The sequence below is a fragment of the Syzygium oleosum genome, unplaced genomic scaffold, assembly GCF_021117445.2.
Source record: "Syzygium oleosum isolate NSW1041296 unplaced genomic scaffold, Sole_v2.1 Sole_v2.39, whole genome shotgun sequence".
Lineage (NCBI taxonomy): Eukaryota > Viridiplantae > Streptophyta > Magnoliopsida > Myrtales > Myrtaceae > Syzygium > Syzygium oleosum.
In genome coordinates this window covers 2,813,407-2,865,717 of record NW_026607523.1, presented here as the reverse complement: position 1 = coordinate 2,865,717, position 52,311 = coordinate 2,813,407, and the positions used below count along the sequence as shown (strand labels likewise).

The following is a 52,311-nucleotide window of genomic DNA, read 5'->3' as shown; positions in this document are numbered from 1 at the left end:
CATCGACAAGTAGAATTCGTTATGCACTTCAGGACAAGCTCGGCGGCAAGGCGAGTCTATAGGCTAGATCGAACAATCTTCTCTAAAATCTCGAATGGGCAGTATATCTCGAGCTCAATTTTCCTTTCTTGCCAAAATGGAGGATGATTGTTTTCATTTGTGGCACCTTAATTACATTTTCTCATTTATGAAATTCCAGGTCTTAGTCTCAGATCGGCATAACTTTTTTGTGACTTTGTATTTTCTTTATCTTGCTTTTCCAGAATTTTCAATTTACTAAATGCTATTATGTTAAACTTTCAATTCTGGACCAGTTATACTAAGGTTCTCAACTTATCATATTATTTGTGATTAACGTGCTCTCTTTATCTGATACCTCAGCAGTTGCCCATTTGAATACTCTGGCGATAAAAAAATAGGTTTTTTTGGTAAAAGGGTAGAATATGTATTACTTTTTCCAAAATACCATATACAATATAGCCTTAAAGCCAACCTTGACGATTGAGACACGAAATGTCGACAGGTCCACATTGAATTACGGCAAAGAACTATACCAACAAACGAAGAGATAGCCATCTGGGCGACTTAATACCAGACCGAGAGGCCTGTCTGCTTCTGGCGATAGCTGTTGTGTAGAAAGCTGGCCCAAATCTCGGCTAGCTGCCATTACCTTGGAAATCCAACACGCATGCGGCATGTACATCTTTGGGGTGGATCATCCTCGGCAGCCCATCGTAATGGATGATAGGCGTACTCAGCTGCTGAGCACATTCTAGAACCATTTGGACTTCCCAAAAGTTAGCGGTAAATACGGGATCACGGTGCGAAGTGATGATCTTGGCACTCCATGAAAGTGGACATTTGTCGTACATATAGGACATCTCGCATACCTTTCCAACTCAAAATCCTTTATGCAGCGCCAGGAAGTACGGCGACTTCCCTAGTCGATGCCGTCCATTATTACTAGTCAAATCGACCGTGCATCCCTCCAGCTCGATTGGTAACATGCGTGACAAAGTCTTGATCGTGACATGTTCGCACTTCCATTCGGGATTTCCCGATGGTCGTCATGAAGTCTACAGGCTTTGCACATGTCGCGCCTTTGGCCTGCCGACAAGTCAGACTTTTTCGCCACATACTTGGCCACATCCGTTTTCATCCCATTCCACCAATTATGCTGCCGCAGGTTCTGATACATCTTTGTACTGCCCGAATAAATGCTATAATTACTGCGATGAGCTTCCTTTAAAATTTCCTCCTTAAGTTCCACATTGTCGGGCACGTATAATCGTCCACCAAACTTCAAGATCCCGTTCTCGGATACTTGAAAATCCGCCGTTTTTCTCTTGGCGAGCGTCCCATTTCCACTTTATCTTCGCAATTTCTTGGTCCGTAGATTGCAATGCCTTAATCTTGGTCCGAATTTCCGGTTTGATTCTCAACGCGGTAAGTAAATTCACACCCGGCTCACTTCAAACTTAAATTCTGAATCTCTTATCCTTCCACGCCAGAGTCCATTCCTTGACCATCATGCGCGCAATACTTCGACTTCCGAATCTAGCGCGTCCATGCCACTCCCGATTAGCCTTTCTAGGGTGATATAAGATGTTGTAGTCGAAATTCTTGAGGAGTTCCATCCAACGACGCTGCCCAAATATCAACTCCTTCAGTGAAAATAAATACTTGAGACTCGAGTGATCCGTGTAAATGCGAAACTTTCCCCGCACAAGTAATGCCTCCAGAATCTATAGGCGAAGATGATCGCAGCCCAATTCCAAATCATGAGTCGGGTGGAGCTATTACGTGCGGCCTCAACCGACGTGACGCATGCGCGGAACTCACCACTTCCATATTTGCATCAACACACATCCAAGTCTCTTAACGACGCATCAGACCCCAAACCCTCGACTCGGACCGAATAGTCAACACCGGAGCGCTTGTCAACCTATGCTTTAGCTCACTGAAAACTCTTCTCACTATCGGCCCCCATTCGAACTTCGTTTCTTTCTTTCTTAAGTAAATCAGGGTCAACGGCATGGCTATTGACGAGAACCCTTCTACAAAAGCCTCAGAATATCTGTGGAAACCCAAGAAACTCCGAATCTCCGTTTACTGCACGCTTGGTCTATATCACACGCGGCAAAAGGCACACACATATGCTGCACTGATGGCATGCATACACAGGCAATGCACATTATAAATCTTAGTCGGGTGAATTCTAATTCCATCTCTCGAAATTATATGCCCAAGAAACGCCTTGTTCGGTTAGCCCGAATTTCGCCTTACTTGAACTTGGCATAGAGTGCGTGTTCTCTTAAGGTCGAAGTAGCACTTTAGTTAGATGGCCTCATGATCTTTCTAGTTCTTCGAGTATACCAATATATCATGAAGAAAATGTGTGTGTAACAAACTGATCCAAGAACTCCTTAAATACCCGATTCATTAAATCCATAAAGGCAAGCCGGGGCATTAGTCAAACCAAAAGGCATCACCAAAGTGAATTCGTACTGCCTATATCTAGTCCGAAAGGCCGTCTTAGGTATATCCTCTTTTCTAATCCTTAACTGGTGATACCCTCGGTCCGGTAGATCGATCTTAGAAAACACGGAAGATCCTTACAACTCGGTCGAACAAGTCATCAATCTGCGGCTAGGTGGGTACTCATTTTTACTACGGTCACCCGGTTCAATTTCCTCGTAGTCAATACACAACCTCAAAGTCCCATCCTTCTTCCTTACAAACAACACCGGGGCTCCCCATGGGGACGCACGCTTGGACGCCGATAAAACCCTTGTCCAACAACTCTTGCATCTTGGACCTTTAACTCCTTCGGGTTCGGGCCGGTGACATCGGTACGGCGCCTTGAAGACGGGCTGTTCCCGAGGGCCAACTCGGACATTTAATTCCACTTACTCTTCTCGGTAAGGCAAACCCGGCAATTCTTGAAAAAGACTTCGAAAAATTGCACATCACGGGTATGTCCACAATCTTGGCTCCACAACCTGCGAGTCGATTACGTTACTGAATACCCTTGACACCCAAATCCAACAACTTGGTTACCTCTAAGCGAAGAAATCCAACGGATCGGGGGTTCCTCATCGGTTTCCCATGCCAAGCTTCCGAATGGGGGATGTCTATTCGGGTTGAATTGGATCACCCTGTTACATACAATCCATAAAAGCTGCAACTAACCAACCATCTCCACAATCACGTCAAATCAAAGCTCCATAGTCGAGACCGCCATGTTTATTCTTTTCCTTACACCCAATTACTTATCTTACGATCAAGAGACCTTAACGAGACTAACACTTATCATTCAGCGGAGTCATTACACAAAGCATAACTTCAAACAAAAATCGTCTCAATTCCAACAGAATCTAACAAACTATTCGATATAAACGAGTGCGAAGCCCCCGGATCAAACAAGGCATATGCAAGTATGATCACGTAGAGCAGGACTGAGATCAGTGACCACGCCCCCGGCGTGTCTCAGCCTCCTTCTCGCCATTGCATACATTGTCCTTCGCTTGAGTCGGCGGTCCAATTCCGAATAGCCGACTGGGGATTTTGGCCTCGATTTCGAATCCGAGGTTGTTGGGATTGCATTGGTTATCTCGCCTGGAGCGTTGAGGGCACAAGGTCTTATCGCGATGATCCGTATGTTGCCACACCTTAAACATGCCCCAAACCGGTTCCGAGAATGGCTCGGCTCCCAATGTTCTTCTTGACGGGAGGGACAAAAATGCCTATTTCCCGCCATCTGCCTCTTCCCGACGCGGCGATTGTCCTGAGCCGGGCAAAACGCGATCCGCTACACTCGACCAGTCCATCCAATCCAATGGTCCATCGCCTTGAGCCACCATTTCATAAGTTTTTCTCCGTTTAATCCCTGGATATTCGGTGAGATCATCTGCGCTACGAAGGTCCGGCTTCAAATATCCGGAAACCTTACGACCTTATCTAGTGGGTCCTCGCAGCCCATTCTTAGCGCGAACTTCAAAAGTCATGCAAATGCGCTCATACTAATCAATCGTGCGAGTCATGCATTGCGGGCGAAGTCGCATAAACTCGCTAATTTCCTATCTCTGAAAGTACTCGAAAAAGTATTTCCGGTAGAAATTCTCGGTGAACATAGCCCAAGTCGGGGCGGTACCGCAGTGGAATACTCTCCCCCGGCCCGGCCTTCCACCAATCATTGTGACGTTCTCTTTGCAACCGGTATTACGCCCAAGGTCACTTTCTCGACCTCGGTGCACCCCAGGACTTCAAAGGCCTTTTCCAGTTCCTCCACTCAACGGCGCGGCCTCGGGATCACCCTTTCCGTCGAACTTCGGCGGTTTCAATTTCAAGAACTCGGCCAACACCCGATGCATCCGTGCAAATCACATTCATTCCTTTGGTCCTTGGGCTTGTCCCTGACCTGACCTTGATTCCCGCTGATTGGCACTGTAGCCAATAGCTCATAGCGGCGTCAGCGACACGAGCTATATTGGCACCTCGGGCCTTTCTGAGTCTAGCAGTCCCAATACGTTTCCGATCTCTGCGTTGCACGAATGACCCCAGATCCTCGAGGTCTCTGTTCCTTAGCCCTTGTGCTCGCATTGTCATCGTCTCGCCACTCTGTTCATTATACGGGTTTACAAATCTTCACCACCAACTGTCTTACAATTCCATTCAGGAATTAAAGACCGAGGCCAAACTATACCGCCCCTAAAGTCCAGGCAAAGAATCACAACAATCATTCACATACGGTAGGAGGTCCCGGCCAAAGAGATATGTGTACTTTCCTCGGATCCAGCATACACGCTCGCACTTTACGTGTCATTTCCAACAATCACTCAATCACTTGAAAATCAAACGCTTGATGCGGAGGTACATAGAACACGCAAGTTTCCCCATTTAGCTACCACAGGTCACTGCGGCTCTTTGTCACTCCAGGACTTCGACTAGAGTTGGATCAAGCTAACCTTGAACACGATATCAATCAATGGGGATGTCACGTCCCGAAAACTTACAGCGCGCGGCATCCCTTCTGCGGTTGAATTAGTGCGACGTCCCAGGACTCGTCGCCGACCCAAACCCCAAATCAGAGAATATACACATGCGGAAACGATTAAACACCCATACATAAATAAACATGACCGAGGTAGCAACGAAAGACAAACGCAACAACTAATTTAAAAAAACACATACTTATATTAATCAAGAGGATTTACAACATCCATTCGAAACTTGTATAGGCTAGAAAGGCCAAAAATGGGTGAGAGAGCCACACATCATCAAAAAGGGACTCGTGGCTTGGGACGGTAGGGGGCTATATCCAAAAAAGGGCTCCTTCAAAAAGTGTCGGCCCTAAACACTAGCTATGCCTAAGCTTTAATCCCTAGGTGGTATCCAATCCGAGTTGGATCCGTAAGACTTAGATGAATCGTCGGACGACTCGAACTCGAATCCAAAGACTCGTGCTCCTGACTCGACCTCCAACCACTCCTCCGGCCGACTCAAGCTCCATCGGCTTTGGATCGGAATCGGACTCCCACTCCATCGCTCCTGCTCCTCCCTCCCTCATGCTCGGAATCCATGTCGGACTTATGATGATGGCGTGGGGTCGAATCCGCCTTCCCGACACCGAATCGGGGCTCACTACCTCCCGATCAAATCGCCTCGCGGTCCCATCAACCTAACCCGTCAAACGGAACGTCAAAAGTCTTTAAGGGGCCCATGAAAGCTCTGACCGGTCCCGAAAGCACTAACTAAGGTAAGGATGACCCTTGAGCTGCATGGCCCGCCCCTCGTCGACCATACGATGGTGTAAAATCTAATATACGCCTCCACTGTTCCAACCGGTACTCGATCACCGAGCGCCTATACAATCCGGGATCCCAAAACGTAATCAGTGACTGGCCATCCTCAAGGTCGGGGGGTATGAAATGTTGGGGATTACAACAAGGAGAACGAATCTCGCAAGTAGGCCCCCCTAAACCTAATCTAAAGCTAACTTGCACCTCCAGACAGTAACGACCCCCCGAACATGCGCTTGAGTAAACAAACAACTTGGGTCTCGGGCCTACTCAAGCACATAATCAACCCCAGGGTTAGGCACATAATAATCATACAAAAGCTAATCATGGTACATACGTATTATCACTGGCCACGAACACTTGCCATTCACATGCTTCGCACCCATTAATGCACAATTCACACGTGCCAATTTCCAGATCAATCTCCAACCGACGCAAACGCATCGGGTCCATCACTGAATTCCGGACTCGCGTATCACGCCTCAAGTCCATGACACAACCCGCGTGAACGACGCCTCAGGGTTGGCCATCATCCGTAATCGGGCATTGTCCCGCGTTAAACGCAGCAGGGGACGGGTTCAAGACTCGCGTTAAACGCGATCGGGGCTTATGCGACCACACGTACCACACTTCACCAATTATTATCCCAACCCCGCGTAAACGAAGCCTCGGGGCATTTTAGGTGATCACATACTCAATGACATTCGTACAACTCACATGACTTACATATTATGCCAATACCGATATGCACAAAATCATGGCCATATCATCCAAAACTTGGGGCATCAATTGAATCCATGTTATTTACTCAATCCAACATAACAACATGCTCAAATCACGATCAAGGTAATTCAGCCACGGTCCACAATTAGGCGCACAAAAATTATGCTATTAAGTCATTGAAATCACACATGCCCATGGCCCACAATATCCCTCCTTCCTCGGCCATATCAAGCACCCACTATAACATCACAACATCAAACAATTAATTCAAACCATGCATAAATCATCCACTTCATGGTCCAACCATAGCACACATAGCAATTCACATGTAACCATAGACTAACAACATATAGTTCAATCAAGCCGACACTTCTCGATCATAAAGCTGCCCGCTAAATGCCTCTAATTCACCTTCAAAATAGCACATTAGGCTACCAAAATCACCACATCTTCATCCATAATCACCAGCCACTAAACAACCCCTAAATCTCCCTAATTAACCCCTAAACTTGCCTAAAAATGCACAAAAGCCTAATTAGGGTTTAGGGTTTCCACTCACTCAAGTCCTAAGCTCCAAGGGACCGAATTAAGGGGAGAAAAAGGGCTGGATGGCCGCCGGTGCACGCCGGACCAGCAAGGACTCCGGCGGCTTCCACGGACGGCGAACGGCGGTGGCGGCGGGCTGGTGGCTCACGGTGGGACCAAAACGCGAGAGAGGGGGTGACGGTGATGGTGGTGTGGCATGAAAAAGGAGAGGGGAAAGGTGAGGGGTGAGACCGGTGGTGGTGGCGCGTGAGGCGGTCACGTGTGGCGGCGGTGGGGGTGCGGCTCGACGGGGTGGCGGCACGGCCAGCGGCTAGGAAACTGCTCCGTGGGCTAGCTTCTCGTTGCAAGAAGAAGAGAGAATGGAGAGGGTGGGGAGTCTCGGCCGAATGGGGGGATGAGAAGAGAGAGAGAGAGAGAGAGAGAGAGAGAGTTTTAACAAAACCCATTAGTGGGGTTAGGTGACCAACTCTACTAGCAAAAACAAGCTTACCCACTCCACTAACACCTTAATCCAAGGGTTGAAATTCAAAGGTCGAAGATCTTATCCAAAAACCAAAGGCTAGGATCATTTCTAGAACAAAATATCTAGGGGTAAAATTGGGAATGAGCAAGAGTGATGGGGGCCTAAGTGTCCGTGAATTTCGGTCACTCTTGGGGCTGAATAAGTCCATATTAACCTCCAAATTTTCGGAATTAAGGCATAGGATTCAAGGGCAAAATGGTAATTTTTCACTCCCAGTTCAAAATTCAATTTTTCGACCAAACCGATCCCAAATATGATTGGCCACACTAATACGACATCATCCTTGAAAATTAGTCGTGTACGTTCGCGAAATTCAACACCCAAGTTCGGATTCAACTCAACGATCAATTTCGCTCAAATGCGATTTTAGCGTCTCTTACTAACAGGCAGCTTTTTAGGGGTTATACGTATCGACCTAGGGTTACTCGAGTCATGGTGACCTTGATTACCAAGAACACGTGAGGGTCCATCACTAGTTCCGGAGGTCGCGATCGTTCGGAATAAGTTTGGGATCGTTCGTCACGCGCTTGAATCGGTCATGCGGAATCACCCCCATCCAGATCTTACGTCGTTGGCAAATCAGTCTTGCGACCCTTCCTTGGATCGGCCCACATTGGCTCAAAATATTCCCTCATCGTTCCTCGGAATCGAAGGTCGATTCACCGTCGAGTTCTTGGGTCCACGTACCGTTTTCCTAGTTAGCCATTCCCCATCGGATAATATCCCGAGAGTGATCGAGTTCGGGTGAGACTTACTACTTAAACGAAATGAAAATACGTATCCATTTCGTCCCCATCACGAAAGTGGGTCAAATTCAGAACGTCACAATAAGTACCGTTGAGATCACTCTCAATGCTGGAATAGTTTTTGTTATCCTCTTCCCAAATTTCAACATGGTGATTTCTAATCCCCATTTGTTGAATGCCCTTAAGTCCGAGCTTCGAAAATCACCGGTGCACCACTGAGACTCCCCGGCTCTATAGCCGCCACCCTCCAAATGGTCTACGTGAGTCCAATCATGCTACGGACCTTGCATCATTCTCTATAGATAAAGCCTATGACGGAAATTATATGTATGTCATTAGCAGCACTAAAAGCTCTATTCTCTGCTTTAACATGAAAATTACATGTATGCCATTAGCAATAAAAGTTCTGTGCTTAAATATTAGTTTTTTCTATCGGATTTCACAACTTCATCAATCTCCCACTTGAGGTCGATCTTTAAAACAACAATAGTCTTTCATAGTCTTCACTCATCTTTGTAACCCAAATTGTCCTATCTGACGGCCTCCTCTATTACTAACCATGGAGGCCAACCGGGAGGCAATGGACAACCTCAATTTCTCGGTGGTGACAACCTTTGTTAACATATTTTACTTGAATTTTCCGCACCAAGAATCTTCTTTAATGAGTCAGTCCATCATCCATCTCTGGCCGAATGACAAATATGATCATACCCTAATTCAATGTGCTTTATCCTTGAATAAAATACCGGATTCTTTGTAAGACATATAACACTCGACTATCGAAAAGAATATTGATATCCTACTCTTTTCCTATCTTCTTCACAAAATTTTTAAACCAAATCATCTCCTTGCTAGCTTCAAATACAACAACACACTCTACTTCAATGAATGAGAGAGACACACACGCCCGAAGTCTAGACATCCAAATCGATTATAGTGCCACCCAAGGTAAAAACATAACTCAAAGTGCTCTTCCTATTTTCCAAGTCCCCACCCAAGATCTGCATCAAGCAAATCCTTGTAAAGTTACACCGTTTTCATAAAACATAGTGATATACTTAAAGTGCCTCTCAAGTATCTTAACGGCCACTTTACAGCTTCCAATACTTTATTCTTGGATTAGCCATGTATTTGCTCATAACTTCCATTGCATGAGCTATGTCTAGTCTGGCACACACCATAGCATACATCAAACTATCAATAGTTAACGTATAAACACTACCACTGCTACTTGCACTATCTATGTCGATTACCGATGTCTATGTTGATTACCACACCGGCATCCACTACCTCGGAAGTTTCATCATGCAACTCTACCTTGAAATGAACACCCTCAAGAACAATGCCACAACCACTCCTATATAGAAGTATTGGAAACTCATCAAATGTAACTTCTTTACTAACAATTTTTGAATTTAATTCAGAGTACCGCAATTAATAGTTACGCTCACCTTGTGCAAAGCCAAAGAACATGAATTTATTGCCCTCCCATGAAGCTTTCCAACATATACTCGAACATAACACAGGCAACTAAATATCCTAAGCACAAAATAATCGACAACGTCACCTGATCACACTTCTTTGAGATTCTGACATCCAAGAATAGTCAATTGGGATCCATATTAAGAAAGCCTCCAATGATATTTTGAAGTTGACAAAATCATCTATTTCTCATTATTATTTGATAAAGGCAAATGTTATTTTCTTTTGGTAATGTCAATATAAATGGTGCTCTATCTCCATTGATGAAATTCGAAGTACAAAGTGAGAAGACTCCAAGAGACTAGCCGGACCTTGATGAAGGATAAACAAGTAAGAGAGAATGGAAGGTCATGAAGACTTAGAAGTACCATAACAAGATGAAGAGTTTAGTGAAGCCTTGATAACTAATGTAGTTAGAAGATCAAATGGAAAGTAGTACGTAAGTTAACAACTAGTGGGAAGCTTTGATAAACTCACGGATTGCTAATAAAATTAGCTCTCCATGTCACCTGTGAAGAATGTGCTTTTCACATGTCTGCGCAATCTGAATAAGACGACCTAGATATTTCTTTGACTATTATTCTAAGGAAGTTGACAGCTAGCTGCAAGTCTAGAACTCCAAAAAGAATATTTGAAGGAGAATCAAACAATTGTCACTCGTTTGGAGAAATTGATTATTTTATAGTATGGTCAACTCTATTCGTGAAAATTACACAATTACTCGGAACATTTGATTGTATGCTTGACTAAATCTTCGGTGATTATGTTGATTATCTTTAATGGCTAAATTGATCCTCTTGAAAATTATCTAATGGCTAGTTTAGAGAGCACTTGTCATTGATTGTAATCTAATTTGAGGAGTTTACAAGTGTTGTAATAGTGCTTAAGTTTTGATAGTATGATCTATCAACTTTAGGAAGAAGGAGTACCTACTAACGCTGTAACTACTCAAAGCGATTACTAGCGGATTCAACTTGTTGGTGGCTGTTAGTCTAGATGAGTGAATATAGGCTTAATGACAAGTCAAACCACTATAAGCTCTACATGCTTCGTCTTCTACTCTTTACTTAATTTGTTTTATACATGATAGAAGCATTTGACACTTGATATTGTCAGTTTATTTCTACATCTATCAAATACATCGTGCATATATTAAACTTGACTTATCTTATTCTGCAAAATTTGTTAAGTTTTTATGAGTGAATCTATTCACCTCTCTTCTAGGTTGAATAGATAGCCACAACAATCTATTCACTAGGTAACTCTCTATACTAACCACATCCGCCAAGAATCTCCTAGCCATATCCACACTAGAGAGTGTTTTTTGGGCCATCTTTAGTATTGTCCTTCTCATAAACTCTACAACATATTGTGGATTCACTAGAACTAGTATAGTATCTCACTGCCTTCCTTCACTAAGAATTCGTTTAATAGCTTCGAGTAGAACCTTATTCTATTGTTTGTTCACACATGTTTGATCGTCTTGCCAGTCTTCATCTTGATCACAACTTTCAATTGTTTGATCCCGATAACGATATCAAAATTATGCCTCAATACAAACACCAATGTGTTCTTCGAGTAGTCATCTACAACTATTAGCATTAACCTGGTGCTCTTTCTCGAAGAAAATCGCAAGAGCTTGTTAACATCTAGGTGGATCAATTCTGCGATCTCCGCGACTTCTCTGACAATTGTATTGAACTCCATTTTTTGCTGTTTACCTAACTTACAATATATGCATACATTGAGTTTCTTAACCTACGTAACCACACAAGGAATTCCTTTCATTCAAGACCTTGAGGCTTCTTACGCCAATGTGAGCCAAATGCATGCCAAAATTTGAATTCTCAACTGACGCATTCAACATATCTACGGTGAAATCCGTCACTATCTCCCTATGAAGCTCATACATGCCATTGTACTCGATTTTCTAATTATCACTAGAGTACCTTGATTGACTTTCAAAACTTCTTCCGAAGTATACCGTCATCTGGCCGAATCTAAAGCAATTAAGGAAATCGGGTTCTTCTTCAATTCATATATATATTTCGCTCTAGTCAATGCTCTCACGATACCATCTTGCATTCTCATTCAAATATCGTCAACACCCATAACAACTTACTCAACGTTGTTCCCCAGTTCCAATTAACCATTATCCATGTACTTATAAGTAGCAAACCAATTATTGTTTGGTGTAGAGTTAAAACGAGTAACTATAGTTCATAACTCATTCGTCAAATAACGAATCCTCAATGACAAACAATACATAATCATTACCATCCAAGATAGTTGCAATATTTTCAGTAGACTCAACTGCGATTCTCTCATCCTTATTGTTTTTCAGACTTAAGACAATTCCTTCTCAAAATGACTCTTCTTACCACAATTCCAATAGAAAATACTATTAATTTTAGTCTGACTACGTCTGTTCAGGTTCGCACTACTCCTACTAACATGTGCAAAAGTTCTTCTTCTACCTTCACCTATTAAACCAGTAGGTAGAGGTTCACAACATTCTCTCTCTTATGAATGTCTTCACTCATGATCGAATCGCGAACCTCATCAAACATAAGTTTTTTGATCCAAAGAAAATACTAACGGCAGTAAAAATAGAATTCAAACTAATAGGCAATAAGAATAATAGAATCAAAGTATGTACCTCATTATCAAAGTCAATCTCAACTGAATTCAATTGATTAACGGCCTCATTAAATTCATTGATATGCTAGTAACCGACGCATGTTTGCCTTCTTTTATCGAAATAGACGTCGTATCAATTGGACCTTCTTGATTGCACAATTAGCTTGCTGATTGTAGAAGGTTTCTCATACATGTTTGACGAGGCATTCATTAGTCATATGTGGTTTTCTCTTTCACGACGTTAAACAAGACATTATGAGTCAAAGTTAGTTGTGTAACACCCAACGTCTATCTATCCAGCAAATCCTCATCAAATTGTTTCATCGACATTAGCTTCTCCCCACACAAGGGTTAATGCAGATTACTCTAGAACAATAATCGTCAATTTGCATCTTTAAGAAATCAAAATTTGTTGATTCTCACTCTTCCGTCTTGTGTCACCATCGATTCGCTTTAAGTCAATCGAGTCACGCTTTGATGCCAATTATTGCAAAAAATAAATGATTAAACAATAAAATCAGTAGAATAAGAAAATAAATTGAAGACTAGATTTATGCAATTTGGTCAGTGGGACTTACTTAATGGAGAGAACAACACAAGGCTCCATATAAATCAAGTAATATAACAAAAATTACAACTACACTTGAGTCATTCAAGCACTCTCAATATTTTCTAATCTCCAATTACACCAAATAACTCACACAATATTTAACTTTCATAATTCCTTTCGAATAATCTTAATCTTACGAAGTAATTCACAAATTTTACCACAAGATTTATTGGTTTCAAAACACTTGTAAATTCTTTAAGATATATATAATTCATAAATATGCCACATAATTAATTGTTACTGCTAAAAGCTCCTCTGCACACCAATGAGCAAAGACTAACACTTACCTCTCGTATGTTATGTATATGTTACGATCCGAAATATGAAACTCCTTTCGTGTAACGTACTCAAACTAGTAAACTTACTAAAATTTAAAAAAATTATTTGGATCGGGTTTCTTTGCAGACTCAAACTAAAGACATATATTGAATTTGTTTAAATCTTACGAATAAAAGAGCTTAATTTCTTTCTTTAGGTGGCAAAATAGAAAAATGTATGATGATCCTTGTTCCTAGAAATTTTTCAGGAACAATAAAGTCCAAATTTGACTAGAGTATTCCTCTTAGCTTGGCTGCTCGACGGAAGTCTGAGAAGGTGAACGTCTAGAATGTGCTTATAATAATCGAGAGAGAGAAAGAGGGTTTTAAGTGATATACATCTTTTTCATGCGCATTATGGTCAATTAAGCTCCAAAGAGTGTCATGGAATCATTCTTACATGGAATCAGAGCCACCCGTGCAAATTATAGAAAACCTTAATGATCTTTCATCCCACTAGAATTTATTTATCAATTTAGTTGTCACGAACCCCTGGATTATTCAAATCTTCCATCAATGTAAGAATATATTGACTAAATTAGAAATTTGGGAAATATTTTTTGGGATGCTACCTAATACCATCACTTGCTATCATTTATTATCTACAAAGCACATCTAATAACCAAACTGATCTTTTGAGTCAAGTAATACATTTAATCAAATCTGGGTAAGTGCCTAAACATGATATTAATTTATTACCATACCCGTAATCCATGAACAAAATATGTTCTTAATCACTAAATCTAGCTAATGGAGTTCTTTCTTAATTTCACTTTAATTAATGAGGCTTTCTATGAGCAAATTAATGGGCACACGATCAAGGTCTTGATCTGAAGTGAAGGGGCAAAGTTCCATCATAGTTAGAAAGCACCTAGTTATCTAAATCGTTTTCAAAATGACCGTAGAAGTCATAAAGAGTTACTTAGTAGCTTATTTACAAGATTTAGTAAAACACAAGAGTATTTATAGAAACTCTAATTGCGCGGTTGAAAAAAGCGGAGAAAATGTGTGAAATCTTATACGGAAATACAAATCGTTTTCAATATAAGCTCGAAGTGTTGAAGTATTTTCTTACCGTTACAACTTTTTTTTTTGGGTGTCTGTCCTACTGTTACAAGTTGACTATAATTAAACGTCATACAATTTTGAAGAGGACGGCGAACTCAATCAAGAGATCATTTATCAAATTTCCCTTCGACAATAATCCTGGCCTTCACGGCAACAAAAATCATGTACGATCAATCAAAAAGCTAACTTTGGCATGTCTATTGATGCGAATTGCACGCATCTTTTTGACAATTCAGGGACATAGTTACGGAGTCTCGCTACCTGAGGTTCTACTTTACAAGTTATCCCAAATTAAGCACTTCGCGGTACTGAAGTAAACAACAAACTCCATCAAGAGATCATTTGTCAAATTTCTTTGTGGCAAACACGGCAACGAAATCCAAGTACGATCACTCAAGAAGCTAATCATGGCATGTACATTGATTACGAATCGCGATTATTCATTTTTAACAATTCGAGCACGGGTACGAAGACTCGACTATCCGAAGGTCCGCAAAAAATCCTTTGAACACCATGCATCGATTAAATCCAAATCTTTGTCTAGTGTGCAAAATAGCCTTAGGTTAAAGCGATTTGCACGCAGTTGATGGAATTCAATATTCTTTAGAGCAATACATAATACTAGATCATAAGAGAAGATAAGCAATTACAAGATGTGATGCCAAAACTAAAGAAGCTTTTTACATCATTCTTGTTCAAAACACAAATATCTAAATTTTTGCAATTTCACGCTGTAAATTTCCCCTCCTGTTTTTTGCCTCTTGGGCAATCTAGTATCGGGAGTGACCCTTTTTTTAATCCATGTAATTTGCGTTGAACGCGAGCTACAGATCAAACGCAGAGAGGGCGGTGAGGCATCGAGAGAGAGAGAGAAGTACATATAAATACGAAAGGCATTGAGGGCTTGCTTGGCCTTGGCCTTGGCTTCCTTCTCCAACTCATGCAAATGGGAAAACCTGAATTCTCACGCTGCTCTCTTATGTGAATTCAAGGCCTCCTCGCGGCGCACCTGGAGCCGATTCTGGGTTCATCTGGTTTGTGAGCGGGCGCTCTTTTGTTTGATTCTTGATTCTTGCGCGGTGTGCATCATTGTTCTCTCTTCTCTCTCTTTCTATCTGCGGCGACAATCATACTTCAATCCATGCTGGGTTGTTGAGGGTTTTCTTGTGCCAAAAGGGTTTTGGGTTATTGGTAATGCTGCCCGGATAGCTGGCGTCTGGGTCTTAGGCGAATTGGGTTTCGAGGGGCAAGTTTGCTTAGGCGCTGTGTGTGTCGTGAGTCCAAGTATTAGCTTTGTTGGTGTTTGTTTCAATGATGGATTATCGATTTGGTGTTGAGGGTTAGTGGAAGCTTGGGTCTTTGCTCTGTTTGGTCGAAGATATGAGTCGTAGGCTGCGGCGGAGGGTGTCCAAGAAGGGAAAGGAGAAGGTGGTTGCGCATAGCTATACTGAATTCGAGGAGGAAGTTTCGACCTCGGAGCAAAATGGGGATGTCAATTGGACTTGCTTGCCTGATGACACGGTGATTCAGCTGTTTTCCTGTCTGAATTACCGTGATAGGGCGAGCTTGGCATCGACGTGTAAGACGTGGAGATGCCTGAGTGCTTCTCCTTGTCTGTGGAACTCGTTGGACCTTCGAGCGCATAAATGCGATTCAGCGATGGCGAGTTCGCTTGCTTCTAGATGCAGGAATCTGCAGAAGCTCCGCTTTCGGGGAGCTGAGTCGGCTGATGCGATAATTTTTCTCCAAGCTAGGAACCTGCGAGAACTAAGTGGTGATTACTGCAGGAAAATAACTGATGCAACTCTATCTGTAATTGCTGCGAGGCATGAGTTGCTCGAGTGCCTTCAACTTGGCCCTGACTTCTGTGAGAGGATCACTAGTGATGCTGTCAAACAGATAGCTTTCTGCTGCCCTAACTTGACTAAGCTTCGGCTTTCAGGAATTAGGGATGTTCAAGGTGATGCCATTAGTGCTCTAGGCAAGCATTGTCCACATTTGACTGATGTTGGGTTCTTGGATTGTCTAAAGGTTGATGAGTTGGCACTAGGAAATGTGGCATCCCTTAGGTTCCTCTCAGTTGCCGGGACATCAAATGTGAAGTGGGGTGTGGTTTCACATGTTTGGCATAAGCTACCTAACTTAGTTGGGTTGGATGTTTCTCGAACGATGTTGGTCCGGCGGCTGTTTCAAGATTGTTGATCTCATCCCAAAGCTTGAAAGTTCTGTGTGCCTTGAATTGTCCCGTACTAGAGGGAGATGCCAATTTTACAGTGCCCAAGATTAAAGGAAAATCGTTACTCGCTCATTTTACGGATATCTTTGAAGGAATAGCTTCTTTATTTGCCGATATCACAAGCAAAGGGAAGACCGTATTTTTGGACTGGAGAAACTCAAAGAAAACTCATAAGAGCATGGATGAAATGATGTCTTGGTTTGAGTGGATTCTATCACATTCGCTTCTACGAAGTGCGGAGAACAATCCACAGGGTTTAGATGATTTCTGGTTGAAGCAAGGCGCTCCATTATTGCTCATCTTAATGCAGAGCTCTCAAGAAGATGTGCAAGAGAGAGCAGCAACTGGACTTGCAACTTTTTGTTGTCATTGATGACGAACATGCTAGCATTGACCGAGGAAGGGCTGAAGCAGTAATGCGAGATGGAGGCATACGCCTCCTCCTAGACCTTGCTAAATCTTGGCGGGAAGGGCTACAATCAGAGGCTGCGAAGGTAAATTTTTTCTGGTACTTGGAGCTATCTGATTAAATTTTTGCCTTCCTTTTGGCAGAAAACCTGGTTTCTTTTGTAGTTCTCTCTTTTTTATCATTATATTAATTTGGAATACATAGAACCGGCATGTTTACCTCCACCTTACATACTAGAAATGGAGAACTTAATGTCTGATGTGTTGACCTCTTGGTATGTTTCAGGCTATAGCAAACTTGTCTGTGAATGTCAATGTTGCAAAAGCTGTTGCAGAAGAAGGTGGAATTGATATTCTTGCTAGTTTGGCGAGGTCAATGAACAGGCTGGTTGCTGAAGAGGCAGCTGGAGGTTTATGGAATCTTTCCGTTGGAGAAGAGCATAAGGTATTGTCATTGTTGCTTGCTTATCATTTTTGCAGGAAATGAGTTTTGTTTTGATATTGAGAATGGTTTCTTGTTAGGGTGCTATCGCTGAGGCTGGTGGAGTAAAAGCTCTAGTTGATCTTATATTCAAGTGGTCCTCTGGTGGTGATGGTGTTTTGGTACAAATTTTCCCGTTTTACATTGATTTAAGCGGCAAGCAATTTCTCTCTTTAATCATTTGTTTCTAAATCGATGATTTATGATAATTTACTAGTGGATTCGACCTTCACTTGTCTTCAGGAACGTGCAGCTGGTGCTCTGGCAAATTTGGCAGCTGACGACAAGTGTAGCATGGCAGTCGCACTGGCTGGTGGAGTGCATGCTTTAGTTATGCTCGCTCGCAACTGCAAGTTCGAGGGTGTTCAGGAGCAGGTCTTGTGCTTCATTCTATTCAGATAAAGTTATTGCGAGAGTTGTGTGAAATAACATACCAATAAGCACCAAAATATCCGGCAGCTTTATCTTAAATTGCCATATCATCCATTACTAAGTAGCCTTGTGTCATTTAATCTGGTGCATTTGTTTTACTTTCAAGTAAAAAATCTTTTCCCGGGTGAAAGATGTTCCATTCAAGGAAATCATAATAAAGAAATAGTTTTCAGAATAACAGTTTTCACATTGTGGAGTATTTTACTCATAAGGATGCTTGCTTACAATGTTTCGAGTGTCATAGTTTTGTAATACAGTATCCGGCATCTGAAACGAGGAAAATGTTTTTCCCAAACAAACGCACTCTTCAATTTTTAAGGATGAAGAGTGAAGTGCCAGAATTAATCCCATATAATGGGTAATTTCGTCAATCATGGGGTAGTTTTCTGAAGGAAATGAGCTGATAAATAATATTCTTCTTGTTTATGATATGCGTGGTTGATAGTACTCTCATTGCTATTTGCCTTTAGCATTCACCATATATCTTGATCTTCTGATAACGTCTAGCTGATCTCTTATGATGCTAGAAACGTAATGCTGACTTCTTCCTCTTGATTAAGGGTGGTAGTACTGACACATTTTTCAATTGAATGGCGTCAAACTTTACAGGCTGCCCGGGCCTTGGCTAATTTAGCTGCTCATGGAGATAGCAATGGTAATAATGCAGCAGTAGGGCAAGAGGTGGGTGCTCTCGAAGCACTAGTTCAACTGACAAGATCTCCCCATGAAGGTGTCAGGTAATTTATGAATCTGTTTTTCTATAAACTGAATAACTTAGTTTATGTGTCATCACTTAGGGAGCTTTTTTCTACATGGAAGCCCCTATACTTGTTGTGGCCATTCCTTAGACAGAAATTTTATGATATTCATAAGTTCTGAGAACACCTGAAGCAGGTGCATGACGAAAGTAATTAGCATGAATACTCTCAAATAAACAAAAGGAAAAGTACATGATACAGTTTGCTTTTATGATGAGGGATTATGATGGACTGCAAACCAATGGTTTTTGTATGAGATTCATGCATGGGAGTTGTATGTACGTGAGAGTAAATGAGTAAATGTGGAAAAAAGTGGAGGAGTAGGCTTGGAAGTTAAGTGGAAAATAGAGAAATAGGAATTTTTCTGTTTGGGAGAGAGAGAGAGAGAGAGAGAGAGAGAGGGGTGATACTAGGTGAGGGTTATTTACTTCTCAGAAAGCTTCTTGATATCAATGTTTCAAACTTTCAAGTTTCAAATCACCTTAAATTGGTCTTTCATCTTATCCATTGTAAGAGCCATGCCAATTTTTCTCAAATAAAGTCATATTTTAACTCTCTCTTCTTCAGTTCTTGCACATAGATTGAGCATTTATCTCCTCAAAATCATATTGTGCACATGTTGTTGCAGAAAAAATTCTCTCCCATAAAAGTAGTCTTATTGCAGTCCTACAATATTTTCTTTTGGAGCTTAAGCGGCATTCTTCGGTCACAAAGAAGATGCAGATGGCCTCAATAATATCTTGTACTTGACTTTTCCATTAATTCCTCGTTCTCTTTGTAAATTAGACCCAAGATACTTTTTTTTTTTGGACCGCGACCCAAGATACTTGAGCAGCTTGCTTTTTGATACTTCTGTTTTTAACCTGTTCTCGAGGTCATTAATTTATAATATTCCTCTCACTGAATATACATCTTATACTAAATGCTGTGTTTTTTGTGTACTTTGATTGAAAAATTCCAAATACACAATGATTTTCCCCAGTTTTTTAACTACTTCAATGAAAGCTTTTAGTTCCCCAAAGTTCCACTTACTTTGTCTCACTCATTAAAGCTCATCTCATTGTGAGATCTGTGTGCTGGGCAACAAAATCTTGAATGTGTCTAGTGATCTTGTCATTATACTTGTTGCTGGTACATGAGGTTAAGGCTTCAAAGTTGAACCTTTAAGCTGGCTTATCCTGACAAGCCAAGCAAAAAAGGAAAAATGCAAGTAAGTTTGCTTCTATCGTAATTTCTTATCACACCAAATGTCCTTAGTGAAATCACGGCTTCATCATAGGTCTTTTATTGTTTGGATACTTGCTTGTGCATGTCTTTCCTTTACATTCTTCCTTCAGTTTCGTGAATACCACACGATAATTTCTTTCATCTATAACTCCTTCAGTCCATGATTTCTTTTATTTATGAATAAGATAGAATCCATAGTTGGTCTCACCAGCATCAAACCAAATTTCTTTCTGAAAACGTGCTCAATTCCTCCTCCTCCACAATTTCATCATTCATCAGCTTAATGCCTCTTAATTGACCATTTTTTGGCATTCTCTTGCATCTGAAAATTCTGATCAGCATGTGATGCCTATCTTATCCATAATCACCCTTATATCAAGTCTGACCGCATCTGGACCCAAAAAAAAAAAGTCTGACCGCTTTTTTATTTCCAATTCTAGCAGTCCTGATTTATCTATAAAGGTAATAACTACTACATTCTCGTAACTCATTTATCACTTGCATATGTATTTGAGATGGGAATGGGTTGTAGGCACTTACGATGTACCTTGCCATCTTTCCTTAACAGCACCTTCTACAATGGAGAATCTTTAACTCTCATTCTTGGTCCATCTAACTTTCTTGAATTTCTTTTGATTTATTCTGTCTTTTATTCTTTTAATGTGAAGAGAAGCTTTTTGACTCCCATAGAACATCTCTAGCCACTCTTTCAAGCTGTAAATTCCCATAACTGATCGGGTTCTCCTCCCTTTTACTAATTGTTAAAAGATCGACAATGAAGAAAGGGTGTGGGAGATTAACTTTTGCGTAGGGCTCAAGATTAGGACCTCAAAGCTTTCTTAAATTTTATTGAGTTGTTGTATCGAGCAGTGTTGGATGTGAGAGAGCGTGATAGGTTAAGGTGGAATTGCCGTACCTCTGGAACTTTTTCTGTCATATCCTACTGTTTTGGTCTCATATTTTCTTAGATGCAATCCCAGCAGAGCACACTCTTTCCATGAAAATCTAGTTGGAAGGTCAATGTTCCCTTGAAGGTTCTCTTTTTTGCTTGGGAAGCAGATTGGGGACTTATTCGTACTTTATTAGATGTTTTTTGTGCAAGAGTGGAGTTGAGTGTGAATGACTTACTTTTGCGTTGTAGCTAGATGAGAAAGATTTGGACAATGGTTTTTGCAATTTTAGGAGTACAATGAGTGACCTCAAGGATGATGACATGAACTTTGTGGATGGAGAGGGACTATCAGTCCGTGTGCTAGAAAGGAGCAGATTTCTAAGATGATTCTTCTCCTTCTTTTTATGACTCATTTGGGGAGAGAGGAATAAGAGGCATTTCAAGGAGTTCATTCCTCTTGGGATTTTGATTCCGGGAACCCTGACAAGGCATTCAACACCAAGAAGATAATCAAAAGATATGAGAACGCTTGCTCGATTTGCTGCTAGGAAGTGCCCAGATGCCTTTCTTTAGAATTGCTGCTAGCTCTCGCTTTTGCTGGCAGAGATGGTCAGAGTCATGTAGTTCGGGATTGAAAATGGCGGGCAACTAGTGAGGCTCTTGCCATCTCTCATCGATAAACGGGTTCGCTAAACAGGAACAATTCAAGAGGAAACACACAATCTAGACAATTGTCTTTTTAATGCCAAAGCCAGGAAAAAGAAAGAACATCTTCCTTGAAAGAAACACCTTAATTCAATAATGAAAAATACTCTAAATCTTATAACAACCCAACCCTTCCAAGACTAGTAAATAGGCATAAAAACCTTTATCAATTGGACTCTTAATTTAAGAAGTAAACCTAATACCAGTAGGACTCTTTAAACATGTGGAAACGCAATGACTTCTATCTTGATTCTCTGCAAATGCCACCCTAAGGATGTTTGCTCTTTTTCTCTTAACTACATTCACACATTAAATATTTTCTAATAGGGGTTTCAGAAACATATTAGTGGTAGTCTTACTATAGGTCAGGCCCCATGAAATCTGCAATCAGCCTGTGCGTACCAGAGGCACATTCAACTTCTTTTCTATGGATTTGCTTCTAATATAGCCTTGGTCACTCCAGTCCAAGAACTCAGCATTCCTATAGTCCTCCTCATGTTTGGTCCAGGACCATTTTCTTCACAAATTTTCTCTATTTTGATGAAGTAATCGAGTTACCTGAAACAGATAGCTCTTCTTAGTTTAGAATCTTTGTTGGTACTTTTCATTCTTAAAGACAACCTAAAACAGCTGTCAGCACGACCCTCTTAAGTCTATATCAGGCAACAGACTGCACTGTCACATCAATATTCTGTCTAGGATGCAAGAAGGAAATTTCCAACTCAGCTTCATCTTGATGGTAAATTTTCGGATTCTGCTGTTTGTAATCCTAGTTGTAGGTGGAGTTTGTGTTGACGTTGTATTTTCATCAGAAGAATCAGATGTATAAGTTTTGATATGGGGCACCTGCACGAATTAAGTTTATTTTAAGGAAATATCGATGCATATGTTTGCATGATATTTTTAGTCTTCTGCAACTTAATAGAGCCCTCTGCGAATTTGAGGGGTGATCTGATTTTATTATTTGCGATAATCATGTTAAATTGTGAATGCTTAAATGAGTATTGCTCTTTAAATATTTGATGGGGTTTGTATTCTCTGCATATGGTCGACGAGGTTGATCTGTAATATTTTGTGCACTCATCAAATAGGCAAGAAGCTGCTGGCGCACTGTGGAATCTGTCATTCGATGACAGAAATCGCGAAGCCATTGCATCAGCAGGTGGCGTGGAGGCCTTGGTATGGTGTTTATTTCAACTTAATTGCAGTGGATTCTCATCAAGCACTTCTGTTACAATCTCCTACTATTGTGCACTAGATAGGATTGCATGAGATGGCAAAACTGTGGAGCACCTGCTTTTTTTGAAGGTTAATGAGAAAGAACTTATTCTCATGTCATGAAAGTATGGTCACAGTGTGAATAAACAAACTGGTGTAGTCCTACCATTACATCTTTTCTATACAGGGACGTGGAATTGATTTCCGAAAGGTGCAACTTGTCCAGTTCACATGCTTTCTATTGACCTTGACCGCCCTGGGCATTTGAACTTTTTTAGCTGTTTACTTGTCATCTTGACTGATAATCTGTTTCGAACATAATATATGCAAAAGAAAGTGGCAAATAATGCACTGCAAAGAGTGCAACTGTCTGTAAAATTGTTTCCTGACATAATGTTGGCACGTTTTCTTGCCACATCATTATGGACATTGTCTGGCAAACAGTAGAAAATGGGAACTTTGTCATAAATGCTCCGTGATCAACACTCTAGGAGGATAATTGTCATTATATTCTATTCTCTGTACCATTGAAACAATTGCCTTCGTAGCACTATGCGTAGAATTGTGACAATACCTTCTGTTTTTAGCGTAATAAATCTTGATTGTAATCTTTAATGGTCAAAATTTTGGCTCCAGAAAAATGAGTTGATCATTCATTTTACATTGGTTCTTAGGTTGCTCTCGCACAGACATGTTCGAATGCCTCCCCAGGTCTACAAGAGCGAGCAGCTGGTGCTCTTTGGGGATTATCAGTTTCAGAAGCCAATAGGTAGTCTCATATTTCTAAATTGGATATACAATTGTGCATGTGCATGTGAAAATGCACGTTAAGTTCCTATCCATGCCTTCATGCATCTTAAGGAATTAGAGAGCATATGGTTCGATGCATTCTGGAATTGCTTTTTTTTTTTTCCTTGGAATTGCTTTGAATGTGGATTTTGGTGTGCTTTGTCTTGCATCTAGCAAAAAATTGACATTCCTGTACTTTGCATGCAAGCATGCTTTAGCGAAATGTATCTATCAAGTGGGGATGATAACAGGTCAAATTGTTGGTTTTATTTATTGATCAAACCGACTAGGAACTCTTCGAATGTCAAGTTCCAGGTACATGTGACAATATCGCAGAGACCCTATAGAGTTTGGACGGTTTTAGGCTTTAGGACCTTTCGAATATTCAAACCTGTCTCAATAATTGTTATATTACCCAAGTAACATTATTTCAAATTAATTCATTAATTCTCTAGGATTTTGAGCAATTCAAATAAGTTAGCATCTCTTTAAGAATCATATGTATTAATTTGATACTCATATACATGGTTTCTGTTGTTCTGTGAATTAGCTTATGTCATAACATACGAAATATGGTATTGCTTGAGCTAGATGTTGTTAATGCTCCGATGTTATACATAGCATTACAATAATGACAAATTTAACTTCCATAGTATGTAATTAATAATTTTCTCTTTTGCATGATGTGTCTTCCCTTAATAGTTTATTGGAGTGTGTCAAGATAGTTCCTCCGTATTATTGTTTTTCACTTGTAACACTTGCTTTTGTTTTGTGTGATGCTAATCCACATATTTTTTTTTGGTAGTGTTGCTATTGGGCGAGAAGGTGGTGTTGCTCCTTTGATTGCTCTGGCTCGCTCTGATGCTGAAGTAAGTCTTTGACCACTCTAATGTGTGCCTGCTATTCAATTTAGCCTTTGTTAGCTGTAGAAACATGGCTTTTCACATAACATGATTTACAATGTATGTTCAGGATGTCCATGAAACTGCCGCTGGTGCTTTATGGAATCTTGCTTTCAACCCTGGTAACGCTCTCCGTATAGTGGAGGAAGGAGGAGTTCCTGCTCTTGTTCATCTTTGTTCCTCATCAGTCTCCAAAATGGCACGTTTCATGGCTGCATTAGCCTTGGCATATATGTTTGATGGCAGGTACTTTTTTCTAACCTGGTAGCATAGTATTCTGGTCCTGTACCTCTACTTGATAACTTTGTAGTGCACATGATATATCTTCCCGAATGAAGTTGATCTGTCACGTTATTTCTATTAATATTCACTACAGAGACAACTTTAATTAACCAGGAAGTTTGTTGTGGAATACCAGGACAGATTTCAAGAATCTGAAGAAGCTGTGATGTAGATTTGAAAATATACTACAAAATACTTCTTGATTATGCTGTAATGGAAGTACTTGTCCGGCCCAGAGCTGTGTGACTTTTCATTTAGTTGGTGCACTAGCTCTCAACAAAAAAAGATTTTTTTTTTTTTTTTTTGTGTAGATCCTCATATTGGAAGAGTTTTTATTATCTTAACACGACGAAACTGATATGCTGAAACTTCTTGATCTATGTTGCAGGATGGATGAATATGCATTGGTTGGGACTTCATCAGAAAGCACCTCTAAGATTGTGAGCTTAGATGGATCAAGAAGGATGGCTTTGAAGCACATTGAAGCTTTTATCCTTATGTTTTCCGATCGGCAAGCTTTCACTACTGCAGCTGCATCGTCTGCTCCTGCAGCATTAGCAGAAGTGACAGAAGGAGCTCGTATTCAAGAAGCAGGACATCTGAGATGCAGGTCCCACCATCTTCCCTCATATCCAATTCAATTCCACCGCCACAAATATGTAGATGTTCTTGCCTGAAGTTTTATCTTTGAATTTGCTATCCATTCCTCTTTTATCTTCATTTGATTAATTTGCTTATTTAGACACGTTTACTACATTTATCTCTGCTAATAAGAAATCAGAGGTAGGTACTTTGATATATAAATTGTGTAATGCATGGGAATCACTGCATGCAACTTTCTTTCAAAGAGATGTGGAATGATTATTAGAGAAGAAGTTATATTGCTGGTTCAATATTGTCCATGTGAGCACTAGGCACAGCAAGATACTTTTGTTGGTTAGCTGTTTCAGCAGAAGAGAAGTGGCCACTTGCTTTGTTTTTTTTTTTTTCTCAGCTGCTCTTTTCGCACTATCGTTATTTGTTTTCTTCTCCCTCTAATTATTTCTCAGTGGAGCTGAAATGGGAAGATTTATCTCCATGTTAAAGAATCCTTCTGTACTCAAGGCATGCGCAGCATTTGCCCTTCTCCAGGTAACTAGCCTCCTACATAAGTTTTGTTGGATGATTACATAAGATATATACAGATAAAACTAAATACAAACTCCAGGGTATATCCTTGAAGTTAAATCTAGAACTACTTTATCTTAGAGCTGCACACCAAATTTTAATTGCATGAATGTAAATTCAAAGAGAGTTTTCTTTCTCGATAACAAATATGGATTAGAATTAAATTATTCTATCCATTTAGATTCCTTTACTGTTGCAAAGACAATAGTCTCTGTCAGAATCCAAGTCAGAATCGAAAAGAAAATTGCATATCTTTTTTTCATTGAGACCTAATTAATAATGTAGATAGATTGTAAGGGAAAGGGTAAAAAATGCATTTTAAAACCATCATTTTCTGAGAAACTCAGATAGAGCTACCGCTCACTGATTCCCCTGGTTCAAAAGAAACATATCCCCATTCAAATCTCGAGGAAGACAAAATTCCCTAATGCTAGGTTTGGGAGAAGGGGTGACGAAAATTGCTAGAGAAAATACACAATTTCAAAATTTCTCCTTCTAACGAAAACTTTTAAATTTTTCTCCATTTTGCATCCAAATTTTCGTTCCCTCCATTTTCCTTCGTATTCAAGCGTAACATAATTGTTTGTGGCATTTCCATATTGCAGTTTACCATTCCCGGTGGCCGCCATGCTTTGCACCATGCGAAACTTATGCAAAATGCCGGAGCTGCTAGAGTTTTGCGTGCAACAGCTGCCGCTGCAACTGCACCACTGGAGGCCAAAATATTTGCGAGAATTGTACTTCGTAATCTGGAGCACCACCAGGCAGAATCTTCAAAGGGGATTTGATGTATTTGGCAAGCCGAACAATTTGTCCATAGCTACAGAATGATGCTCCATGGACTTCGGCTTCTGGACTTCCATTTGTTAGAAGAGCAGATCCGTCAGAGAGATTAGCTGCGCTTTTCATCCAAAGGGCAGGACCGTTATATGTGGTTTTCTTCTTTAATTTTTTATTTCTTTTCCTTGACGTTCTTAAAAGAAAACTGGTGGTGTGTCGGTGTTGTTATTTTCCCCCACCTGTATGCATTGATACAGATCCTAGATAGTCATAGACTGTTTCTTTTTAGACATGGAAGTAGCTGTGCCATGGTTGTTGTGAAAAATGCGGGAGTTTAGTATTGCACAGTGCAACATTTTCCTTAGTGAAGTATTATTCAAAGACAGTTGTTGGCAGTCTCAGACTCTCGATACTAATGGTGGATGCTTGCATGTACACTTTGATTGTTGAGCATTTGATTGGCTGGGAAAAAAGTTGAAGAACAATAGTTTCCGGCGGATTTAGTGACGCTTGAATTTTTTCATGCACAAATTTTTTATGCACTGTAGACTTGAAGAAGTATCTATCAGCTCCTTTTAGCATCGACAGTAGATGCACTCTTGGACATGTAAGCATTCATGAACCACCTGGTTAACATGACCAAGACCAATTAATATACCTGGCCGGATATTACATTCTTATTGAACTCCTCGTTCTTGGGAAGCTCTTCGCATTGGTTTATGGTTGCTGTCTCAAATCAGAATGAGAGAAGGTTTGGTTTTGCCGTGCATGTTCAGGTGTGAAAGATGAGGCCAGGCAGGGTCCTTGACATGCTTTTCTTTCTCACTGGAATTGATACAACCCAAAGTCTTCCGTGGCAAGAACCGAGGGAGACTATTAAATCACTGAAAACAAGAAACGTATGCCACAATTAGGCATTACCACCAAGTGAAATTGATGAAGGGGCATAATTGAATTTTGAGAAAATTTCATAAACCTCAAGTGGTGCATTTTTCTCATAGTACCTCAAAGAGTGGGGTTTGTCACAAAGAACCATTAAAAAGTTGGTGCATTCAACTCAATTGACCCCTTATTTCACCAACATAAACAAATCTTTACCGGATGACAATCAGGTGCATTCACATGTTGTATTTCGCACCACGGACGAGGGTCTCTTTGCTCGAAAATGTTTGATATCCCTAAATTTCCGATTAAACTAAACCTCAATCCCGAATTTCTCAATTAAACTAAACTCAATGTCAATCCTTTCTTTGTTCAGAGAGAAGGTGATTGCAACTTGTTGAAGCAACATGTTGACAAGGCGGTTGCAGGCTATGGAATGTGGGACCAAAGACGGTGATTGTATGAGAAAAATAGTATAATTTTAGTATTGCTTTGGCTTGTTTGCCTAGCCATTTGATGATGAGTATGCGATACGTGTTCAGCATAATTGAACTTTCAGCATTTTAAGTTAAGAAAAGGTCACGAAAAATCCAAATTATGCCAACTGTAACATATTTATCTAAATCTTTTTTTTTGTTATATAAAAAACCTCAAATTATATCTACTGTGACACATTTACCTTGAACTTAACCCAAAACTTGTACCTATGGTACACATTTACCCTCTGTTAAGGTTTAGTCAGCTAATTTTTCAAACAAAACGCCTTTTTTATTTTTATTTAAGTCACATGGGCGCCGTGTTAACACCATTTGCTTTCCGATGTTTATGTAGGCGGGTTTTTAACGGTGTTTATTGACAAAACCTTGACGGAGGATAAATGTGTTATACGAGGTATAAGTTTAGGATTTTTGTGTTACGGAGAAATATTTAGGGTAAATGTATCACACTATTCATTTAAGGTTTTTGGTTTTCTTTCAACTAGATAGTACAATGAAATGCTAAATAAAAGGGAAGACACCTGAAAATACTAAAACCAGAATTATGCTGCTACATTAGTTTTTTCTTCATTCCATAAACAAAGTCGGTTTTATAAACCCTTCCAGCTTCAATTCTTGTCAAATCTAACTTTGTTTTTGTCCCTTTTTGCTGTCTTTCACATCACCGACCATGTCACAAATTGTTGTCGGAACTTCTTGAGCTAAACTCGTCAACTCATCACATGAGTTTTGATTCGAGCTTACTTTTAGGCAAGGTCGGACTCGTAAAAAGCAATAAACATCTGCAAGGGCACTTTGACAAGATGACCAAAACAAGATGGCATTGAGACCCTTGCTTTTATGCATCGCTTAATGGCATGTTTAGATTTCTGGAAACTTGGAGAGTAAGCAGAACTGGATATGAAAGAGGATTTGTTGGTTATGGTTAAGTCAAAACTTTTATATGGAACCTCAGAAGATCTTTCTTAATCTATCTTCAAAGTCTCTGCATGGCAAGGGCCAAGGCTTCCCTTAGGACAGACATCAGAAGGTTATTTTGCAAAATGTCATAGCACCATTATCCCATAGAGTGAAGTAAAAAGAAGGCAGTCAGGTTTGATTTAAGCTTTTGCCTAGAAAAAATCTTACAGATTCCATTTGGCTATGAAATAGCAGTACCAAAAATGCATACACTGAAAGGTGATGGCAAGAGCAAGGGCACCCGGTATTTTTATAATGATGCCTTCTTTATACTCGAAGGATTTACACCAGCGGATTATCAACTTGGTAAACTTCGGAAACTCTATTAGTATCCCCATATTGTGTCACTCGATGAGGTTTCCTACTACCAAGATTTTGTGTCTAGTGGCTCAAACCTAAATATAATACCTGAATATTCTCGGCATCATTTAAGAGCAAGACTCAATAACTGATGCTAGAATGTCCTAGCTATCCAACATAAAGGGATTACATCAGAAAATTTTCGCGAAAGCCTCCACGGAAGAGTGTTATTTTTGTGTGTATATCACAACAATCAAGTCAATCCAGCGAGTAACGTCACCAAGTTACACAAGACCGAACATAAAGTGCCATATCACCTACATATATTTAATATCCCTCTTGCTAAAGAAAGATCATTTCTTTTCTTCTTCCCTGTTCCTGCACAAACTATGAATCCTTCACTAGTCCTCACATCCCAACAGTGATTGATCCTCAAAGTCAAGCAGCCAAACCATTTTTTGATGCTGATTCTGAATCTTTGTGGTCCAACTATAACAATCCGTTTATGTTGCCACATTGTCTGTTGAAGCTTCATTCTCTGAGTAAGGGTCTATGTACTTTTTCATGTCACCCAGAGAGAAGTGGAAATGTGCCTGAAACGTTAACGAATTTGACTTTTCCAGCTTCATCCAGGGTTTTTAATCCTATCCAGTCTCCAGTGCAAGGTGATTAACTCTACTTCTATCTTATTCTTTTTATAAAATACTTTGAACCCGACCTGGACCTGCTCGAATTAGTTGGCTAACGGGACTAGACTGACTTCACTGTAGGCCTCGATTAATTATCCACACCATCCAGATGAATTGAAATTAGGCCCTAGCCAACTCCATCCTGTGTGGCTTTGATCTGCCATTACTCAATAGTCTCCTCAGTTTCGATAGTCCTCTGTTATGCTCAAGTTGTGAGCAAATTCCACACCCTAAAGACCTCTGTGCTTTCATGAACAGCTTTTGTGGTTTCCGCGAACAAGTTCTCGATACATCTGGTCTCTCCTGGGCTTCTCAGGCCTACCATGTAGTCTCTTCTTAAAAAATGGAAGTAGACTGTACGCCAATTTTATGCCACAATGCTTGCCTATCATTGGACTAATCATTGGTTCATACACTCTCAAAAATCAACCTTTATTGTGACAACCCAACATGTCGAATCATGTCCCTTGCATGCAATTGTAGAAAAGTTACATGCGCACAAGAAATACTGCTCAACTCCTACCTTCTGACAGAACGAGTATACTCTTTCGAGTGCATAATAAATTTGCTACCTCCCACATTGTCTCATTCAGTATGATGACTTGGCTTTGATTTGCTCCATTGTTTTTTTGCCATCTGGAAATGTCTCCACCAAATCCTCTCGTCAGTCCTCTTTTGTACTGCATTCTCTTCATAAAGTATATCACTTAATTTCAAGAATTCCTTTAAATAGGAAATTAAAGATGGATTAGTTCGAATCACGAGTATATTGAGTAAAATCCAACCATAACCATCTTGACTTAGCCAGGCCATCAGTATAAAGTAGGCAATCTTTACATGTTGAAGAACTACTTTGATATTCTAAATTAGACCCATAACAAACAACAAAGCTTTTACACACTAGGTGGGGTCAGCTAACTTGATATTCTAAATCGATAACTTTTTTGGAGTATGCGAAAATTGATTTTCTTTTCCTATGTTTAGATGAGCCGTTATAAAAATAAGGAAATGATCTTCTCAATATGATCAAGTCTTACGGCAAAAAAGGAAAGTTATTATGAACAAGACTATGACTACAATGGTAACGGTGACAATTTATCATGTCTGTTTACATTGAACTACAGCTGAGGAAATATCATTATTCGTCACGGTGTCAATCAAGATCCAACATCAAGATCAAAGAAGATAAGCAACACACACACACACACGCACACATACACAAAAGAAACAGTTTGTATTATGTGTAAAAACCAGCATCTAATCCAAATAAATGTGCTTGTCTGAGAATATGCAACAATAAGGCCCCCACTAAGGTGCTCACCATCTTTTCCATCAAAACATACCTCCTAGCAACAATACCATAATTTCTGGTCAATAAACTCTAAGAATATGCAATACTAATTCTCTATTGATCAAATTGCAGACATGTTCTTCTGGATCCTGCTATTCCCGCAATGGCTGCACTTCAATGAGCATAATTACTTAGCAGGTACTATTTTAACCCCTTCTAAAATCGCAGAAAATGGATCAATTACTACTTTTAAAACAGATATCTCAAGGTATGAAATGAGATATTTTATCATGTACCTCAAGCAAATAGTTATTCCTTCCTTTCTTTTGCATGGCACATGGTCAAGGAACCTTGCAGACGAGTTAAAAAAAACAAGTACCACTTACCACAGGAAATTCAGACCATGCTTAAAGCTTCATCTTTCATCCATGACTTGAGGCCTTTATCCAGAGGACAAGAATCCATGGTGTTCCAGTAATCTGGTGAAGGTGAAATATAGATGCTGACTATGAATCTGTAAAGGAAAAAAAAATCACGTTAAGTAAGAAAATATAGCCGAGTGGAACCAAAGACCACAGAAGCTTCCATAGGCCTAAAACTCATGATCTTTTGTCCATTACTATGTCCAAAAAGAATATAGCAGCAAATACACAATATTGGTACCTTTTTGACTGCTATGACTAAGCAACACTGACGATGGAAATTGCAGCACTAATGGAAAGGGGCCCTTTTATTAGGCATGGTGGTTAGAAAAAGCCAATAACAGGGATCAAATCTCAATATACCCTCGAAATTAATCTGGACAGAAAGCAGTAGACTAAACAGCATAGCATCTCCACACAACCTAATTCTGTCCAGATCTGCCAACTGCAATAAAGATTGCCACATTTTGCAGAGAGTATAACTGATAGTTCTAATTGAATAAAAAGACACAAAATAGAGCAGTAAGAGCTGCTCTTAGAGTAATCCCGAGGGGAAAGGCAATTGGTTTGTCTGCCTACTAGGGTACCTAACCTAAGAGAGGAAGGAAGGTAAAGAAAGCCACATTCAATCCTTACCTTGACGGACTGACCAATATGGAGATTTATCAACAGAGCCACTGGAGAGACTCAACCATGACGAGTGGAAATTCTTTTCACTGTCCAATTTGTGATGAAGTGCCAAGTGTAACCCCATTAATCATCCTGCACAGAGCATTGCTATCAATATAGTGCTTGGTCAATGACTTGTCCCCTCATATGCTTAAATAATTGACCCAATGTTGAATGGATAATCTCATAATGTGGGTGTAATCTGTTTCCAGCCAAAAACTCACTCATTCTCCCATCAATCTCAATAACACTGCAACCAGTTTCCTTATTTGCTCCATTTGTACTCATCAACCTCTTAATCTCCTGTGCATCAGTCCATCTCTTCTCCGCTGCATATAGGTTTCTCAACATAATATAGTTCCCATCATTTTGCGGCTCCATATTGACTGTTCTCCTTCTAATCCTCTCTGCCCTCATCACATCCTTGAAGTATCCACAAGCAAATAAGAAGGAGCTCAATATTATTGCATTAGGCTCATAGGGCATGCTCTTGATTATCTGTTCAGCTTCTTCCAAATATCCTGCTCTACCTAATAGATCTACCATACAACCATAGTGCTCAATTTGAGGGGCAAGCCCAAACTCATCCATTGCTTTAAACCACTTCTTCCCTTCCTTCACCAAACCAGCGTGGTTACATGCAGATAGCACACCAACCATGGTTATATCATTTGGTGGGACACCTTGCTGTTGCATCTCCAGGAATATTTCCAATGCTTCTTTGCCACACCCATTGACTGCAAGCCCATTTATCAAAGCATTCCAAGAAGCTACCTGTCTTTCATGCAACATATTAAACACTCTCTTGGCTTTACCGATCTCACCACATTTAGCAAACATATCCACAAGTGCTGTACCCACATTGGTTGCTCGGTCAAGCTTCTTTTTCTGTGCAAACCGATAAACCTGATTGCCTAAATCTAGAGCACCCAGATCAGCTATAGCCGGAAGAACGCACACAAGAGTGACTTCATCAGGCTCAACCAATGCAGTTGACTGCATCTCAGAAAACAATCTCAAAGCTTCATGGGGCTGTTTATTTTGGCAATATCCATTTATTATCACATTCCAAGAAAATAGATTCTTTTCTGGCATGACATCAAAGAGTGAGCGAGCAGATTTTATGTCGCCAACATTGCAATACCCATTGATCATCGTAGTCCAAGAAACCACATTCCACTCCGGCATCTCGTTAAACAAATCGTTGGCTGGGTCCATATCTCCCAACTTAACATAGCCATCAATCATTAAGTTGAATGCTGCAGAGTCCTTCTCAGGCATTTCCTCGAACAACTTCCTCGCATTTCCCATATCCCCACTCCTCGCGTAACCACCTATCAGAGCCGTCCACGACACCAGGCTCCTCACACTCATGTCGTCAAACACCATCCTCGCAGCTTCCACGCTCCCCCATTTCGCATACAAATCGACGAACGCCGTGGACACGTACAAGTCGGACCAGAACCCCATCTTAACAACATGGCACTGCACCTGCAGCCCTTCCCAACAGGACACGGCCGACGAGCCACACTTCGCCAGCGCCGTGAACGTGAAGTTATCGGGTGAAAAGCCGGCGTCCCTCCGGAGATCTCGGTAAAGGGCGAGTGCTTCGCCGAACCGGCGCAGACCCACGTGGGCCTTGATCACGGCGTTGCAGAGGAACCCATCGTCTCTGTGGGGACTTCCGTCGAACACGAGGCGGGCGTGGCGTAACCCGGCGAGCGGGTCGGCACCGGAGGCGACGGAGGCGCAGCTGGCGACGAGCTTGGTGACGAGATTGACGTTGAGGTCGAGAGCGTGGCGGAGCATGAAGGCGTGGATCTGGAGGAGGGCGGGTCTCGAGCTCCTGGCCCGTTGGAGGAGGTGGAGGCATCTTCGTTCCAGGGGAGTCCAAACGACGGACTTCAACTGCTCCATGGACAACTCACGGAGTTGTCGAAGTTAGAAGCATCGAGCAAACAAAAGAACCATCAAATTTCGACTATTTAAGCAAAATTACAATATTACCAAATAATTGCTGGTGTTCGACCAAAATAATAATAATAATAATTACTGGTGACAACGTTTTCAAATATCGAAGTATAATGCTATGTTGCAATTTCCTATCGAAATTACTTCTCGCGAAGGTCGTCGTTTCGTAATTTCCATTTAATTGCAAATGTTTTTTTTTTGTGAGATAGCAAATTGCTTTTCAGCAATTTGGTAATTTTCTATCGTAATTTTCTTGTTATTGTTGTATTCACCTCACGCAAGGTAGAACATTACTTGTATGATATTTGCAAGGAGTAATTTACCTTCAAAGTAGTAACATTTCTTAAGACGAAGTTATTTATCTGATAAGAAGTAATTCGAAGCAGTAATTTAATTTATAATATGTGATTCATCTTTAATGTAGTAATTTCCCATGTAATTAATAAGTAGAGTGAGGGCTAATTCTTAATGATTGTAATTGTACTTATTCTCGGTAAATTGGTTACAAAACGATGTTTGTAAATTTAGTTTCGACATCATAAATTATCTTTAGATTTGTAAATATTTGTAAATGTGAAATTATCTTACAGATCATATATTACCTTTTGAGTGCATAAATTACTTACAATCGGCATCTATTACAAGTCAAAACCAGTCATTTTAGCACAATGGATGCGGCCTTGTATCTTTCATATGTGACCCTAGAAGCGCCGGCTCATTCGGTGTGCGCTCGATGTATTCAAGTCGTCGCAATTCTAAGGGCGAAATTGTCCACCAATTTTTTCGGTTCTTCATCACCTTGGACAACCTTAAAACTTAATTGATCTCTTTTAAACTCCTTATTTGTATTTCCCCTCAGAGATTGTTGCACTGCATTAGTCAATTTGAGATTGAACATGGCGGATCTATACGTGGAAGAGTTGCGATAGAAACTTCAGGAACCGATTGTAATCCTGCTTGGTGATTCTTGTGTTGCCATCAGAATGGGGTATGCAACTCCTTTTCATTTTTTATCAACTTTCATGACGTCCATTTTGAAAACTTTCCAGTGAAAAGTGCTGCAAAGTCAGGGATGTAGATCCTTCATGGGGATCGACCGAACAAGGTCAAGTTGGGTGGATTTTTTCTGTTTGTCTGTGCGCCAAAATAGATAGAATATACCAATATAGGTTTATATTCAAAGAAACATACTGGTAATATTTCTGTTGTTGTTAATTATCAGTCAATAGGTGGCTGGATAAGTTAGAAAAGGAGCGATCACCGAACCTCGAGTTAGGAATAGCTTCGATATCAAAAGTGTAATCCAACTCGACTTAAAGGAGAGGCTGCATGGTTTGAAGCTTGACTATAAGGAAAAGGAAAAAAATGGCCAACCAGACGGGTACATTCCGTTACCATTTGACTTTGTCCCATGACATGAGACTCAAACTCGATCTAAGTCCGAGGTACCTTATCCCATGGAACAGGAAAAGACATGAGCTGAAACCTAAATAGATGGCCTTAAAGATGACATTGTTTGTTTGCACTCTTAATTACACTGAGGTAGTTCTCAATCATACTCGGAATTACTCTTTAGTTTTAGCCAAATAAAAACTATATGCCTGTGACTGGGCAACAAGAGTGAGAATAACTGGGTAAGTGCAGTGAACAGAGGCACAAACAAGCAGCCCTCAACTCTGTCTAAACAAAATGCTGTACAAGTCATGATGCCACACTGTAACATTCGCGAAATTAGATGCTCACATCCAACTTTTCAATTATCGCAAAATGCATCTCTAGATTTGGAGGCCTGTCAGCAAAATAAAATTTCTCTGCTACCTGTATTTTGCCTCCGGCCTTCTGAGATTCAGATTTGAGCAGATGAAGCAGTCTATCCTTTTCGCGGCAAATCCAAATGCGATTACGGTCGCACCATTGCCTAGGAGTTCCATGGAGGACAAAATGCAACGCCTGAGCTCGTTGTACGAACTGTTGGGAGAGTCTGCCAATCACATTTGGATCAGTGATGTATGCGCCGGAGGAATTTAGGCCAACATCAACATAATGAATTTCTTGGATGCTGTTCAGAAATCTTTCTATTGTAGTAGGTAAAACTTGAGTCCCCGCCCGGATGTCGGAAACTTCACGACCCAATAGCTCTTGTTCAGCAGAGGATGGATGTCCAGAAGATGCTGTTTGGGAATGGCTGAGCTCGGTCACAAGCTGGTTAAGCACAGTGCCACCTTTGCTAAAACCGAGGATGACGGTTTTCGGCTCATGTCCCTGTGGTGGTAATGAGCTTGTGGAGACAGGATTACTTTTCCTTGAAAGGACATTCTTTGCCTGAAATGCCCGACTAATTAGCATGAGATAAACATCCTACCAGAAAAAACTTTCGAGTTTAAAAAAAGACCAAATACATGGATTTTAGATGGCTTAAAGCAGTGGTCATATTCTTAAGTTGTAAAATGAGGACGCTTCCAATTGTAACCCGACTTCATTCGTCCTTATTTTTCAATAAATGCTATTCAGGTTATATTCTTCAAGCCTTTTTGTATTTGGTGCTCGGATCCTATCATGCCATGTACGTTTCCAAATTCAGGTGTCAATGGAAAAGGAAATTCAGTGACAGACACCATTTCCCAAGATGCTTCACGTATCCATGTTCCTCATTCACTCAATCGGTAACTAACCAACTCTAGGAAGTAACAGAAAACACTGAATATGAGTGAAAGAGGATGTAGCAGAGAGCACATATCATATGACTCCATGTCCCATGTACAATGATTTCCTTTGTAAATTAGCAATTCTCCACATTTTTCATGGCACAGTCATCTTTGTTTTCCTTCTAATTTTCCAATTTTTCTCTTTAATTTGTAGCCATGATCAAATGAAGATCCTTGCAAGAAACTGGTTCCTCAACTTCCGTCTATGTTCCAAACTCATGCATAAGGACAACACTCCCTATGAAAAGATTCAGAATCACACGCCAGATCAAACAAATGCACAAGGTCGCTTCACCAAAGATACCAGCAAGAACACAACTTCTCTGTTTTCAAATATGCCCGTTCCAAGATGCAACAGCACACCAGGAAATTACCTCCTCAAGGCAATTGGACAACAGCGAGAGCGTCGACGAAGATGCGGGGAACCCGACGTGGCTATACGATCTCGGCTCCCCGTACTTGTTCGCCGAAGGCACGAACTCCTTGTAGACAGCGAAAGGGCCGTTGAAGGTGGAAGCCTCGACGACCCAAGCGTTGACGGAGCCGCCGAACTTGGACACCAGGACCTCCGCTACCGCCTGCGGGTCCGACAGCCTCTCCACGACGGGGTTCCCGGTCCCTCCGGCCCGATCCCCACCGAAGAAGACCGCGTTCGCGGACGGCGCCTGGTCCCCCCGCCATCACGCGGGGCGCGCGAAGAAACACGGAGGCAAAAATCAAGCAGAGGGTTTGCAGCGGGGGGGAGCAAAGGAAGGGAGGAAGGGGCCGTACGGTTAGGGTTTCGGAAGGAGGCGAGGTGCAGAGAGAAACCGCGACTCTGCAGCAGCGAGCGGCGCCATTGGCGTGGACGGGGACCTTCAGGGTAGCGCTCCATCGCTCCATGAGCACCTGGCGCCAAAGCTATATCCCTCCCTTTCTCTCTCTCTCTCTCAACGTATAAATCTCGTTGTGTGGGAAGAAATTACCAATTGGATTCGGTCCAAAAAGCCATGATCTAATTGTACTTTCTGCTTATTAAAACGAGGGATAAGTGCACCGACAATCCCGAAACTTGCTACGAAAATATAATTTGAGTCCTGAAACTTTCAACAGACGCAATCGAGTACTAAAACTTATCGCGTAAGTGCAATCGAGTCATGAAACTTATTACGAAAGTATAATATGAGTTCCGAAACTTTCCGAAAGTGCAATCAACTGAGGAACTTGATTGGACAGATTTGATAAATTTTAAGATTTGATTGTACTTTTTGAAAATTTTAGGACTCAATCGTACTTTCGTGATGAGTTTTAGGATTTTTGGTGACCCGTTGAACAAGATTGAAATTTATTTATTCTATTTTGGCCCATAAAATACCAAATGCCGCCTTTTCGAAATGAAAAATCGATCCTTTTTCCATGAGCACTCCAAAAAGAGGAAAAAAAGGTCAAGATAGTAGTGAGACAAAAAACAATTCGGAAAAATTCACGAAAAATCCTGAATTGTGCCCTCTTGAACATGTTTACTTCAAAATTTCCAATGCACCTTAAAGGCTCCGTTTAGTTCAGCTTTTCCAGGGGCTTTAGGATTGCGACCTCGGCAACGGGCCTCGCTTTGGCTTCTTTGAGCTTCATGGACCTCCGTCGCTTGGTGCTTTTGCTGAGCTTCAATGAGGGTTGCGACCAGATCTGCGGCAACGAGGGTCGTCGGTCACCGCTCACCTGGCCGACGGTCGCCTCTGGCCACTGCTGTCGAGCCTCGCCTATGGTTGCCACTGACGATTGCCCAAACTCCATGGCTTCTTTGCCGACACTTGCCGATGTTTGCCCTCTCTTTTTTCTTTTTTATTTCAAAGTTGCTTTACACAGAATATACATCAACCAAAAGAGTTGTTTGCTTTTAGCAAATCCACCTTCATTCAAGGATCCGTGGAGAAATGGCTTTGCATCCCTCCAAAGTTGAATCAAACGCAGCAAAAAACTCTTGAACCGATGCACTTGCGACATATTTACTTATGACTACTAAGGAGTTAAAATCAGGATTATTCCCTCTAAATTTCTTGTTTTGTCCTTGAATTGGTCTTTTCCCAAGTGGTCCTTTATGAGAATAAGAAATTCTAAACTTGTCCTGACTTTCTTAAATCTTTTCAATCTAGTCCCTAAGAAAACTTCTTTCTATTGATTGCATTATAACTGTTTGAAATGGAGGATACCAATCCAGATCAAGTGAAAGAAGAAGCATTCTGATCTCATGTGGTATTGGAAGAGATAAAACTATCCAACGAATATATATATCATCCTTCGATTCATCATAGTGTTTTTTTAATCCTATTTTGATATGTCATTCTTCACATATTGACTGTACATCATGCTACGGGACCCTTGGATAGAACTTGTAGGTGTTGAGTATCTGACGCAATAATCAAACTTTTCTGAAGTTTCTCCTAGTAATCCAGCTAGGTCCTTGTATAGCTTACAATTTGTAAGATCTTACAAAATGGAGGGGGAAAAAAAGGGAGTGAAGAATTGGAAAACTAGGTAGGGAAGAGAAGCCAAAGTCAGACAGCCCCACAAACTGAAGTTGATCGCGCGATTGAGGAGGAACGATCCGATTCATATCGGCCGAATGGGCCGGATTGGTCGGACTCTGAGTCGATCACTTCACCGTTGATGCTAAAAACGTTCTGCGAGAAAGCAGAGCAAAAGAAGAGCAGCATTCGTCGAACAGAGCAATCTTTGCCGTTTTTATTGTTCGCGACCGATTACAAAGCTTGTTGCAGTACATTAGAAGCGCCGAGACAGAAACATGTACATGTACTCACCCACCTGCAACTTGAGAGAGTGGCACTGACAGTGAATGAAGGCCCCTCTTCTTCTCCTCCTCCTCCTTCTTGCCTGTCGTAACAGAGTCAGAACATGTTACCTCCGCAGTTTTTTGTTGCTGGTTGCTTATTCAAGTGTCACACAAGCTTCGATTTGGCAGTTTGAGCTCATAACAAATCATCATTCCGTTCATTTTTGCTGTGAATCATTCAAAATTGTCCCGATAGCTTTTCAATGAATAAGTCGTAACATGTCGTAAAAGATGTCGTTGCGTTGTACCACGGTTCATTTTTGTTGTAAAGTACTGGATTAGTCTCGAAAATCGGTTGACCAATATCTAAGCATCGAGTGCAAGGTTCCTATTTTTTTCCACCCACTTGATTTTATATTATCATGGCTCATGAGAGTCGAAGAAACTTGAAAAATATTTCCATGATTTTTAGCTCCTAACCCGTTGTAATCGTGGCAATTTTGTTGTAAGTCAATGAAAGCTTCTGTAACGGCTTTTCGATAACCTACTCTTAAGAAGTCGTAACACATCTAATTTTGTTATACCATAATTCATTTTGGCTACCACAATAGTTTTGGCCTCAGATATCGAATCAACCAATGTCCGAGCATCAAACCATCAATATAATTGATTCTTATTTTGGTCGTCCGCTCTAAAATTATCATGGTTCATGACAATTGAAAAATTTTAAATATTCCCATGGCATTTGAGTTCGGAACACATTGTATTATTTTATCATAAGTCACTGAATATTTTTGCAATCTTCGTAGGTGCATTCGACACAACAAAGAAATGCGTGATTGGAGAGATGGACCTGGACATGTAGATAGGACCGACATGTTCAATGCCGTCTTTCAAGTTTTTGGTTATTCCTACCATGTTCAACATGCGAAGGGTGCCGTACCCTCGAGTCTCCAAATTTGTGATAGAAGGGAAAGTAACTACGATTCGTGGCAAAGAAGATTTCAAGAATTACCATAAGATCGCTATCCGCTATATCGAACCGAACCGGCAAGACTGAGTCCCATTATCAATCGTTTGAGCCAGTGTTGATCATTCATGCATCTCGAGGCACTACCCGTCCGGCTTCGGAGGTATCAAAAGCCACAGTCATGGTAGGCAAAGTGATGGCTTGAAATGACTTCATCCCTAATGAGGGCTCAGGAAAACATAGCCAAGGTATTTGTCAACCTATCGAGGCTGGACGGAGATGCTACACCACCGGATTGGGATACCGTCAAAGCGCTTTGTTCCTTGGACCTGCAAAGATGATGCATGAAGAAGAGGGATTAATCGACGCATCGGATCAGTCGAGCGAGAAGTTTGACTACTAAATAAGATATTTTAAGCTACCATGTGCTGACATTGACTTTCGAGATATTGTCCCGACTGGATGGGATGACTTACATAAGGCCGTCGTCCACTCTAAGCAATGAAGCGAAGATGATGCACCGGAATGAATCGTTGGTTTGTTCGAGGACAATGTATTCGCCATCGATGGGACACCACCAAACGAACCTAGAGTAAAACCTTTTAATTATTTGCACTTTCCCCTGCATGCAAGAGAAATCGTTCATGCATCCGAAGATAATTTCAAGCGACATGAACTCATGAGAGAATGACACCACAATATTGGATCGAAACATCATAGACCTATACATCAAATAGGGTTCCTAGTAAGTTTGCCCCGACTTGGTACTTCTTTTTGTAAGATATTGTGAGATCACAACTAACTATTCTAGAGATCACACAACTAACTATTCTAAAAAACTTAAGTTACCCGATGAAGAGTTGTTTATTGTACGAATACTCTTAACACTCCCTCATACGCGTAGGCTAAACATAATAATAAAGGGGCAAGCAGGACCTTCTGCTTTGGGAGTTCCTTTCCGCAAAATGGACAAGTCAATGGACCCCAAGTCCAGGGCAGCGTGTCGTTCAGGGCGAACTAAATTGTGACTTCGGATTTGAATTGTCCGAAAGTATCCTGCTGCTCGAAAATCACCTCTTCTTTAAAAATTACCAGTTGTCATTTAATTTTTTCTGGCTATGTAACTTACGACGAACGTGATGTTTTCATTAAATAAGAAAATCGTGAAAGTTTTGCAAAAAGAATATAACAATAGAAGAATTAAAAAAACTTGGTATCTGGGCCTTTCTTGTTTGTACCTTTAATGGGAGTTGTTACTATTGCAACAAGTTGTTTAGGATTGGAACGTGGTGGTTGCAGTCAAACTCAACGAAAGGGAATAAAGAGAGACCAACATGCATGGTCAATGGATAGGAAAATGCGAGTCTAGATGGTCTTGAAGAACTTGTTGCTAGAGGAATGACAGTCGATAATGGCTTCAAGAATGGTTACATAACTATATTAGAAAAGTGGTTTGATGAAAAATTCCTTAGTTCTTACATTAGAGGTAGTCCTTACATTGAGTCAAACATGAAGAACTTGAAAAGGTAGTACGATGAGATGTATGACTTGAAAAATCACTGTGGATGTATAATTGGGGATTCCTTACCTTGATTTAGGGGTTGTTATGGGGATGGCGAGTTTGGAAATTAGGTTTGATGATTGGAATTTTTTGTGAAGGGCTCGGACAATGCGACATTGTTGTACGAATTAAGTTATTTGTTAGTTCGTGTTCTAGGTTTTCGCTTATCCTGCTTCTGGGTGAATTTGATTTGGTTGGAAGTGAAAGAGATGGGAATCATGGGTCGAGGGCTTTGATCTTGGTTATGCATTCTCTAGATCGGCTTTGATCTTTGCCCTCTGCCTCCCCTCGCTTGATGGTTCGGCTGCGACCCCAACTCTCGCGTGGCCATCCTCTCCGACTTCTTTCTTGGTTGAACCCTTGACTTGGCCGACAAGCTCGGCATCCACTAGTTCCAAGGCCAGGTGGTCTGGTTCTCAGTTCCAGAAACGGAGAACCGATCCTGCTAATCCGGTTTCCAGTTCCTAAGTGGAATTAGATCGGGAACTGATCACCCTTCATTTTGTTGTCTCAAGAAAGAGGGACTTTGTCAAGTGCATATGCAAAGTATGTGTCACAGCATGGAACATTGATGGACTTCCTCTACAGTTTAGTTGCTTGAATGGTGGTTTTGACGTTTGGGAGAACGAGGATGGTGGGAATAAAGAAACATTGTTACTATGTGCTTAACTTCTGTGGTAAGTTTTCGTTGCATATGGATCTGTTGGACATAATTAATTGCGATGACATATATAAATTGAATTTGTGTATCAATGTGTTTTCTTTTTTGCACTTTCATTTAATGTGAATTTCACCATTTCTTAAAATATGATTGTCTTGATTTTATGGAATGACTTCAAATAATATGAGCTAGTGGATTCAGCCACCGTATTTCTCTACATATGAACCTACTGTCCGTATTGTCCACATTTCTGGTAGTCTAGGGTGTAAATTTGTTCACAGATTGATTTGAGGCAATGTTAGGTTTCGTTTGTTTCGTGAAAAATAAATAATTTGGAAAATATTTTCCTAAAAATGATCGCTTGTGTTGCTTAAAACAATTAGTTAATGAAAAATATTTTCATTATCGACAACAATATATGTCTAAATATTTTAGTGGATAATGAAAATATTTTTCGTTCATTCATTGGTAGAAGCGATACAAGCGATTATGTTTAGGAAAATACTTTCCAAATCACTTATTTCTCGCGAAACAAACGGAGGCTTAAAGGGTGTGCTTGTGAGCCTGTTCACATATTAATTATTTATCTTTTGATGATAATAGTTGACAAAGTCTAAGTAGTTAAAATAAATGGTTAATACCACGAAAAACCTCAAACTAGTACATCTGTGACAATTTTATCTCAAACTAATTTTTTGACCACAAAAAACCTCAAACTGGTACACTTGTGATAAATTTATCCCAAACTAATATTTTGACCACTAAAAACCCCAAACTGGTATATTTGTGACAAACTTACCCTCCATTAGTTTCCGTTAAATTGAATTAATACCACAAAAAATCACAAACCGGTACACAAGTGACAAACGGAGGGTAGAACGTAAAACCGGCACATGAGTCAACTGATGTATGTCATTTAACAAAACAATTTAACAGTAAAATTTAACGGAAACAAACTAAGGGTAAATTTATCACAAATGTATCGGTTTGGGGTTTTTTGTGGTAAAAAAATTAGTTTGGGGTAAAATTATCACAGGTGTACCATTTTGGGATAGTTCATGGTATTAACGCTAATATAAAATCTCAGCTGCTGGATGTTGATGCGCTAGAATTTCCGTATCTGGATGGCCCTGTCCTTGAATGCTCCTTTGAATGTTCGTCTCCTAGTTGGACCACTTCTTGAACTCTGGTTGTGAATCATTAGTAATAATATTTCATCTAATTATTGTCCTAAAGAAACGTAACGTAATTCGGGATCTAACAATACAAGCTGAGCCTGTCCTTTTGATTTATTTATTTTTTGTTTCTTGAGGCAGTGTGACAAGACTCTTCAGAAAGAGACAGGTCAAGTCGACCACGACTTCCCAATGGAATGTTCAAAACGGTTGTTAAATGAATGCAAGCAAGAAAAATAGACCCAATCCCCTCCATGTTCTCTGACTCACGAGTCTTCACGTGTTCTTATTCCTCTGAAAAGTCTAACATCATTAACCTCGGATAATGAAAGAACCAGAAACAGAGTCCTCCATTGAATTTTTTGTTTTCGAGAACTTAGTCCCCTTGGAAAGCTCAAAGAAACTTGAATTCATTGCCCGTATTGATAAGTTCACTTGCAACTCCTCTGTGAAAAGGTAGAGAGAGAGAGAGAGAGAGAGAGAGAGAGAGAGAGAGTGAGAGAGAGCGAGAATGCATCCTAAAGTGTATGAGGCTGCGAAGTCAGGAGACTTTCATTTCCTGAAGACGATAATTTCAGGAAACGGGGAGGACCTATTCCACCAAACAACGCCAAAGGAGAACGACATTCTTCACGTCGCAGCTCAATACAAGCAGGTACATTTCATTGAAGATTTTCTTCAATGTCCATCGGGACCGTCCCTTCTTTGGCAGGGTAACTACAGAGGAGACACTCCCCTACACGTTGCTGCTAAAGTGGGAAGCTGCGAAGCGGTACGAGTCTGCACCGATATGGCGAGATCACTACATTGGGCTGTTGAAAATGGACAAATTGACGCATGCAAAGAGCTACTTCGAAAGCCGAATTTGCATAAGGACACCGCGCTGCACTATGCAGTAAGAGGAGGCCATGATTTGGTGGTGAAGTAGCTGATTGAAGAAGATCCTCAACTGTGTAATATTACTAATGCTGCGGATGAGTCCCCGCTTTATCGCGCAGCAGATCGAAGACTTCCTCTTATCACTGAGCTGATTTTAGGTGCTTTCTCATTGTCATCCTCTCATAAGGGTCCTAAGGGATTAACAGCTCTGCATGCCGCAGTGCACTGCTCATGGACCAGTAAGTATCACAAGATTCTAAGCCTAGTGAAACAAATTTTAATGGAAGTAATCTCTCGTGCAGGGCTTCTCTTAGGTGAGAGTGCTAGTATTTTATAAGTATAATGGCTGCCATCTATCATAGTATTCTATAAATATAATAAGAAGCACAATTTTTTTTTTTTGATGAGAAAATATCCTTTTTCCCAAGAATGAGTTGTTATTATCATCGCATTCTCTTTATTGTTTTGCTCATTCACTATTGAACAAGTTCAAACCGGTCCGTCTTCTTTTAGTGCGGACTAAGAAAAGAAGATTAGAGTTTGTACATATTGAAGTTTTTTTATAAATTTGGGTTGGGAATGATATTTCAGTAAAATGATTGGCATCAGAGTAAAAACCCTCGGTCTTTTGCTCCAGCCTTGACAGAGCAGATGCCTTGCCAAAAATAAGAGAAGCTTCTTCTCAATCAACTTTATGAATCGCTAACAATTTCACAAATCAAAAAGAAAATCTTTACAAATTTCTGCAATATGCTACACTGAAGGTAGTTAGACTCTACATGTGTTACCCAAGATCACTAGATAAACTTCTGAATAACCATGGCCCATTCCTTCCTAGTAGAGAGAAACGGGAAAAATTAATGGGAATGCAATTTTAATATCTATGTCAAGACAGTCTAAATCAGGGCATATTCCTGTCGTATTTGCAAAGGTTGGTGGAAAATCCTGGAGAAGAGACCAGAAGTGATAAGAGAAGGAGATAATTTGGGTTGGACTCCTCTGCACTATGTTGCTTGCTTTGGCGAAGTCGAAGCAGTTCGACTGCTCCTGCAATACGATACTTCTGTGGCATACGACTTAGACAAAGGGGGGGAATCAGCTCTTCACATTGCAGCATTTCGAGGCCACTTCAGTGTCATTGATGAGCTTATTAGATCCTGTCCTGATGCTTGTGACATTATAAACACCAAGGGGCAAACGGCTCTTCATGCAGCTGATGTGGGTGGACAAGTAAATGTAGTCAAGTACATACTAGGGATGCCAAATCTGGAGGATCTTATCAACGAACAAGACAGCAATGGAAACACAGCTCTGCATTTGGCTGCGCTTCATAAAAAATACAACATCATATACATACTTGCACGGGACAAGAGGGTGGACCGTTTGGCCACAAATAAGGATCATTTGACTGCCCTCGACATTTTTACTGCCCATGACGAGGTATGCTTGCTTGAACACTATAGAACCCGATTTATTCACTCGCAGAGTAATTTCTTCAGTATCTTTTAGAAACTATGGCCTAGGTAATAATCATTTCAGGTGCAAACAAACAATGTGATTGAAGTCTTTTCCATCAACTTTCTTTGCTTATTCGATTGTTGCATATTGACTTCAAAATAATTATTTTGCCACAGCATATGAAAGAATCAGAATGTTCCGTACAATATAGCTAGAATCCTTCCTTTTCGTTTTGGCCCCTTTCCAATGGTTTTAGAGGTAAAAGAGAGAACCTGCACTCTGCCAAAAAGGACTTCAAACAATACCCAAAACTGTAATTGTTCACTCCAAGAAACTCTGTTTATTGATTTTGTCTACCTGCTACCTCATCTAAAAGAGATGAATTGAATGAGTTCTCCATAATGTTTCTGGACTCGCCGGGAGTTCTGTTTGTTAGCATTTTGAGCGATACTGTCTGTACATTTTTAGGTCAGTTACAGAGCTGCAAAAGCTCTTCATGTGTTGAAAGGATCTCATGGAATCCAGTGTTTTCCAGACTGGGTTACTGAATATGTTACAAAGAGGTTAGACAAGCAATTTGTTGAGGGTCAACCAGCTGTGTCTATGACCACAGGAATTAATACCGCCAACCTAGAAAATGTCGATTCGTCAAAAATAAGCATTATCGACCTTCAACTACTAGTGGCAGTGCTCATAGTCAGTCACCTTTGCCGCAGCCTTCACTATGCCTGGGGGTTATTACAATGATGGACCTGATCAAGGAATGGCGATTCTTGCTGGCAGGCCAGCTTTCAAAGCCTTTGTGATAGCTAACACTACCGCATTCTGTTTCTCCATCATGGCATTATTCTTACAATATGATCCTTCTTTCTGGGGCGCTCGCCAACAGGCAAGGTACACCGCCGCTGCAGGATGTTACATTTACTTTGCGATATGTGGGTTGGCGATAGCCTTTGCTTGCGGTACATATGTTGTATTGACCAGAACCATCGAGCTCGGAATCATTCTTTTTGTTGTGTTTGGATGTCTCCTGACTATGCACCGCATCGGTGTTTTCCTTGACCCCGAGGTTGGTTTCTGGTTGCCACGGAGCTCTCCCAGAAGATACGTCTGAAACTTACTGTTTGATTATGGGATATTCTAGGAAAGCTCTAATAAGTTGGGCCGCTCTATGGTCACGTGACCTTGTGCGCGGAATATTTTCGTTTTGCTTTGTCAGCCTTTTGATGTAGCTAGCAAGGATCAGCTAGAGGGGGGGTGAATATGTGATCTAAAACAATTTTTAATAATTTATGCGGAAACAAAATAAATCACAGAAGAGTTTGAATAAAATTCAGATTCAAGACAGATTATATAGACGGTGCTCTTGACGTGCAGAATGTAAAGTAAGAGACAAGGGATAGAGAATCTGCACACAAGTTTATAGTGGTTCGGCTTATAGCAAGCCTACGTCCACTCTCCCACGCTTACAGCCTACCGGCTGGATTTCATTATGTAATCAAGAGGAATTACAACTTCTGAGTGTTAACATTCTTGTGTATGATAGGACTCTCTATCTCACACAATCACTCTTACAAAGTGTCCCTCAAGATCTTAATGTTTGGCTCAGAACGACAAGAGAAATGATTGGAGTATGCTCAGACTTTGGACTTGTTGATTCTTGATTCTGTACTTCCTTCTGCTGCTCGTTGATCCTCTTAAATACTCCTCTACTAGCCGTTGGACAGCTTTTAGAGGATCATCTTCCAATCTTCACCTTGGACAGATTTGTATAATAAGGATTGAGTAGCCGTTGGATGACAGATTCTGAATCCCGCTAATTCTGGTCGCCCATACAATCAGAATCTTGGTTTCCATAAGTAGAGCTTTATCCGTTGAAATGCATTCTTGTCGTGATGTTTGATTGTCAATCAATTTGATTCAGATTGAGACAATCAAAACATTCCTTCCGTGAAATCCATGCCAGATCACTAGCTGTTGTGTTACGTTCTGAATTCTGCGTCTGAAGAAATTCTGCGTCTACATCTGAAGAACTTCTGCGTCTGCGTCTGCGTCTGAAGAATTTCTGCGTCTGAATAATTTTTTCGTCTGCATCTGCATCTGAATAACTTCTGCTTCTGCATCTGCATCTGAATAACTTCTGCGTCTGAATCTCAGAACCTAGATTATGTGGGTCTTCAAAAACATACTTGACAGTTTGTAAAGTCTGAATAACTTTCTTCTGAGCTTCCAGAATATACAGACCTTGAATAAATTTGTTTAGAATAAGTATCAGATTTACAATAACATAGAAGGCTTTGTCAACTTCAAAATCAATAGGAGTTTTCCTCGACACCTTTGAGTTCGAGCACTTTAATGTCAGCTGTCAGAATTAAAACCCATCAACGTGTATGTGAAGGATGTACAACTCGATCGCATCTCAGTTGCCAATTGAAAGCCAAGAGGGTTAGCAGTTGCCGACCAATTGCGGTTGAACTGCCAAGTTGGTATTTGTTTGGTAATAATCTTGAGGTTGCAAGAAAAGTGTTGGATTTTGTGGTATTTTAATTAAAAAAAATGCTCTTCGTAACATTGATGAGTTTTGTTTGTTTTCACAGTTGATTGCCATTGCTTCAATTTCCATGAATTCCTCGAACATTCTTCAACATCAAATTGATTTTGAAGTTATGTACTTCTTTTAAATTTTACAGGTGAACAAGGTAGGGTTTAATAAATTACTGACACCATACTGAATCTACCAAACGTTAACTTGACTGTAAGTTAACAACTTCTAAATTTTACAGGTGGATGGAGTAAGAGGATAATAAGTTACCAACATGGTAAGGATATCAATGTCAAATGAATTGGTAAGTTACAGACACCTTTTAAATTTTACAAGTGGGCATGATAAAAAGTAAGTTTTACAAGTAGGTGTGGATAGAGGTTAGTACACAGCAGAAAGTTCGCTGAAGAACGTGATGCTTACTAGCATATAGTTGTAGTTGCCGTTGAATTGGGACTTGCCTTCAACTTTCTATGCGTCGCTCTTTGACGGCATAGGTGCGCATAACTGCAGGAAGTACCATAACATTTTTAGCATCTATTGAAAGCAAGAGTCATGGTTGATGCAGGATCCTTCCCCTCCGATAATTCATAAAGTTTCATAAGCCTTCATAGAAATGGAAATGTCATCTTTCAGTGTTATCTAAGAACTTTCAAGTCAATCCAGTGAGTAACATCATCAAATAATTAGGTACACAAGGCCAATAATGTATCACCACATCAACCTATAAAAATCCAATCGCCCACTCACGCCAAAAGCAATCATTTTGCTACATCTTTCATGTTCATGCGTGGAAGATATGCATCACTCGCCAATGGAAAGAGAAGCAGCGGTCGATCCTTGAACAGCCTAACCAGTCTTCGATACATAACCTGAGACCAGGTCCAATTACGAAAAGCAGTTCCTGTTGCCATGTTCTTCGCTGAAGCTGCAACATCCACCAAGGTTCTATATGTTCTTGCACGTTGGCAAGCAAGATCTGGAGATGGGTTCCCAGAGATAGTTGATGAATTTGACTTTCCCAGCTTCGTCTGCGGTCTTCAATCCAATCCAGTGCTCGATGTGAAGCTTGGTCTGCTAGAAATGCTTCGATTAGACACGTTCCTCTTTTTTTTCCCATTGTATTTATGGTAATGACGATGCAAATTCTAGCATCAAGTAAAGGCAAAAAGAATGTTACGATGAAATTACACCACAGTGACGTCACGATATCACTAAATGTTGTTTCACTCATTCTGTTCCGTCCATTTTTCTCACGTAAATGCGATTTTTTGTAGATTATCGACCTCTAAAAGTCAAATGCTCAAGGATCAAATGAAAATCATAAATCACTACAAAATGCAATCGCAGATAAAGAGCTAAGTAAAGATAACATTTTCATAATCCTCAGTATTACTTTAAACATGGTTAATCATTCCCATGGAAGGATTAGAAAATGTTTTGACTTGTTCTCTGTTCTATTTCTTGGTTGACTGTACAAAGTGCAAAAAGATTATATATATTCCATACCCCTGGTTGTTTATGTATGTGCATGCAAGTCTTCGAGCGAATTCTTAATTATGGTACTGGTTCAAGTACAGGAAATAATTCTCAAAAGAATGGAACCTTTCGAAATACATGCTTTCTCAGCCACAAGGAGATTCTACCCTCATCTAGCACAAATACTTTACCATTGCTTATCAGTGACCGTCGCTATCACCAAAACATTACCAAGTTCCTTCTTCGAGAGCATTGGTGACTAAAGACAATGATAACTGCATTTCAAGGTATTACTACTGATGTGCTTTAAAAACTTTTAGGTCATTTGTCATCAATAGTTAGAAGTTTTCTTGATGAGGGAAAAAACACCAACAAACCATAATTTAATGACAAACTTCCTGAATATTAATCATGTGTCCAAGCAACACAATGAGTACCTCCTGTGCAGGCAAACTAGAATCAAAAGAACCATCTGGATAGTGTCTGAATCAGGATGTTTCCTTTATGTTTACACCAAAAAATAACCTGACACTTTTAACCCGACAAATAGTAGGTTTAGTCGGTTAAGTGGGTTTGGTTTATTGTGATCGGCATGGTTATCGATAAGTGTATAATACGGATATCGATCAGTCTATCAATGACCATAATGTATAGCTTTTGATGAGCAACAAAGTACAGTTGATCAAGGAAGATTGGTCGATGAGAGTACTTCAAGCTAACTTCAAGCTATTAATCAATCAACAAGTGTACAGCCTATGTATCGATACCTATAAAGAAATTTATCGATGGCTGTGGAATTGGTATCAACAAGTAGCTGGGGGGTGCTTGATGAAGCTCATCGATGGAACAAGCAAAGAATTGTTCCTTCCAAATTTGGCTAAGTGTTGAAGGCAAAGAGGGAACAGAGGACAAGGATATCGATTGAAAGCAAAGATACCGAGTGACGGTTGAGTAGCTCAATAGCTTTGGAAGTTGCAACTGGTTATGGATGAGATTGGTGTTTAGATAAAGGGGCTGGAATCTCAGGAGCACAATTACAACCGTACTTGGCATGAGCGGTTATAATTAAGGTTTATACATATGGCAGTGTGTGATTATTTGAGAGATCCATCATCCGGCGTCAAAAACATATATTCGCGATGTACTTTTCTCAGTTCATTAATATTATTGTCTCTTCAATTTCCATTATCAGACCAAAAAAAAAAAAATTCCATTATTGTATGGTATTTTACCTTTAAACTAATTATTTATCTTTGTTGCAACACCGATTGAATTCCTGTCCGAATTACCACTGAACCTATTTCACAAAAAACCAAAAATCAACTTTTTGGAGAAAAGTTTTTCACTATTTGGGTCTGCACCCATTTTTTGTGAAACACTTTGGTAGCAACACATGGTCTTGCTGGGAAATAAATAGTTAGCATCCCAAAGCTGCAAAAGACGAGTCCATAATCAACATGTACAAAACTCACCATAATAAGGAGTAGGTTCTACAAGCTAGCAATTCCTTGTAGGGTGAGTTTCTGTGATCCACGAGTTCATTGTTTAATTTTGGGAGAAATCTACTACCTTTTAGATAGTTAGCAAGGTCCTGCAGAAACAAGAGGCAATTCACACCATGCTTAATTAAAAGAACATTCAGACTTTGTGACACAATGGCAAGTGAAATGAGGTTTTGCATTGAGAAAAATCACTAG

General features: G+C 40.4%; 2 protein-coding genes and 2 pseudogenes across 5 annotated transcripts; 2 read left to right on the top strand and 2 right to left on the bottom strand.

Annotated features, from left to right (window-relative positions):
- The first annotated feature begins 15,273 nt into the window (after positions 1-15,273).
- LOC115662564 (protein ARABIDILLO 1-like) lies at positions 15,274-27,128 on the top strand (annotated as a pseudogene).
- Positions 27,129-29,496: 2,368 nt separating this feature from the next.
- On the bottom strand, positions 29,497-34,399 carry LOC115662563 (pentatricopeptide repeat-containing protein At2g44880-like). 4 transcript variants are annotated; one of them, XM_056305740.1, is made up of 4 exons: positions 32,411-34,399; positions 31,739-31,866; positions 30,585-30,784; positions 29,497-30,379 (listed from the first exon to the last, which is right to left on the bottom strand). In XM_056305740.1, exon 1 carries the CDS (start codon positions 34,358-34,360, stop codon positions 32,555-32,557), a length of 1,806 nt encoding a protein of 601 aa, XP_056161715.1. In that variant the 5' UTR covers positions 34,361-34,399; the 3' UTR covers positions 29,497-30,379; positions 30,585-30,784; positions 31,739-31,866; positions 32,411-32,554. The 4 variants fall into 4 exon arrangements, with proteins under 4 accessions (XP_056161715.1, XP_056161713.1, XP_030440558.1 ...); XM_056305738.1 differs by lacking the exon at positions 29,497-30,379 and having other exon boundaries at positions 30,473-31,519; XM_030584698.2 differs by lacking the exon at positions 29,497-30,379 and having other exon boundaries at positions 30,473-30,784.
- Positions 34,400-36,053: 1,654 nt separating this feature from the next.
- Positions 36,054-38,056, bottom strand: LOC115662562 (uncharacterized). The gene is made up of 3 exons (XM_030584697.2): positions 37,891-38,056; positions 37,494-37,784; positions 36,054-36,736 (listed from the first exon to the last, which is right to left on the bottom strand). The coding sequence occupies exons 1-3, from the start codon at positions 37,999-38,001 to the stop codon at positions 36,146-36,148; spliced, it is 993 nt and encodes a 330-aa protein (XP_030440557.1). The 5' UTR covers positions 38,002-38,056; the 3' UTR covers positions 36,054-36,145.
- A 6,711-nt stretch (positions 38,057-44,767) lies between these two features.
- LOC115691343 (ankyrin repeat-containing protein At5g02620-like) lies at positions 44,768-47,737 on the top strand (annotated as a pseudogene).
- The last annotated feature ends 4,574 nt before the right edge of the window (positions 47,738-52,311 follow it).

Bases quoted from the DNA above. Each gene is read 5' to 3' on its own strand.
- LOC115662563 (XM_056305740.1), bottom strand. From the start codon at position 34,360: ATGGAGCAGTTGAAGTCCGTCGTTTGGACTCCCCTGGAACGAAGATGC.
- LOC115662562 (XM_030584697.2), bottom strand. From the start codon at position 38,001: ATGGAGCGATGGAGCGCTACCCTGAAGGTCCCCGTCCACGCCAATGGC. The intron at 37,785-37,890 runs GTACGGCCCCTT...CGGGGGGACCAG, and splicing joins CTCCTTCCGAAACCCTAACC to GCGCCGTCCGCGAACGCGGT. The intron at 36,737-37,493 runs GTAATTTCCTGG...CGGGCATTTCAG, and splicing joins TGTCCAATTGCCTTGAGGAG to GCAAAGAATGTCCTTTCAAG.